At 44.9% G+C, this 71,135-nt stretch overlaps 2 protein-coding genes across 5 annotated transcripts in view; both read left to right on the plus strand.

The window, feature by feature from the left end:
- The first annotated feature begins 3,775 nt into the window (after positions 1-3,775).
- On the plus strand, positions 3,776-38,513 carry CDS1 (CDP-diacylglycerol synthase 1). Its single transcript, XM_037396238.1, has 13 exons — positions 3,776-4,142; positions 11,731-11,858; positions 15,523-15,619; positions 19,934-20,031; positions 22,363-22,502; positions 24,046-24,104; positions 26,198-26,280; positions 27,748-27,835; positions 28,883-28,951; positions 29,702-29,854; positions 32,373-32,492; positions 34,469-34,572; positions 35,730-38,513. Exons 1-13 carry the CDS (start codon positions 4,056-4,058, stop codon positions 35,857-35,859), a joined length of 1,356 nt encoding a protein of 451 aa, XP_037252135.1. The 5' UTR covers positions 3,776-4,055; the 3' UTR covers positions 35,860-38,513.
- A 25,086-nt stretch (positions 38,514-63,599) lies between these two features.
- WDFY3 (WD repeat and FYVE domain containing 3) overlaps positions 63,600-71,135 on the plus strand; it is a 185,192-nt gene continuing 177,656 nt past the window's right edge. For all 4 annotated transcript variants that reach the window (XM_037396249.1, XM_037396260.1, XM_037396258.1 and 1 more), the window contains exon 1: positions 63,600-63,985. The gene's annotated coding sequence lies outside the window, so the exon portion shown is untranslated. The remainder of the gene's footprint in view (positions 63,986-71,135) is intronic.

The raw sequence follows: 71,135 nt of genomic DNA on the forward strand, positions 1-71,135 counted from the left end.
GCAGTGGCAAGGAAAGAGCCCAGCTCTGCTTCCCTCCTGCACAAGGGGCTTTCTGTTGGGCAGCAGAGACAACAGCAGCCTCCAGCCGGTTGCATTTCTGTCGAGAGGCTTATGTAAGTGCTTTAACACAAGGCTTATATAACTGTTTTAATGTCAAGGCTTTAGTTTTGCATCTGCCTGCAGAGAACTCCCCCTTCTGTGCATGGGTCGAGGCACACAGCGGAGAGGCAGCTTAAGGCAGCTAGATCTGCCTGCTGTGGATAACTGGAGTGCAGGGCAGGGGGGAGCGTGGCCATGGCAGGTGATGGGTCTTAGCTTTGGGGACCTGGGGGAAGTGCAGGAATGTGCTTGTCAGGGGCTTTCCCATGCTGCAGAAAATGTTGGGCCAGGTCGCCAAGGTTTAAGTTGTTTGCTGGCAGCTTTGAGACACTAAATTCATGTGGGGATACGAGGAGAAGGCAAAGGCAAGGCAGAGCAACAAAAACCTCTGAGGCCTCACACATCAGGATACTGAACTTCTATACGAGAGAGGTGATAATATTTGCATATCAGAAAATCGGTGGCTGACACGCTAATACCTTTGTGCGCAGAGAATGGGGAGGTTTCTGCCACACATTTTGAAACCACGCAGGGTCACGATGCTTGAAGAAGTGATGTTGCATTGCAGCCAGCCTAGTTACTTGCCCCAAAGGAACCTGAGTAACAGGGTGTCGACTTGGAAAATTCCTATCCGACCAGTCTAACCAGATGCGACTCCAGAGACACACTGAGCTCCCCTGACTGCAAGGGGCTGCGACCCAGGAGCAGGACAATCCTGCCCCCATGCTCTGCTTGCTCCCTAAGCCCCCTGCCCTGCAGCTCTTTTGGGAGCCCCTTGCCACTTTCCTCTAAGCTGGAGAGGCTTTAAATGCTTTGCTGCCATACAGATGCTTTGCTGGCCCTCCTTGTGTTTCTGAGCACTCCGTGGGTGATAAGATGTGTGGCAGCAGCAGGAGCATCTGGCTGGGAGGGAGAAGGAGCAGAGTTGGGGCTGGGTTCTCGCCTGATCCTGCCAGAGCCTGGTCCTTGTTTTTAATTCTCTCTCCTGGTGGCCCTGCCCAGCATTCCCTCACCCCACTGTCACCAGTTGTTCATTGGTTGCTCTCTTTCTTATTCCCAAAATGCAGTGACTCATCTTGCACTCGCCTTGCCTCTGCTCATTAATGTTTCAAGTACCTCACCTTTTCTTCCTTCGCAATTATTGTTACTTTCTTCCATCACACCATTTGCTAAACAAGTTTTGTGTTTTTTTTCCTCCAAGCTTTTCTAGGTGCATTCTTTTCCCCTTTCCTGCTTAGGTTAAGGTTGGAGCAAAGATGTAGGAGAAATGGAGGCTCTTACTCCACTCCTGAATGGGAGGTAAAGATGTGCTTAATGATTTTTATGCAGGTATTGAAGCTTTGTCTGTCATGTCAACCACAGAAGGGCATTTTCTGTGGCCAAAACACAGCATCTAGCCATTCTCAGCCCTGCACATGTTAGCTCAGGTTTACCAGGAAGGTCTATAACAAGGCATGTACTTCTTCAGCTAGACCCAGCTGCTCCGTGGTGGCTGTAGGGCAGTCTGCGTCCACCCCACCCCAGGCTACTGACCCATGTGTGGGATCTGCTGGAGGAACAGCCTGGATGTCTGCTCCATGTGCTGCAGCCACCACAGGTGGCAAAGCTCTGAAGACCAGACAAACCACTTCTTATTTTCTTTGGACAGAGGAAATAATTTTTTGTGCTTTTCCCTAGATGACTAGTCCTATTCCAGGGCCAACAGAGTAAATGCATGTCCTGTGCTTGAAGTAAGGGAAACCATGTTTTCTTCTGAAAACTTTGCTGGAGAAACACTGACAAGGGAAAACTCAATGGTAGAAACATACTGGGAGAGGAGAAAGTGGAAAGGATGCCTTGTTAGGCATTGGGATCCACTCTGTGCCCAGCTTACCCTGTATGGTTTGGGTTTCTTCCCTGCTGGGGAAGTTTCCCACCTTTGCATATTCTGAGGCAGGACAGCTGAATTTTGACTCTGTTTCCCCCCATAATATTTCACTTACGGAGAAATAAATTTTAAATTTTACTTTGTAAGAGTGAAATGTTGGAGGATCCAGGAGGTATGGCCATATCACTGATCTGCAGTGGGCTGCCGCGGTCACCTTTGCCTGTGAAGGACCTGATGGCAGAAGCTGTGCCTCCGTGGCCTGCCTGGCCTGCCTTCTGCTGGAGCAGCCCTTCTCTGCTAAAGGTTTTTGCACGTGTTTGGGGATGCTGCATGCAGGTGTGCAACCTCCCGGCAGCAGTGCGTGGGTAAAACATGTCACAGGAACGACTGCTCTTCCTGAACACTGCAGGGTCCACTGCTTCATGGCAGTGAGGTCAGAGCTGGTTTATCTCTGCCATAATCTGCTCACAGCAGCTTGCTCTAACTTCCTGAACCGTGGTGTTGTAATTAAAAACGTGGGGACCGTACCTTTGGACATACTACTACTACTAATAATGTTGTTTACATAATAAAACTAGAGCATGAAATAAAACCAATCGAGCTTGGTGAAACCAGTCACCAGAGGGATAACGCAAACGACAGCAGCCGTGGCTGGACACTACCTTGCAAGAGGTGCTGGCCCGGTTTTTGCAGGCACCGTAAGCCAGCATGTGGGCACGAGGGGTACATCTGGGATGGGTGCCATCATGGGAATGCTCTGGGGCATCCGGCTGTTCCCACAGCCAGACTGTCAGTAGCCATACAAGGATGATGGAGCGGAACAGGCTCAGTAACAGGGCAGTTGGAGGAATTCAGCAGGCTTTTCGAGGAGAAGCTGGTCTTTGCTCTCCTGACCACCCGACAGCGGTGTGCTGGAGTGGAGAGGTGCTCCAACACGGGCATCTGAACGGGGCCAGAGGGCTGGGATGGCACCATGCTGTAGCAAGTCTCAGCAGACCGGGATGATTTTCAGACAGCTCATCGGGTCACCTGTCCAACAGGGTCTGGCTTCTCCCCCGACTTTGCTGCCCCCCCAGGCCTGCCCCCCACGCCTCCCACACTACAGCCCTGGTGGAGAGCGTCCATGCACCCCACGCCTTTCAGCCCCCCCCTGCACCCTGTCCTGGGGCAGCCTCTGTAGCAAAGCAGCGGCTCCTTTGGTGAGGATGATGGAGCTGGCAGGCAGATGTAACTGCCTGTGCAGAGCCTTTTTCCGGGCTGCGAACACCCAGGCAGGTGCTTTGCATTCCTGCACAGGCTGGAGGCACTTTTTAAATGGACAGAGGGCAAGTGGACGTAAGTACCCCAGAGGGAAGCAAAGCGCTCCACAGCCAGCCATGCCCCTGCGGCTGCAGCACCCGTGTCCGCGGGTGCCCACGCAGAGCTGGTGCCGGGGCGGTGTGGGGATGCCTGCCCTGGCTCCCCGGGGATGTCACCACGCCAACACCCAGGAGAAAGCGCCCTGGGGGCACGGCGGTGCGGGGGTTGGGGGGAGGGGGCACGGTGTGTGTGCGGGGGGGTGGCCCTGGCGTGCGCCGCGGTAGCGGCGGCCCAGCGTACCGGCCCCCCGGCCCCTGGCTGCAGCGGGCGGGGACAGGGCCGGGCCGGATCGGGCCGGGCCGGGCCGAGCCGAGCCGGTCACCCCCCTCGCCGCGCCACCAGCCTCCTGGCGCGGCCCCGCCCCGCCCCCTGCGCCGGCCGGCGGCGGGGCCCAGTGCGGGGGAGGAGCGTCGGGCTCACCTGGGCCCGCGGCCCCGCCCCCTGCCCTGCCGCCGCCGCCGCCGCGGGGACGCGGGCGTTTCTCCGCTGCCGGGGCGGTGGGGTCCGGCTGCGGCCCCGAGCCGTGGCGGCGGCGTCCGCCGTGAGAGTGCCCCCTCCCCGGGGAGGGGGTACAGCGCCAGCCGCTTCAGGCGGGAAGGAGGAGGAGGAGGCGGCGGCGGCGGCGGCGGCCGGGCTCGGCGGTGCGGCCTCCGCGCCCTGCCCGTCCGGATCAGCCCGGCCCCGCCTGCTCCCGGTCGCCGCCGGGTGGGCGCTGAGCTCCCGCGGCGCGATGTCGGCGCGGCGGCGGCGGCGGGCGGCCGCCGAGGAGGAGGAGGAGGAGGAGGAGGAGGAGGCGGCGGAGGCGGGGAGCGACAAGGTGAGGGCGGGCGGGCGGGCGGGGGCCGCTGGCGGCCGCTGGGGCAGGTGCGCGGGCGGGGGGCGGCGCTGCCCCCGCTGGCGGCTCGGCGGGCCCAGCCTCGGCGCCGTGACTCCGCCGGTGGCGCCCGCGGGGGCAGCGCCGCCCCCCGCCCGGTGCGCGGGGGCGAGGGGCCCACGCGTGTCCTGCCCCGCCGCGGGCCGGGCCGGGGCACCCCGCTGGGCTGCGGGCGGCGCGCTGCGGCGGGCCCGGCCGGGGCGGGCGGGGGGCGCGGTCCCGCCTGTGGAGGGGGCGCCGGGTACAGGCCGTGCCAGCGCCGCCCGCCGTGCGCCTGCTTCACGGCCGGTAGGCGACAGGCACCCGGCCCGGCCCCGCAGGCCGTACCGTGCGGCGTTTCTGCTCAGGCAGGAGGTTTTCCATTGCCAAGTCTGTGCATCGGGTTCATTATAGCGGCAAAACAGCCACCGCGCTGTTCTTTTGTTTGCCGCGGCGTTAAGGCTTATCCCCACAAAAGCAAAGCGCGTCCCGCTTGCTAATTGTCTGAATAAAATGAAAGCGACGTTCTCATGTTGGTAACTGGAATAATAATAATTTAAAAAAAGGAGCATTCTGATTGCTAAATTAAGTGTGCAGTACGCGGTGGAGGGTGCTGGGGTTGGTGCCTGTTTAATCCTAGGTGGATGTGGAAGTTGGGGAGCGTGGCGTCTGCCCCGGGCGCCGTGGCAAGGGAAACGCGCCCTGAAACTGAAACTCAACAGTTGCTTTTGATTCTGCACTTTGGTTGCGTGAACCCGAAGCCAGTGAACTTGAAAATGTGTAGTGCTGAGCTGCGCTGAGAGCTGTCATCAAACAAGGTACATTTAGACCACAGCTGCGCAGAGTGTGTTTCTCTGTAGATGAGAATTAACCTTTAAACCCGACTGGTTGTGCGCTTAAAAAGTAGTTTTTCTGTGGAGTTGTTCAGGTTTGCTTTATTTTGTAGGCTAAGCTCATCTCTGAGGTGTGCAGGGAGTTGCCTTCAGAGAGTTCTTCCCGTTCAAAGCCTCTGCTCTCCAGACCTCAGAAGGGTGCAGCTAAAACTCACTAATATTATTCTTGGTTTACTTGCATGATTTCCAGAGAGGAAAATGCTGTTCTTGCCTGTAGGTCTACTTTAGGTTTTTACTTTATCTGCTTGACAGCCTAGTGTTTCGTCCAGTTGCAGGTGATGTTGAGCAGAAAGGACTCTGCTGTTATGTATACAGCTAGGGTGTTGGTTACAGGAGATAAATTTCAAGATGCACACATTTGCAATGATGGCTTGAACTGTTAGGTATGGAAAGCCTTTTCCACCACACAGAAGACTTTTTGATGGATTATTTAGGGGACCCTCCTTGTTCCCAATAGAGTTGTTCATCCTGTCTGCCACGCGCATGCTCTGCCCCGATGTCGTGGCTCACAAGCAACGTTAAGGATTGGTTTTACATGTAAAGCTGTCTTTAGTGCTTTATATAACTGTAAGGTAACTGTAAGGATATACCAGCATTTTGTACTGGCTTTTCTATCAGTAGGTCATAGCCTGGGTCTCTGTTCTAGAGCAGACATCGTCTGCTGTTAGGTGATTTGATGGGAAGCATCTGGTCATCTGCATTCACAGATACCATGTTATATGCCTTCTTAGATGGTTATCTTTCTGCTCTACCTCTTGCCTGACCTTTACAACAAGTGGATAGCTTGTTGTTCTTTGGTTATTTTGAGATGACATATTATGGGTGTATTAATTGCCTACTTGGACCCAAAGCTTGTTCTTTTGTTCACAACCACTCAGGATGGCTGTGATGTGGTGGGTTTCCACTGCTTCCTAGTATGCAGCTCAGAGACATCACCCTCTTCCTCACTTGTAATGAAGGAGAGAACTTGGTTGTCTCCTTTTATATGGTAACTGCTTTGTGCTGCTTCTGCTCTTGTTGATGTGTTGACCCAATTAATTCAGACCTCCAGATTCGTGCCAAAGTGGAGAAGCGCTCTGTGTTTTCTGAAGAGCTCCTGAGACACTAAATACACCTGGACAGTTTTATCTTTTGTACTTTGAGTCTTGTTTTCAGTATGTAATCTGATACTTTTCACGTTATGCTTACGATGTCTATAGATGCTAATTTCCCACTGAATTTAAGTGAAGCTCTTCCCCCCTGCCCCCCATTTGCATATTTTTTTTTACCACTAACTGGAAACAACTGGTAGCTATTTCTATGCCCATATAATTTCAAATAAAAGTTCACTTCTTTGAGTTTGTATGAAGGAATATGGTATGCCCTTTGTGAAGCTTCTTCCTGAAGTTCTCAAGCACTGCAGGTTTCAGTGTCTTATGTTGCTCACTAGCTTGTTGAGCTGATGACTTTTTGAAAAATTTCTATGAACATGCCTTTGCCCTGTAGGGCTCTGCGATTTCACAAGTTTATTGTTTCTTTGCATTGCCCTGTGACATGCAGGAGTGACTTTTTTGTTGTTGTTGTTGTCCCTTTTGTATTTGCTGCTGCTTGCCCTGGATGCTCTTTTCCTAAGAATGTCTTGTCAGAGCGCCTTCATAAATACTCTGCGGCCTTTGGGAGCAAGAGAAACTATTGGCATTCAAATACTTTGTATAGGTCAGTTAAAGTTTTACAGTTGGACCTGCGTGTGTTCATGCTTCTTTTAAAATTCTTATTGTCTGCATTCTTTACTAAAAAACAAGCCACACTGCTTTAAAATGCTTCCAAAAAATTCAGCGTACCCTGGAAGTAATCACACAGTTATTCCTCTTTGTACTGTGCAGAGTTCTTGGAGTAAGGCAGGGAAAGGGTGGTGGAATCGTGTTGCATTGCTGGCCCTGGGAACAAGTGCCTGTTCACCTAGGGTTGTTATTTATTATTTGTTACTAAAACAAGATAAATAACTGATGGCAGTAGGAGTTATGGTGGAAGTCTGTCAGGGATCGCTTAGTTCATTTGACTTAGGTCTTTTGGAATACCCAGAAAATGGATCTGTTAAATTTTTGCAGTGAAGTCTGACCTCTATGCTGTCTGCTGTAGGCATGATAATAATAATAAGGGCTGACTATTTCCAAACCTCTATTTTCTTGGAAGTGATGGTGAAGTAGTACTAATGCAGATAGTAAAGGTTCTGTAGGTTTCAGTGTTCAATTCAGTGTGTGTGCTTTTCTCACTTGTGTTTCTGCATATGTCAGGCTTTAACAGTTTGGAAAAAAAGGTTTCATTATTCAGGATCTTCTGACACTTTGCTATCTGGACTGCAGAGGAAGGTATCAAGGTACATTAATTAAATATGCTACAATGTGATCCAACTGAACTATTGACTTCATTGTAAAACTTGTGAGAGAGACTGCAGAAAGGTCAAAGCTGGAGGAGGAAACTTCCTTTAAGTAATGCTTATACAAGTACAATGACAATAATTAAATTTTTTTGCTTGCTAACTTTTTTTCACGTAAGCTGTTGGAAAATGTCTTTGTCTTCCCAGTTGCTCTTCATATAGATGCTGCATCTTCCAAGAAAAACGTGGCTGCTGTCTACTTGGGAGTTCCTTATTGTGTCTTGAAAAAAATGCTGTACAAGCAAAACATTGCAAGTGCCTTTGTAACTAGAATAATTCTTGTGCGTGGTTCACTCAGCACGTGTTAATTGTAGTGGAGGACATGTGGTACAAAACAGCAATTCCGATGCATATGTCCTTTTAGATGCTGCAAGGTTGACTTGTCTGTTTTTTTCAGCATGACACACAGCTGTATCCTGGTAGGTGTTGTCAAGCAGAAATCCATGTGGATTGACTGTTGATGAACAGTCCATCCATGTGAATCTTGACTGTTGGAGTTCCTCCTTTGTATAGCCAAGTGTTTGTGGTCCTGTACAGAAGATTTAGCTTAAGGATGAAGGTCTTGTCTTTAAGAACACCAAAATCAAACCCAAACCCTACAAATAAATAAACAAAGCTTTGTCTTGGGGTACTGTGGAAATGACGAAAACCAGTGAGTGTTGTAGTGGTCGGATAGGCGTGTTTATTATGTGCTGAGGTATTTGTAGCACGTGAGTAACTGCCAGGTTTGCCTTCTTCCCCATACTTGTTAGGCCTGCATCATCTCAGCATTGTTGGACTTCTATTCTATGATCTGATCAGATAGGTTCTGTTCAAAGAACATGTGCTTTCAAATGAAGAGTAACACAGCAGTGACCTCATAGCAACATCTATCTGTTACAGACACTTGGGATGTGCATCAGGGAGATGGGAGTGGCACACAGTCTGCATGTAAAAGGCTTTGTCACCTGCAGTTTGAAAACTCCAGAAAGAAATTAAAACACCTCAGATCAAACATTTAATTTGGCGTTGGGGTTGAAAGGTGTCTTAGTTGCTTAGGACAGTACAGCTTCTGCTGTTTTCAATTAACTTTCGAAAACCTAGTGAATACCTGCTCATGGTATAAAACCCACGGTATTTCAATTAATGCCCCTCGCAGGTCCTTGTTACTGTGTGTTCAGCTTGGCCAAATCCCAGACCTGAAGAGCAGCAGAAGGAAGGGCTGCGTAGTTTTATACTGAACTCCAAAACTGCTTCTAGAAGGTCAAGCTGAAGTAGCAAGACTCTTGATTTGTTTTGTTTTTTTTCTTTTGAGCACTTTGATAGTGATTAACTTAGTGCTGCCTTCCATAGTGATTGCTGTTTTTCATGGCTATAAACTGGAATGTTTATAATCAATCATGTAAAATAATTGAGAAAACAATTAGCAAGAAAGACTTGTCCCCCAGTGATGGGGTTCTTTGAGCATTTCATGATGCAGAAGACAATTATGAACGACTTCCTCTTTGGCTTCTGACTTAGCCCATTAAATGCCTTACCCAGGAAATGGTTGTGGCCATTTTAGCAATTAACTGGAAAATAAGGTATTTAAGGTAATTTTTGAGGTATGTTACAAAGAGAAGTTGAAAATGGTTGGGGGTTTGTCTCCCACTGGTTATTGTAGCAGTCTAAAGTTAAAAAATGCACCAGGTTCTATGCAACTTGCAGGTTGCACCAGCCAAGCTTCCAGTAGGGGCAGCGTGAACCATGAGCTACTGAAAACCACATCAGAGAAGCACAGACTCCTCCAAGGTGTTCAGATACTCTGAAAAATGCCATGCACCTGTGAATTCAGGTGTTTCAAGTAGCAACTCTAAAACATTGCTTCTAATGAGGTGCATGAGTGACAGTTATATGTTAAATATCAGAGGGGTAAAACTAAGTATGATTTTATATTTTGTTTTAACCTTTAAACACTGTTTGAATATGGAAACATTTTCTGTGATACCAAAAGCCAAAAAAAAAAAAAAGTTTGGGCGTTTTCTGAGTTCTGAGTGCTAAAAAGAGAGAATATCTCAGCCATGTGCAAGCAGGGATTAATATTAAAGACACTAAGTCATGGCCTTAGGGCCAGGGTTACTGCCCCTACCCATCATATACACAGTGAGCAGCATCTTCTGGAGCCGTACAGAGAGCTTGCTGCGCCTCAGTTGGAACATGGCTTTGGGAGAGACCTGTGATCCCCGGCAATCACATCTGTGGTTGATTTCCTAAGCTGTGGTACAGCACTATGAGAAACAGAGGTTGCAAGCACAGTATTTATTTATTTATGTGCTTTTCCAGTTGTTCTACAGACTTTATGAAGTTTGGACTGCAGTTAGTGTATTTGCTCTTTTCCTATTAATTGTAGACAATATCTGTCTAATAGTTATTCAGCTGTGGGTTTTCAAGGAACAGGGAAAGCATTCACCATGTTTTTCCAAGATGTGAATGATGTAAAATCCATTCAAGAAATGGATCTCGGGCGCGTGCGTGGTACACAAAGCGAATGAGAGAAACGCAGGGCTGACGTGTGAAAGAAGAGAATGACTTTCCCTGTGGTTACCCGTTTCCCATGCGCGTGTGTATAGTGCCAGCTGCCGGTCTCTGCTTCTAAAAAGCATTTTAAAGGGAAAAGGCTGGTGCTTGGCCTGGGCCCGCTGCCCCTGGAGCGGGGTGGGGGCGGCGGGGGGCGCCCTGCAGCACCATGGCCAGCTCCCGGCCGCCCGCGGCGCGACCCCCGGCGGGACCCCGGCGGCGCTGGGCAGGGCTCAGCCCTCGGTTACCGTGTGGGAAGGGCTCACCCTTCCCACTGTGCTGCTCACAGAGGTGTCGCTGAGGCAGGGGTTTGCACTGAAGGGTGGCTTCCTGGAAAAGGCCCACGGATGGCGAGGGAAAGGCGGTATGAAGGGGCTAACGTGGGATGGGGGGGTTGTGAGCTGCCCGGGTTCTGTGGTGGCTCACGGAGGGGTGAGAGGGAGGAGGCGCACCTCCTGGCTGCCAAAATGCCACAAATACTCAGAACAAGGGAAGAAAGCAGTATTATTAAGGAAAGGTAGGAAAGAAAACAGTCATGTTCATGCAGATGAAGGAGAAAGAGCTATGGCCAGTGATGAAGGAGTTGGGAATAGAGGGAGGCAGAAAGAGCAGTATAGCGGTGGTGAACAAGGTTTTCAAGCACAGTTGCTACACAGTCCCCAGAACTGTTAAGAACCGATGAACCTGAGGTGGCAGGGCAGGCTGGAAGCTGTTCGGAATTGTAAGGAGGTGAGGCAAGCCGGGGGGTCAGGAAGAAGTTTAGGTCTCAGGAGAGCCAGACACTGCACCAGAGACAGCACCCAGCCTTACTGCTGCACCGTGGCCGAGCGAAGCCACCTGGCTCCGCAGGGTTGTGGTGTCTGTAACACTGGAACGAGTGAAGCCAGTCATCAGCACCCTTAGTGCCAGCTTTAACTGAGGGAAAAATAGTCTTAACAGTCTACTCTGACCGTTGGTGACAATTTGTATGTTGTCACCAAAATATACACTGCTTATTTTGCATTTGGGTTAGACACAGTGTCTAGGTGATGTCTTCCTGAGTGGTCGTTAGTGAATACTGAAGAAACAACTGCAGTGTTGGAGTCATACAAAAAATTATTCTGAGTAATACTGTGTCCATAGGACACTTGGTCACGTCACAGTTTGGTTTTGGATTGTTCTTTTCAAGCTGAAGGGTTCAAGTCCTAGTGGATCTATGTATGAGACTGTGCCAGCAACCTCTTTTCATTGTGCAAAGGCACTGGGTTTTTTCATGCATTCAGTTTCCTCTTTTATTCTTAATGTGACATTACAACTCTAGAAGACCCTTCTCCTTATTCCATAAAGGGTTAGTTTGAGATGCAGGTGAAGGAATGTGTTAGAAGGTTAGAGCTTTCTGTTAAACTCCTGTGTTCTGTGTCAGCTGCAGTATTTCTAGAAGCATATAAATTCACGCTTACGCATGTGGGTTGAAAAAGTGCCTAGAATATGAGGTTTCTTGAGTACAGCAGGTAACATCACAACATCTGAGTACTGGCCTGCGTATAAACATTTATTGGCATACATTTGTCTCCTACAGCATCTACGGTGTCACTAGTACACCGTTGTCTTTTTAGAAGGTAATGTAGGTATTATTGGGTCCTAAATACAGGTTTATGGCTCTGAATGCTGTTTTCTGACATAACTAATAATTAATCTTGCATGTTGTGTTGGGTTTTTTTGGTCATAGGAAGTGGATTTGGAAGAAAGACTTGGCGAGTTGGATCTTAGAATTGATTCAGATGTTCCCGATGTTCCTCCACCGACAGACAGCACTCCAGAAATCCTCAAAAGGGCTTTGTCGGGCTTATCTGCCAGGTATAGTAAAAAAACAGCTCTCAAATTTAATAGCTGCTGGCTAAAATTCTTACAAATTACGTTGCAGTTTTAATTTTTACAGATTATACTGCAGTTTCAATTTTTATATGATACACATGAAAACTGAAGGATAAATTTTTAGTGGATGTCATTAATTTATTTGTGCTTTGATAGTCCCTTCAGTGTGATATTTTTTGCATATACCTGAAGGTTGCCCATGGCATGCATTTCTAAGTAAACCACTGCGATGTTTCGCTACAATTTGCTTAAATATTTGCTTAAATATTTGCTCAGTCTGAGCATTGCAATAGAAGGGGCTAAAGAATAGTCAGAATAGCTGTTACTGAGGGTTATAAGAAACTAATTTCCTATGTCCAAGGTTAGGAGGTATTTGTGTATAAATGAAAAGGGAAGAAGTGTCAATTCTCTGGGTGAACTTTGCTAGCTTTTTGTGACAGCATTTCCACTTCTAAATATTTTTTACTGACAGTTAAATACAATATAGCTTGTATTTCCATACCTTTTAAAGCAACATTTAATTTTTTCCTGCTGCCTCTTTTCAAACCTAGGTTTCTGTTTCCAACCCCTGTTCACAGGAGCTTAATGGTTAGCAAATGTGTGAGGGTGTTTGTGTATGTGTATCAATAGACAGATAATGGTGGGGACCTGCATATTCATGGAGGCTAATGAATAAAGTCCCTACTATAATTTTTTATACAGTCCCTTTACAACACTTGGTCAGTCACACCCTTTTGGAGGTGGCAATTCACATTACCTTTTTTTCACTAGTGCAATGAAAGAGCATTTAGGAGGGTGATAGATCACATACCAAAAAACTACCTGGTAAAATGAATGTGTGTATCGTGCCTACCTTATGCTCAATGTAACAAACCAAGCAACATACAACATATATTTTAGATGCAACTTAGGTCTTGCAGGAGTCCAAAGAAGGACCTCCAATCTGGGCTACAATTAAAAATTTTGAAGTCTTTGTAAAAAAATTGATCTCCAGCAGACATCTTCCAATAGCAGCGTGAAAGTACATTTTTTTGACTTGATGCTCTTCTAAGGTGTTGTTTGTTTCTGTTGTGACGTCTGGGAGCTATATACAAACGTATTTTTCCCAGGTGTCAAAAAGCATGTTTCTAAACGGCACCAGCTGCGAGCAGCATGTGATGTTTACTACTGCCACACCACTACTGAAAGGAGCATCTAGTTCCTATCGCTTTCAAAGTTCTCCTACCATGTTGAATGTTGTGGAAGTCTTCAGGCTTGTTTCAAAGGGCACTTGCACAGTGATACCTCATAAGGGGCACAGGCAAAACCTTTCCTGTTTCACATGATTGAAATTCTTTATTGGAGTATTTGCACAAAGGTGCACAAGGGTGCTTTGAGTGCAAAATTAAATTCATGGTGTTTTATGAATAATAGTCTTAAATCACCTGTTAGTTTAGTAACTGGCAGGCCCACCAAAGCTGGTGTCACAATACCCTATGTGAGTGCGTTGCACTGGAAGTCTGAGAAATATTGTTTCTCTTTGTGTTTAGACTTCAGAGGCAATAGTATCCATAACTTTCCAGTGGAGAGTTAAGATAAAATAAACTTGTCAGGTGGCTTCCTAGATTATGGAGCTTGTTGCCTGTCTTACTGAAGCTGCCTTTCCAGTGCTGTGCTTGTCAACACCCTCAAGATACTCTGTGGTATTTTAACATTATTCTTAAGGGACGCTGAGTTCTTGTAAAGGAGTCTTGCTCATCGTAGATACGCCTCTAGGAGTGAGCTGCTACTCTATAACCCACATCACAGAGGAATGTAAAGCATCTGTTGTGATAAAGCCTGTTGTGCCTTTGTTCTGATACTTAAGGCAAATCCAATTAGTGGGTTTAGCTTTATTAACTTGCTGATGAATAACATCCTTGAAAATCAAATTAATAATAGTTGAAGTTTACATTAAAAGTGGAGTATGACACAAAACTAAGTGTCTTCTCAATCAGATGTATATCCTGATGCAGCAGTGAAACACAAGACCAATACAAAGCAAAACATCAGAAAGAATTTCTTTAAGCTATGGTAGGGATTCTTGTGTTTAGCAGTAACTTGTGATTAGTTGACTTGGTGTACTTTTAGAGGCAAAATTATTGAAAGGAAAAATATAGGCAAAAAAGGAGAAAACTTACTGAGAAGTAATATGAACAATAAAATACAGACTATTGATAACTAGAAACACTTCCATGGCAGAGCGAAGCATATGATGAGAGTTTTTAACATTCTTTTTTAAAATGAGCTAGGCTCTTGATTTTTCCCGATACTGGCCATTGGGGGCAGGGGGTTGGGGGTGTAGGGAGTGTGAGAAACAACATTTTGATTACTCTAGAAACTACTAAAATTTCCCAAAAAAACCCCAACCATCCAGCAAAGACTTCCGAGTTGGAGAAGACTTCCCCAAGCATGCACCTCAAATATTGTGCTCAGTTTTGGGCCCCTCATTACAAGAAAGACATGAAGTGCTGGAGTGTGTCCAGAGACAGGCAACAAAGCTGATAGAGTCTAAAGAACAAGCGTTACGAGGAGCAGCTGAGGGAACTGGGGCTGTTTATCCTGGAGAGGAGGCTCAGGGGAGACCTTTTTTTTCTCTGCAACTACCTGAAAGGAGGTTGTAGGCAGGTGGGGGTTGGTCTCTTTTCCCAAGTAATAAGCAATAGGACAAGTGGAAGTGTCCTCAAGTTGCACCAAGGGAGGTTTAGGTTGGGTATTAGAAAAAGTTTCTTCACCAAAAGTGTTGTCAAGCATTGGACCAGGCTTCCCAAGGAAGTGGTTGAGTCACCGCCCCTGGAGGTATTTGAAAGATGTGTAGATGTGGTGCTTAGGGACATGGTTTAGTGGTGGACTTGGCAGTGCTGGGTTAACAGTTGGACCTGATGATCTTAAAGGTCTTTTCCAACCAAAATGATTTTATGGTATCAGGAATTTCTATTCTGCTTTCCTTAGTCTGTTCTGCTTTCCTTAGGTAGCCACAAACAGCTGCAAAGGTCTACAAGGGGAAAATAGTAGAACTAATTTGACCCATCACCCCTCATTGTCACATGTTTTCCTGTCCTCATTCCAGTGCTCACGAGAACACAGGACTGCTGTCAGCAGATAACCATCTATCTGGCAAAAATAGCTACTTTGCTGTTACAGAAAGCTGGTGATCACCTGTTTTTTTTTGTGGGTTTTTTTTTTTTTTTATTATTTTGGTCTCTTACTCCTCAAAGATTTGTATGCTTTTTACTTGGCAGCCTTTCTTTCATATGTAAGCCTTGACATGGCTGGGCCCTTGTCAGTCTTGCTGATTATGTGATGCTTTTTGAGCGTCCTGATGTATTTTCACAGCATCTTCAATATGGGGTTGATCGGTTGAATTGCAAGTGATGTTTGGGGGGGGTGTGGAGCATGGGGGAATAAGACAAGTGACTAACTTTTATTTCTTTTACTGTGTATCCTGTTTAGTTAGATAGTTGGTTGAATCTGTGGTTCTTGCTGTGTGTTTTATTAAATGTGAAAATTTACGGAACTCCCACTGTTTCTGATACACTTTAATCTCTAGTTAGTAAAGGAAGTGGCTTTTATTTTCTTTTATAACTGCTTGGGGTTTTTTCTCTTTTTTTTTTTTTTTTTTTAATAGATGGAAAAATTGGTGGATTCGTGGAATTCTCACTCTAGCTATGATTTCTGTGTTTTTTCTGATCATATACCTGGGATCGTTTATGCTGATGCTTCTGGTAAGTTTGTTTAAATGCATTCTACCGTGCAAGAATTACTTGATTTCTTTGTTCATTGTGCCTAAGACAGCTGGAAGCAAACCGAACAGACAGCTAAGAGCAATTTGTCTCTTATTTGTCTAAATGTAAATGCCTTTGAAAAACACTGGACAGATTCACAACTGGGCCTTGTGGATTAAGGACTTCTTCTATGCTATAATTAATTTTTTTTAAAAGTAGGAATGAAGGTAACTAAGAAGTTGAACAATTGTTGCCTTGAAGTTAACTAAACTACTGTCATCCGTTTCCTTGTCTGGTTCCCATCACCTACTGTTATGTTTTTTGAGGTTTGTTCAAAAAACCCCAAGAAATGAACAACACCAACCTTCCCCCCCCCCCCCCCCCCCCCCCCCCCCCCCGAAAAAACAACCCCAAAACAAAAAACCATGAAGACACAAGAGAGTCATGTTTGAGGCTGAGGAAAGCAGGCAGCTCTGGTTTGCTCTCTGTGACCGGCACTTAAAGGCTTTCCTCAAGCATGCTCCATTAATTCTCTGCTTCTCTATGGGGCTGCCTTGCAGCCTTGGGCTTATTTGTAGAATGGGGCTAGGTCCCATCCCATACAGAGATAAAGTGCGTTTTTATGTCATGAAGTGAAATAATAATAATATGCCCTACATACCCGGCCAGCCTTTATTGCTTCTTTCCATCATTTTTATTGCTGGTATTTTTACTGAACAATGTTTCAAGTGTCATAACCACTTGTGGCAAGTAACAGGCAGGGATGTGGCTTCTGAAACACTGAAATTGGTACTTCTGGGTAACTGCTTTGATATTTCACTCTTAAGTTCATTTAACTGTCAAAATGTGCTTTTTCTACTGTTTTGTGAAACACCTTTTCAGTTGTATTTATAGAATCATTTTGGTTGGAAAAGACCTTTAAGATCATCAGGTCCAATCGTTAATCCAGCACTGCTAAGTCCATTACTCAACCGTGTCCCCAAACACCACATCTACACATCTGTTAAATACCTCCAGAGATGGAGACTCGACCACTTCCCTGAGCAGCCTTTTCGCATGCTTGACAGCCCTTTTGATGAAGAAATTTTTCTTAGCACCCAGTCTAAACCTCCCCTGGCACAACTTGAGGCTGTTTCCCCTTGTCTTGTCACTTGTTACTTGGGATGAGAGACCGACCCCCACCCGCCTACAGCCTCCTGTCAGGCAGTCGCAGAGAGCGATAAGCCCCCCCAGGCTCCTTTTCTCCAGGCTAAACACCCCGGCTCCCTCAGCCGCCCCTCACAACACTTGTGCCCCAGCCCCTTCCCCAGCCCCGCTGCCCGTCTCTGGACACGCTCCAGCCCCTCAGTGTCCCTCCTGCAGCGAGGGGCCCAAACCTGAACACAGGATTCCAGGGGCGGCCTCACCCGTGCCCAGTGCAGGGGGACGGTCACTGCCCTGGTCCCGCTGGCCACGCTGTTGCTGACACAAGCCGGGATGCTGCTGGCCCTCCTGGCCACCTGGGCACGGTGCTGGCTCATGCCCAGCCGGCTGCCCACCAGCACCCCCAGGCCCTTTCCCCCCAGGCACTTCCCAGCCGCTCTGCCCCGGCCTGGAGCGCTGCGTGGGGCCGGTGTGACCCCAGGGCAGGACCCGGCACTCGGCCTTGTGGAACCTCATCCAAGTGGCCTGGGCCCGTGGATCCAGCCTGCCCAGACCCCTCTGCAGAGCCTCCTGCCCTCCAGCAGATCAGCACCCCTGCCCAGCCGGGTGTTGGCTGCAGACTCGCTGGGGGTGCACTCGATCCCCTCGCCCAGATCACAGACCCAGATCACACGAACCAGGACCGGCCCCAGCGCTGAGCCCTGGGGAACACCCCGTGTGCCCGGCCGCCAGCTGGATGTGGCTCCATTCCCCACCCCCCTTTGGGCTCGGCCAGCCAGCCAGCCTTTTACCCAGCCCGGAGCGCACACGTACAGGCCGCGAGCAGCCGGTTTCCCCAGGAGATGCTGTGGGACACGGTGTCAAAGGCTTTACTGAAGTCCAGGTAGACAGCACCCACAGCCTTTCCCTGATCCACGAAGTGGGTCACTTGCTGGAGAAGATCAGGTTCATCAAGCAGGACCTGCCTTTCATAAAACCCTGCTCTTTGGGCCTGATCACCTGGTTGCCCTGTACATGCTGTGTGATGGCGCTGAGGGTGATTTTCTCTATAATCATCCCTGGCACTGAGGTCAGGCTGACAGGCCTGTAGCTTCCCAGACCCTCCTTCTGGCCCTTCCTGTAGATGGACATCACATTTGGTAACCTCTGCTCTACTGGAACCTCCCTGTTTCGCCAGGTCTGCTGGTAAATGATGGCAAGTGGCTGAGTGAGCGTTTCCCCAGCTCCCTCAGTACCCTCGGTGGTCCCATCCTGCCCCATAGACTTGTGTGTGTGTTGAAGTGGTGTAGCAGGTCACTGACCATTTCCCCTTGGATTATGGTGGCTTCATTCTGCTCCCCCTCCCTGTCTTCCAGCTCAGGGGGCTGCGTACCTGGAGAACAACTGGTCTTACTATTAAAGGCTGAGGCAAAGAAGGCAGTAATTACCCCAGCCTTTTCTTCATCCTTTGTCGATATGTCTCTCCCCACATCCAGTAAAGGATGGGGATTTTCCTTAGTCCTCTTTTTATTGCTGATGCATGTATAGAAACATTTTAATTATGTTGTCTGGCAGTAGCCAGTCTAAGTTCTAGCTGGGCTTTGGCCCTTCTGATTGTCTCCCTGCTTAACCTCATGACATCCTTGTCGTCCTCCAGAGTTGCCTGCCCCTTCTTCCGCAGGTCATAATCTCCCCTTTTTCCCCTGTATTTTCTTCAGAACTGGAATGCTGTTTCACCAGTATTATGGTCTGCACTGCAGCCTTTACATCTGAATTAGTCTGAGTTTTATTTCCTATTTTCAGGTGAATGACATAATAAAGTAGTAATTTATTGTTTCATTGGAAAACAGATATATAAATGAAACATAGAAATGGAATAATGTTCTTCCTCTGTTGTACTGCAAAGCAATAATGCTGTCTTCTAATATGATAAACAGGTCGTACAGTTGACATTTGAGACTTTGTAAAAAAGAATGGAGGGAAAGACCAGTTTTGTTCATGAATTATTACTTTTTACTGGAATCAAATACTTTACATTTAAACAAGAGTTGTCATGTTAAAACCAAATCTTAATACTGAGCCTGAAAATGCCCAGAGTATTTTCTTGTAAGAAGGGTAATCTAGTGAAGTTTGGAAGACAAAACCTGAGACTGCTCTAAAAAGTGTGGAGGCATGTTTGATGTTTGCCTGCTACTAAGGTAACAGGTACTTCCATGCCTTTGGATCCCAGCGTCCTTTTCCACTGTGAGGTGCAATCCTTTAACGTTGCTCTTGCACGTAGCATTTCAGTTTTATAATGTAGGCCAAGCATAAGGGCACGAGAAAGGGAAGCTTCAAAATTAACTCGCCGAGGTGGTGTAAGACTGTTTTAAACTGCATTCACCTGTTGAGCAAGACAAAATTTATTCATGGATGCAGGTGGTGAGAGAATACTGCAAAGCCTGGCACCTGGCGTGTGCAGCTGGTGTGGGCAGGTTCTCACCCCTGCCTCTGCACAGGGTTACTTGTGACCTGTGTTTGGCAATACTTGATAGCTGGGCAGGGCCACCTGCTTGGTGACGGTGGGTTAGCCAAAACTGGTGGAGAGTCCTTTGGAGCCCAAAGATTGACAGGACGTACTACCAGACTTGCACGGGCAAGCATGGGAGTAGTGAGATCAGCAAAACAAAATTAAACGGTGGAGGGTGTTGTGTTCAGACCTGGGTTAGGTAAGCTTTGCTTCTAATCATCAATGCTAATTGCCCTTAATGAGATGCTTGCAAGTGGAAGACCTGGGTGTCCAAGTTGTGTTGCACAGCTAGTTTTTTCCATTGGGTCTTAGAAAATATTTCTTAAGCTAAATTTAAGGATGAAGCTTAGCCAAAAGGAGTAGAAGTGCCTTCCGTAGAGGAAAGGCTTTCGACCTGTTGCTGCCGAACTGTAAAAGTCAGCAGCTTTCCTTTGTTTCACGAGTGTATTCTTGTAGGTAGCCCCATGTATTTTTTTCTCAGCATGCCTAGTGATTCTGAGGGTTTTGGGGGAGGTTTAAAGCAGAGCTTTAGTTTTCTTTGGACTTTGCTTTGAACCTGTCTGTTTGCTGTGCGGAATTTGAATTTGTAATAATTTCTCCCCTTAGTGCAGGTTGCAGTACTGCTTACTGCCTTTAAGAAACAACTGCAGCATCTTCACATAGTTTTTTATTTCTTATTTTAGGTCTTAAGCATCCAAGTGAAGTGTTACCATGAAATCATTACTATAGGTTACAGAGTCTACCACTCATATGATTTACCATGGTTTAGATCCCTCAGCTGGTGAGTAGCAAGCAAGAACATCAATAAGCAGGGATGGGAAACTTAAATGTTCATGTTCCTCATGTCCTCTCATGGCAGAATGATGGCTTTGTATGTCATGTGCACACACAAAACTTGACATCTGTCTCTAATACAGGATTCTGTAGCTGTCTTCCACCTCTGAACTTGGACAAGTTAGTTGGCCTTTTACTATCACAATTTTTCCCTTGATAGAAATACATATATATGTAAATATATATATGTATGCATGTGTATATGCTTTAAGTCAGAACTGAGCATGTGTAAGCTATCTAAAAATGTGCATAGCCAAATAATCACCTGATATGTATTACCTGAACTGCTTTGCTTTTTTTTTTTTTTTACATTGGCTGTTAACCTTGCACAAGTAATAAATAGAACAGGTACCTTAAAAGCTCCTCTACACGCACGCAGAGAATTGAAATAATAGCATACAAGCTTTAAATCCTTTCCAATCATGCATTTAATCACAGGACAGCATACATGTAGTGTTGGGGGATCTTCTGAAAGGCAAAACATAAGATTAATTTTTCTGGCAAACCCCAGATACTTGTGACAATGTCCAGTTTACATAGGGCTGGATAGAACTGGGGAAATCAACTCTTCTGAGTTCTGGGAGGAAAAAGAAAAGCTTTTGATTAGCATTAGTGTTATGGGAAGGTGTTGGGCGCATGTAGTCTCTAAGGTGCTTAAGGACACAATTCTTCGACATGGCCTGTGTTGTGTTGTTTCAGATTTGTGTTGGGTTTGTCTTTTTTAAGGAATTGAAATATCTGTGTTATTCCCTGTCTCTTATCACATCGCTTCTTCACTTCTAGAAGCAACTTTACTGTGTAATGTTGTCGATTCCTGCTGTTGGCTTTTCTGTAAGTGCTAATCGGTTCCCCTCTGGTCACACCTGGATTATCCAGGGGAATGATCTACCGTCTGCTTTATTCCATAGCTTCTGGATCTACAGCTACGGCGCTCAGGCATGAATGATTCTACAGCCTTACCAAAATGTTTAGAGGACAATATAGGCACTCTACCACTTAGTCTACTTTGGCAGTTGGCCACTGTCACCTTCATATGTGGAGCTCAATCAACTCCCCTGTATTGCTATACTAGTTAACATCAGAGTTCCTTTCAGTCCAACATCTGGCCACTGAGACATTTCAATGAGATGAGAGAGTCCTGTTAGTAGTCTGAAGATCAACTGTTTGGCTCAGAGATGTGAAGTCTTGCAAAATGAGTGTCAACATCTATTAGGGGGAAAAGGATGAGTACCAATTGCTTGAAGACTAGCTGGAGATCCAGTTTATCACAAGTTTTTATCTTCTGTGGCTGACTTTGGTAGTAAGCTGAGGAGTATGTTGCCCAGAGAGGTGCATCTCTTAGTGATTTCGGATTTGCTATTTATTGGTTTTTACTGAGTGCTGCCTTGGTATTTGAGGATCCCATTGTGACTTTAGAAAGCCAAGTAATTGAACTTGCATGAAAACCTGTGACAGCGTTACTGCATACTGACTGCTTTGGCTGAAGGGAATTTCTTTGAAGATCTTGCAAAAAGAGATGGCTGAAGGTGACGTTTCACCTCAGTTGAACTTTGGGTATGAACATAGTCCCACAAAATTGTTTTGGAAGAGTTGTAGTAATACCTGCATTTACTAGTTAGTTGATGGATTTAACCCGGTCAGAGTAACGCTCGGTCAAGAAAGCTAAAAGGCAAAGTGCATGGTGGAGTAGAGCAGGAGATGCAGCAGTAACTCTTTCAGATGTGAATCTTCAGGCCAGATGGCAAAAGTATAGTTACATTCAGATCCTTCAGCTCTGTCACATGCACTGTGTTACAACCTCAGCGGTTTCGTTATGCAAGTACCTTTTTTCTTGTTTGTAAGGCAGAAATTACAAACCATCCTTATTAGGATACAGGAGAAGCATATGCAGAATTTCTTGTGTTGGTATCGATGATAGCAGGTACTTGTTCTTTGCTTTTAGGATATCTGAAAAGGACTTGCATAGGTGTGGAGTATTCAATACTGTAGTTAAGGGTGAAATTAATTTTCCAACTGTATCCTGCTGTGTTTGTTTTTCTAGTGCAGTTGCTTTAGAAAAAATTAATTACAAAGATTGGCTTGTCGGAGGAGACACCAACCCAGAAGTATAAGACTGGGTTTATACTTGAATTTTATTTATATCACATCTTTTCTCCCCTTCTGGTTTTCCTTTTGTGTGGTGTGTTTTATTGTGGTTTTTTGTTTGTTTTCTTTTTAAGAATGACACTTAAATACATACTATCTTGTTAAAATAACTTCTAGTTATTGTGTGTTGTAGGTACTTTTTGCTCTGCGTGAACTACTTCTTTTACGGAGAGACTGTAGCTGATTACTTTGCTACGTTTGTTCAGAGAAGAGAACAGCTTCAATTCCTAATTCGTTACCACAGGTTTATATCTTTTGCACTCTATTTAACGGGTAAGTGTAGGAAATTTCAAAAATGAAAGAACTTTGTGCTGCATTTGTTTCTTTGCTTATTTCTTTTAAAAAAAAATCATTTCTCCCCAGCTTTATGCACTTTCAATTTCTTTTTCCTCTTGATGTTTGAGGAAATGAGGTGTTTGTGGTTCCATTTTTCCTGTGAAAAGATGAATATTAATTTTGTGTTCACCGAGAGTAAGAAAGCAGCCTAAACAAGTAGATTATTTGGAGGAAGTTGAGCTAATAGTGCTCAAGAGAAGTTGGCATGAAGTAATTTTGATCGCTGAGGAAGTGGGGCTCTAGTACTGGAATACATGAACACTATTTTGGCAGTCTGTGGGGATGACTTATATGTGTAATTGCTGTGCTGGGCCGATGCTTTATTTTGCAAGTGTTCTAGTAGGTCTACAGCAATAAGATTTACCAATGTATTTTAAACTGATTATTCAAAATGCCTGAAGGTTTATTTTGAATGCAAGATACTCAGATGCTTTCCTCATGGATAGATTTTCCTCACTATCCAAAGAATATTTAAAAGCCTCTTCTCTAGGAAGACAAGATGTAAGCTGGCAGTCTTGTGGGTATTGCTTTGTGATACACATGTCCATGGTATTTTCAGCGATGCAGTTGATATTACTTTAGCATAAAATTAAATCAATTGAAGACTCAGATTGTCCTAAGGGACAGGAGACTGCTATGCTACAAATACTTGTAAAATATATTAAGAAACCTGATCTTCACGATGAACTGTCAGTCTGTCTACTCTTAATTTATTTTTTTTTAAACCAGATAAAAATTCTACTCTGTGCTTAGATTGCAAACTTGAAACTGACTTTGCAAGACTTGACCTTTTTCAGTTGCCTTTGGCTTGAGGAAACTAACTGAGCTAATGCCTCGTGCCAGCTGAAGGATGGTGAGGGGAGAGATGAGACAAGCCAGTCATAAGCAAAAGCAGGTGACAGAAGGTAGCAGAACCCCGTGGTGGCTGTCACATTGGGATTGTGGGGTCACTGAGGGGCTGTCCCCAAGGTTAAGGGTCTTCTAAGGACCTCTGACCCCTGCTGGTGCAGGACGTTGCCCTAGTGGAGAAGAGATGCTGTCTTAGCCACCCAGAATGTTTCTTTTAGTCAGTTGAATTCTCCCATACCTGCACTTCATGCTTGTGTTGTGTGCAGCTGTAAGGCTGTCTGGGGCAAAGGGGCAAGATGGTCTTTTCCTTTTGGTTATTTCTGCTAATTTTTCAAAACCCACTTGTTGACTTGGTTTTTGTGTGTTTTTTAAAGATGATGGTCTTCTCCCCTAAAAATTGATGTCTACAATGGGACCTTGTAAATAATGAAATGGGTGCTCTTTACTGATGTTAACTAAATCTTGTGCTCCGATGAGAATAATTCCATATGCACACTTAACTGAATACAAGCAAACACTCCTAGCAGCAGAGGGATTAAAAACTGCTTCAAGGGAAGAGAATTACTGGTATATCATAGTTCAGTGTAATGAAATATAAGATGGTACAAACTACACTTGCTTTGTTTTACAGGCTTCTGCATGTTTGTTTTGAGTTTAGTGAAGAAACATTATCGTCTGCAGTTTTACATGGTGTGTATTACCCACTTTGCTGTGGTCACTCATGTTATGAATGTCACTAGAAGCAGTCGTGTCCCTATGCTTGTAAAATAGCTTGGAAGAGGGGTGTGGAAAATGCACTTAAACAGACAGTAATGTGAAATCACATCATGTTGGCCTGTTCAGCATCTGTTCACTTTGCAGCTTGTTGTTATATTATGGGATGTGGCCCTTCAGTCAGTGCAGGCTGTCACTGGAGAGGCCTTGTGCATGTACAGCCTGATACGTTTCCCTTGGTGAGAGGCTGGTGTGAAAGAGATTCCTGGAGAAAGGGGTGTGCGTCTCCCCGGTCTGAAGCCAAACAGTTCAGCATAGGTGGGAAGTGGTTCTTGTGACTCAAGTGTTACTTAGTACGTACTTACTTAGAGGGCCCACTGAAGTACTGTGATGGGAACTTGATCTTAACCCCTATGTGGAAGGTTTATTCTGTGACATTTAAAAGCAGTTCTGGTCTTCTGCTCTGCTGTGCCTCCATAGATCATTAATCCATTAAAAGAGACCAGTGTTCTCATCTCCTGTTATTTGTCCACCTAATAAACATCATAGTAGCTAATCAAAGAGTGTGAACCTTTTTCTTATAGGCCAAACCCTAATTTTGTAACATCATCGGTAAAAAAAACAAAACCAAAAAAACACCTAAAAAGAAACCCCCAAAACCCCACAGACACCCCCTCCCCCCCCTTTAATATAGGAATGATAAGAAGCAACACAAAACAGTAATGCAGCTTCTGTCTTTAAAGAACTCGAGCAGTCAGGGCACTGCACAACCTTAAAGATTTCCTAAAGCTCTGGGGATGCAGTTAACCCCTCTGTGTATACAGTGCTTTAGGTAGCACTTCACCATTGAGGAACGCTAATTCTAGACTCGTACTTAGCTGAGCCCTGTATGAGCATGTAAAAAACCACTTTTACTCAAAAAAATTACTGTGTGTGGGAGAACTTGTCTGACAGGGAGATGCAGCTTTTCTAGGAGAGGTGGTCTTTATCTTCTAATCTGCAGTAAAAATCCTTATCATCAGATTGGCACAAGGTAAATATATTAATTTTCCATGATTTTTTCCCCCTGCTGGAAAGAAGGCAGAAAAACTTGGTGCCTGCCCAGAAAACATTAACGTGTGACCACTTAAGAATTGCAGTAAAAAGATGGAAGCCACGCAACACAGTGTTTGGGCAGACAAGATTAGCCATTTGGTTTTAGGTGGTGTTCCAGTATCACTGTACACATACTAAAAATTTTGCTCCAAAGACGCTTTAATTAACCAGCAGGTAATATTTTCAGAAACCTTAGGCAGTTCTTGCACACCCCCTTTCAGCCTTCTTGAGTTGTCTTAACTGGAAGGAGATGCTGGCTGCCATAGGAAAACACGTGTGATAACAGATCGAAAGAAGTAGGACATTTAGAGTGCTTAAAGTTGGTGTTTCATGGAAAAACTACCAGTTCTTGATTTAAAACTTTTTGGAAAATAAAACTTATTGTAGAATCTTTACTGGTAAACTGTTTGGAAACCACTTTATTGTGCACTGGTGCTACAGAATAAACACCAAGTACATACAGTAATACTGAGGAGAACAACTGTTGGAATGACCATGTGTGTAAAAATTAACACTGTGTTTTCACTAATCCTGAGAATATTCATGTTTCATAAGAGGACTGGTATTCTGTTATGAGAGATATCTACATCTGTGTAACATAACTCTTTCATAAGTAGTTCATTGCCATTTTATCGTTACAGTTCTAACATGTCTGTTACATGTATATACAGAATATCACGTTGCTTACATTTCTTTGCTGCTTTCACGCTGAAGGTGTATGTTTTATTAAATCAGATGTTAAACTGCATGTTAAAACTTTCTGGGTGGAGGTAAGTGATGGGGAAACCTGTTAAAGTTTCAGTACTTGCTTCAGAAAGGCAGCTAACTTGTGATATACTGTATGCACACATCTCTTGCATTATCACTAGAACTGGTCTTCCCTGTGAACTCCTAACTATCTCCTTTAGCCAGTATTTGCCGAGGTGTACGGGTCAGTGTTTTCACTAACTGTTGTGTTGTTGCATTGTTAACAGTTCGCATGGACTCATGTCACTTTGCTGATCACTGTAACTCAATCTCATCTTGTCATCCAAAATCTCTTTGAAGGCATGATCTGGTAAGGGGACAGTAATAAACTGGTTTGTAACTGTTGCATTGAAAGGTTGGTTCTTTTACATAGAACTGGTTAAGCAATAATTGTGGAAACAGTTCAAAGAGCACAAATTGAAGGAGCATTAATGTCTAGTTGGAAGGGGAATCAGAGGAATTGGGAGCAATGAGGTAAAGGATACAGGAGAGGAAGCAGAAACCTCTAACTAGGTTGGCAGCCACAAGTGTGATAGTTTTGAACAACCGCTTAATTTACTTGAAAGGAGGATTGTTTGCATGCTTGGTGAAATAGTTTCCATAGCATTTTGCTGAATGGATGACTATCCAGCAATTATTTTTCAATTACTTGGGAGCTTAAGGTTGCTCAGAGCTATAGAAGTTGGACTATTTAATTTGAAATCCCCAGTCTGGTCACCTTCCCTGTTCAGATAAATTCAGATTACTTAAAGTATTTTAAGAGTTTAAATATTGGATATTGTTGGATCATCTTAATGCCCCATTTCCAGCGATATATTAAATTATGATGATGCAGTTAAACTCAATTACTTAGAACTGCTCCTCAAAGAGAGGGTGTGTTTTCCCACCCTGCACCTCTTTAGGGACAAGGTAAATTACAAGTTGAGAAAGAAGGAAGAAGCACATGGAAGATAATCTGTGTCCTTCTAAGGACATAAAACTGCATGTTGTCCTGTTACTTTTCCTAATATATTTACAGTGGGGGAGATTACTGCAGAAAAGATGCGCTCATAGAAAAAAAACCCCAAAGCCTTTGACAAAGTTTGTGCAAACAAATTTTTTTCATAGTGATGGTGATCATGTGCCAAAATCTGAACCTAATTGCCTTGCTAGCCTGTTTTATATTTCCACTGGTGCTAGGCAATTTTTCAGATGGTTGCAAAATCTGACTTTTAGCTTATTAATACATCTCTGCTTTGAAAAGGGTAAAAAATAGAGGTTAACAGGCTTGAGTAACAAATACAGATGCTGTCTGCATGCAGAGAGCACTTAGAAAGCTAAACCAGACTGCTCCAAGCTGACAAGAGGGGGGAAAAAAAAAGGAAACTTTTTTTTTTAATTTAGGTATCATTACACTTTACAAGGAATTTGCTTGCTTTGATGTTACCAGAAACATTAACATGTTTATATTTGTTGATTTCTTCTTAACTGTGGTACCAGTCTTCAAGCCTGATAGGAAAAAACCAGCCCGCTCACATTTTAATCTCATGCACCAAAATCATATTTTAACTTGAACTAACATGGATCTGTAATGGTCTGGATTGGCTGAAGACTAAAACCAGTATAGCTAAATATGCTGTTCATGCAGGAACTAGCTGAACACATTATGAAACATAATTCCTTCTAAATACTACAGAAAAAATTCCCAGAAACAAATGCTGCTGTTTCAGTTTCTGTCCTATGTTTAGGTTGGGCAGCTTTTCTTTTTCTCCGTGAAACTTTTAATGTCTTTCTGTAGGTTTCTGGTTCCCATTTCAAGTGTCATCTGCAACGATATTACTGCTTACATTTTTGGATTTTTCTTTGGCAGAACACCATTAATTAAGGTAGGTACTTAGGCACTTCCTCACTAACAAGCTTTTACAATTTATAGCATTTTTGATACTTGTTCAGAAACACGTTCATGGAAAAAATACTTTCCGCTGTGCTGCGTGATGCACATCTTTGCTAGAAAAAACAATTGACTATCCTATGTCTGAAGATTTGTACGTGGAAACTGGGATTAATGTATATGTGATATTGACATTACAGTATAATACAGTTCAAGCCTATTACATCATAATTGCTTCCTTTTTGGATGGTATATGCTGGTTTAACTGCATGCTTACTGTACAAAAACTGTAATTTGAAATAAGCTGCTAGGTCATATATACCTATGCCTCGTTTGGTCTCGTGGAGGTAGCACCAGGGTCTCAAGCAGTAATCTTCCTATTCTGCTAAAATATACCAGACTCCACAAAAAGCCACAAATTATTATTTTCATGATGTTGCAATATTAACTTTTGGGTATTTGGTTGGTTCTGATATTAAACTGCTCCTAAATTGAAAACGTGATAGAATTTGATGAAGAAAATAGCTTGCTACACTGGCCTTTCCAGGCCTGCAGTTATTTACTGTATTGTTTTGCCAGTCTGTATGTAGGAAGCTAGTGTCTCCCGAGGAGCATCCCCAGCAGCAGTGATCTAACACCCAGGCTTCCGTTGCTATCTAAGTGTGCAGTTGCTAGCAGAGGTCCCCTGCAGAGCCATCACGCACTTGTGCAGGTTTCCGAGCCTTCTGCTTGGAGGAGCTCAGCGCGTTACCCAGGGGCAGGCAGCAGCCTCAGGACAGCAGCAGCAGAGGAGGGAAAGGGAGCCCTCCATTCCCTCAAGCTGCCCAGTGGCACTAACCAAGCTGTGGCACTTTCCCTCCTTGCCTGGGACAGGCCCTAGCCATACTCCTCTGTGTATCTTGCTCACTGGCTGCAGCTGCTGACACTCGGTATTTCACACATCTGAAAAACCCAAGTAGAAAGTTCATTTTCACAAATGAGTTCCAGTAAAAAGGGTTCAATGATGCAATGATGAGGCTAATGCTATCTGTTTTGTGCCTAGCTGTCTCCCAAGAAGACCTGGGAAGGGTTCATTGGAGGCTTCTTTTCCACAGTTGTATTTGGATTTATTGTAAGTAACCACAGGACTTTCCTTGTATAGGTTCAGTCTTCAACTTCTTGTTTTCACTTGAAGTGAAATTACTGACAAATTTGCTCATCTCAAACTGCTGAAAGTCTAAGAGTTAGGGTTTTGGTTAGAGAATTCTGCTGGACAGGTCAGGCACGGCTCGCACCTCTCCTGAGTAGGTCATATTGACTATTTTTGTCATTACTGTTACTATCTCTGGAATAGCATTATTTATGCTTTTTATAGTAATACTTTTGTATTACATACTGTATAATGACATTTCTCCTGAGAAGTAGTTTATACTGATGATATGCGTGGATGGTAATACCAGCATACAGTAACTGGTCTGATAAGTAATAGATCACCAAGGTCAGCAGAACTTGTAACTGCCAAACTTGGTAGAAGCAATAGTTCAAGTTTCAGTGGAGAAGTGAACTGCAAAGAAACGATGAGTGGCTAACATTTTGAGGATTTTTTAATGCAAAAACGTCCAGTAGATGTGAACCTGAGAGAGATGAAAAGGAAAACAAGTTAGGAAATCATCACTAAGTCCATTGAATGTCCCCATTTGTCTGCCTTGTTGAGGCGTTCTCCAGCTTGGCCAACAGGCCAATTTTACTCCATTCTGGGTCTCTTTGTTACTAAAAACATCTTCATTATCCTCAGTGTGCAATGACAAAGCCATCCATTACAGTATGATTTTTGACTTTAACAACAAGTGCCTATTTCAGGAGTCTTTGTTTTGCTTTTCAGTTTTCCTATTTTTTGGCTCAACATCAATACTTTGTCTGCCCCGTGGAATATAACAGTGAAACCAACAGATTTGTGACAGAGTGTGAACCTTCAGAGCTCTTTCAGATGACGAAGTACTCTGTGCCACCGTTGCTTCAGGCTGTGTTGGGATGGGTAAGGAAAAAAACCAAGGCTTTGCATAAAGTAGAAAGTGTGCTTCTCAGACTGAATGGTTTTCTAAACCTTTTAGAAAGGTGTATGAATGCTGGTAAGGCTTGAAGGGTAAGAACCAAATGGATGCTGTGAGCTCCTCCGTTGCTCAGACAGGGGAGGTGGTCGCCCAAGCAGAACTGAAATGCTTTGCTGGAGTCACCCAAGGACAGCCACCTGTGTTCTTGTGGCCTCTGCTCTCTTTGTGCTGGAAGTGGATGTCACATCAGCATTTTGCAGACAAATTGTTGTTGAAGAGCAACCTTTACATTTTTGTGGAAAGTGAACAAAGGCTTGTTATGGCCCCAATTAGTAGCAAACTTAAGTACTCTTCTAGAACTTCATTCCATTTTCAGCTGGCGTGTAACTGTTGCTAGGATTGGATGTCTACTTTCTTCACCACATAGCATCTTGCACATTAGTGCCATTACTTCCATGCTGAGTGAAAAAGGAGTACCAGTAATAGTTCCACGCAATGTAGTCACTGACCCTTTTCCTCACGCCCAGCCTGGAAATTTGTGTAAGTGAGCTGTTGTATCTTCACCTGTCAGGAAATAGGTCATCAGTTATTCTACTGTATAAAACAGTGCTCCGAAGTCACCAGGCTCCAGGCGCACTCCAACAGGGAGAGAATACTGGATAGAAACAAAGCAGTCATTGTCTTTCCTTTAGGGCAAAGAGGAGGTGATGGGGATAAATGCAGAAGCAGCGAGTTCCGCAGTGCTGCTCTCACCTGTGCTGTGGCTCAGCACAGAGGGTGACTGCACAGCGTGAGGGAAGGCAGCAGGCTTTGCCTATGTTTACATGGGTGTAAGGGGAAGGAGAAGAGTTGATGTGGTTACCAGAAGGAAGCACAAACTGAAAACTGTAGCAACCAAACCTAAGACTAAAAGTAATTAATGGCTACGGTTGGTACTCAGAAAAGCGAGATCGCATCTAGAAGGAGCTCTGATATTTTTCGTACCAAATGAATGTACTGTTGCTTCAGGGACTGTGGGGTTGATTGCAAATTTAATAAGGATTTTTCTGCACAAAACCACCATGTGGAATGAGCAGGGACAAATCTTACTGTGTCCAGCTATATTGTGTATTTTAGTAAAGGGCAAGGAGATGGGAATGCCCAGCTCTGTGCCAGTCTGATAGAGAGCTATCAGTTAACCCTGAAAAGAGGTAGTAGTTCCATGGGCTCTTCCGGAGTATTTTTGCCAGGCTCTAACAAGCCTTTTGAAGAGAGAATTAGCTTTAGGGCTCGTTGTAGAAAGTCAAATTGAATCTACTTGTTCAGGCAACAGCCTCTTTTGGATTTTCCTTCTGTTAGTCAATTCCTGATGTTCTCTCTCAGAAATATGACCAGGTGTTATGTTTGGAAGACATTTGCTGGATGTCAAAAGATATGGAGCCTTGTGTTCTCCCAGCAAAAACTGACTTAATTCCAACTCATAAACTTTACTGTTTGACAAATTGAATAGTTTATCCTAAAAGAAAGGTGTCTTCAGAAACTGCACAAAGTAGTCAAGATTGGTGTTGGCCAGCTGTGATGCCATTCAGAAACACAAGGTACAGGATTTTTCAGCTACAGATGGTGTTGATCAAGACTTGCCAGGGGAGGTATGCTCTTCTCGCAGGGATGAGGCCAGCATAGCATTCCCTCAGAGGCTGCAGCTTATACCATTGACTTGAAAGTGCTCAAAGCTAAGTTACAGAAAACCCCTACCAACAAACCACAACCCCAAAAACCATTTTCCCCAAAAAAATCCCAATCAAAAAGACGCAACAAACCCCAAACACCCCAACCAACCAACCCCCCCCCCCCCTTTTTTCTAGTCTGTGTCAAGAAGGAAAACAGGTACCTGTTGCCAGCAAAGTCTCTCTTATCTGTAAGAACTTGAACGGCTCAAAAAAATGTCTGTGGACAGGCTGAAGGGACCCATATCTGTTTAAATGCAAACCGAAAAGTTTAATCTCTAATCTCCTATTATTGCCATATGTACACAAAGGTGACAGTATGACAGATCAGTGCAAATTTCATAGCTGTCTTGTGAGAGCACTTGAAAGAAGTGACAGTGAATTGCATGAAGGTGGAGAGCATTGGGCCACTTACTGGGGCGATACTAGGAATTTGTGGAAAGCTCCTTTTTTTCTGGAAATGGAGCTGGAAAAGCAGAGCCAGGAAAGATGAAAGAGTACCATGGTACATTATGGAATTAGTAGTTACATTCCTTACGATCAACTAAGCGATTGGCTGAAAACCACATAGTTTGTTAATGTTAACTGCTTTAGCAACCCCTGGTACTTCATCCTGTTCACGTGGTCAGACCTTTCAGCAGCTTTCTACAGTGTGTCTACTTTTCCTTTCTTTACAGTATTTGTGTAAGGAAAACTAGAGCTTTGTTGATATTTGCTAACACCCCCATTTTAAAATAGTAAAGCTTAAAATGCCTACCATCAAACATATTGAAATTGCTAATTATTTTTCTTGTAGGAAACTGTGAATATGTACCCATTTCAGATGCACAGCATTGCATTGTCAACGTTTGCCTCGTTAATTGGGCCATTTGGAGGATTCTTCGCCAGTGGATTTAAAAGAGCTTTCAAAATCAAGGTGTGTGATGGCTACTAGAAGCCAGTTTTGTTTTGGTTTTCTCTTTGCGTTAGATAAATTGGTGGATTTTGTTTGGTTTGGTTATTTTTTTAATCGTTTGTTGTAGTACCTAGTGTTTCTACTAACGTGCTGTGATGTTTGAGCATCGGCAGCGTACTTAGTTTTATCAGATATATGTATGTGTTATTCTTAAAACTTTGTGTAATCAATGTGACTTTAGTGTTGGAAGTCAAAGAATAATTTGGTTTTATATTTTGGTTGGTAATTACTTTTTCAAGTCACATTGCAGAAATGGGTTAGACGAGCAAGATAGGAGATATTATACTTGATATTGAAGGCAATCTGTAGATGCCTGGGAAGCACTGATGGTGGCATACGCTTCAGAGTGCGGCTGGCTCCATTTTACCTGTAGTATTTGTGTCGTACACAGATGCTGACATGTCAGGTTCACCAAAGCATGAGATGTTTGGCTGCCTTTGCCCATACGGTGCCACCTGACAATACAGATGCTGTGATGTGCTAACCTCTGTTTATTGCAAGGTGTGCGCTGTCGCTTGTGGCAGTGTTGACCCTGGCTGGTATTAAGCGGCAGCAGGAGTACGGGCAGAGGGCAGCCCCAGATTTTCACCTGACCTTCTTTATGTCTTGCTAGGACTGCTGTAATTCTTACCCTGTTGCTTGTTGTTGTTCCCTGTTTTGGCGTGGGCATTGCACAGAAGCATACGGACCTGTTTGTGCTGATCTCCTGTACGCGTGCTTGGACTTACCCCTCCTCATGCCAGCCCGAGCAGCTTGTTCAGCACTTAGCTAGTGACAGCCTCGTGCGCTGTCGTACCTGTACATCCACGTAGCAAAAGACTCTGTGAAGAAAAGCTTTTGGGAGAAAAATGCTTCTAAAAAGCAGCACTTCCTCTTAAAGTAGAGCGTGAAAAAGTAGCTGGTTTGGGTTTTTTTTGTGTTGTTTTTTTTTAAATACTTCTGGGCCCCAAGGTGGTGGCCAAAGGGTTGTCGGGAAGACAGCACGGGTTAGGTGATACACTCCATGCCTACCCAGGGCTGGAGTGGCACTGGCACGGGGCTGGTTTAACTTGCTGGCAGTTGCCCCACATGTCTAAGGTCAGGGTTTTCACCCAGCGAGTACACAAGTGAGTGTGGCTGACAGAAAGGATATATGAAGATAGTTTGACTGATAAAGCTGTTCTGTTGGGTAGACAAGGTCAGGTAATACAAAGGTAGTGTATAGAGTTTTGTTTGCATCAGAAATTTTTTTTTTGAAGTAATGATAATTTTTTCACTACAGGTTTTTTTTGATTAAAGAAATAAAAATAAATTTATTTTTATTAATAATATATAACTTCTTAAATAAATTTGTATGGTATGCAGACATTATGGTTTTTAACTGTGGTTACCAAGAACCCAATGAGAAAAAACAGCAGGTAAATGGGCAGTCTGACTTGCAAAGCCGGTGTTAGGCAATGGAAAGAGTCCTCAGGTTACTGCTTCTCTTGCAGCAAATATATATCCCCTGGTTACAAATGTTTCAGCAGCAGCTGTAGAGCAATGAAAGAATTAAAGAGGAGAATTATATTCTGCAGAGGCAAGAAATGACAGCCATTAGCTGAAGAGGCTGGCTACAAAATGAAGTATGTATAGGCATGCAAGTGTACTCGGTACTGGCAAACCAGCACCTGACTTACTGCTGTCCTCTTGTGTGATACTGTGGACGAGTTGCTTCATGTCTTATTTTTCTTCTCATCCCTTGGCTCACCTTTGCAGTTAAAAACTCCTTTAGCAAAGGAGGCTCTGGCTAACTTTTGGCTCAGTGCAGTGAAACCGTAGCTTAATTGCAGCCTTAATGTGCTGCTCTCAAGTGATAGACGCGTCATTAGTGTGTGTGGTTGGAATCACTGACCATGACTTTTTGTTGGTTGTTTGTTTTGGTTTTTTTCTCCCCTTTCCATCCTTCACACCAAAAGGATTTCGCAGACACAATCCCTGGGCATGGTGGGATAATGGATCGCTTTGATTGTCAGTACCTGATGGCCACTTTTGTTCATGTCTATATCACCAGTTTCATAAGGTATGGGCTTTTTACAATATTAACTACTTAATGAGCTGTACCGTAGTGACTTTGTACGAGTTATGTTCTGCACTGTTAGCACAGCGGAGATTGCAGGTTTCTGTTTCTGATCTATGCAATGATTTCAAATACAGAACTACTAAGAAAATATATGCCTGCCTAGGATTTGTGTCAGATTCAAGCTACGCCTTAATGTTTCTGTGACTGCTGTTAAAATAACCTGTGTGCCCTAAATACCAGCAAGTTTTGTGTAGCAAACTCTTAGAAGTTTTACTAGAATTTACTGGTGACACAGAGGTGTGAGGACGGGGTTTGGGGCAGGAGGGTTGCAGCAGCATCTGCTTTCCCTGTGTGGTTCCTGGAGAGCCTGTAGGCTGCAGGACTGCAGTTCTTCCTGTATGTTTCAATATTTCTTGGGATTTTCTGTTTGAGATGAAAACACTGTAGTTAGAGAGGAGATAACTTCTTAAAAATAACAATTTTCCCTCAACCACACTAGCTTTCAAGAAGAAATCCTGGAAATGACAATTGTCTTGCGTTCATTTCAGTTCCTGAGGCAGGGAGGGATCAAGAGGCTGTAGGTGTCCAAACTGATACATGCCTTTAGTTTTGTAAATGCTTATGGATCAATAGTTATTAGATACCTAATCAGCAACAGATTCTTTGCCTTTTATTCAGTCCATCTCAGAAGCAGACTATAAATAAGTGACAAGCTAAAAATGAGGCTGTTGTTTAAACAAGCGTGGTTTAATTTACGGTTTTCTTTACCAACATGGCCAACTTTCCATTTAGTTCAGTAGTACACAACTTATCTGGCAACAGAGACTAAATTATAAAAAAATATCTGCTGATGAAAAATGCTGATTACAGTGATTAAGTATGAATCAGTGAATTTTATTTGTCATAAGCCTTCTTAATATCCATATTTGACAGCAAATACAAGAAATGCATTTTAGTTTCTGTTCAGATTGAGCTGAGGAGTATGCTTTGCCAGTAATGCTTGGCCATGCATCCTGAGGAGATAGACTGGGAGAAATCCATAACCTGGTGTCCCCCCAAAATGGATGGATTTGTTAGTGCAGCAAGAGGAAAATGGAAAGCTGTCAAAGTTTCTTTAGAGCTGCTGCTCACAAAAAAATTTCTTTTTTCATTGACAGGGGTCCAAATCCCAGCAAATTACTGAAACAGCTGTTGATACTTCAGCCTGAGCAACAATTAAGTGTGTATAAAACCCTGAAATCTCACCTTATTGAAAAAGGGATCCTGCAGCCATCTCTGAGAGTGTAGTTTGTCAAAATGGAGGACTAGAAGAGACCTCCATTTACAGGAAGCCTGTGGAAAAGCATTGCTGATGTGCATATAGGTAACGGCTAAAGGAAGAGTTATTTGTGGTTTAGCAGAGGTGAATGTTTCCTGAAATGAATGTGAATGCTCTGACTTCCTATTAGGACACAGAAGATCTCTTACTCATAAAATAATTGAAGTGCTTGCAAAGTAACAGCACATGTGCTGTATATTTTAGTTCCTGAAGTGGATGGCAGCAGTCTGCAGCACCCAGCCTGACAGGTTTGGTATTTAAAAAACCCTTCCAAAATAAAGTTTACCATTAGTTTTTAATGATTATTTAATGTTGTATATCTTTAGCAAAAATTTTTTGGCCTGCAGTGGTTACTGAAGTGTAAACAGATGAGGCAGGTGGTCACTTTTATGTAGCCCCATGCAGAAATTATGATTGGCCAGAAAATACTTGTTAGCCCAGTCAAAGAGGTACTCACAGCCTGCTGTATCAGACGACCTGTATTTACTAACTCACTGTGAAGGTTAAACTTAGCTCTGTTTTTAATTAAACAGCTTTCTTATGAAACTATTTCACGCTTTCAAGAGAAAAGTACCTTTACTGAAGTATAGCTGGGCCTGTTTGGGCTGTGGAGCTGCTGGTTTTTTAGTTCATGTTACAGATTATAAACAAGCGTCTACATCCAAGAGTAGAGATTACCTGAAAAAATGGGATTCTGCAATCCAGTAAACAGATTGGGGAGAATCTGGAGTTTAAACCCTTGGTTTCCACGGCCTGGTCAGTGTCTGAAGACAGTAATTCAAGCCTTATTCCTTGTGCCTCTTAACCACCGTGTAGAATGGGGGTACTTCCTTCTTTTTAAAAGCACTTTGAAGTCCGGAGTAAAAAGTGAAGATTAAGTGCTGTTTTAATAACCTGTTACTCAGTGAAAGCAGAAACTTATCTTGTGAATGTGCATAGTGCAAGACAGGATGCATGGTTCTGCTGTGTGTTATTTATTAAGAAGATACTCAGGCAAGCTTGGGTAACCACATAGGTGTTTGAATGGAGAATTTTTATAGAAAGTTTTCTGTAGACTTACTGGGGCATATGAGGAAAATCGATGCTCTGTAATTCTCAATCCTAGCTTTTTCTAACATTTTTCATCATATGACATATCTTGATGCAAATAAAAAATATACACTTTTTTTGAAATTACAAAAATGACTCCTGTACTAACAGAAAGCACAAATGCCAATTTTGTTTTGGTATACTGTAACTCGATAAAATTTAATTTTTCCAACTAGTTGTATATAAGTTTCTCTTGTGGTGAACGTACTGATGCCACATATATGTGTGTATATATAGAAAAATATTAAAAGGTGCGTGTGTATATATATATGAAAGATGAAAATTTTAAATGGTTGGTGCTACTTGAGGATAAAACCATGGAGAAAATCACAAGGGTGGGTGATAGGCTATATCTGTAAAATTCAGGTTATTTTTGTTGAACACTATGTAGCTGAGAGCACTGGGCACTCTGTTTTGGACTTAGGCCATGGTAGCATGTGTACAGCTTGTGTATGGAAAACCACACCTGTACGTAGCTATGAAACAAAATCCAGGTCTAAAGTAATTCCTGTTTATGTCAGGTATTTGACAGAATTAAATTGTCTAACCTGGAGATTGCAGTACTGTATTGAAGGAACACTCCAAGGGGTGACAAATGTCACCAGCTGTTTGTCTGTCAGTGGCTGTGCAACTTGGCTTATTAATTGAAGGGGACTGAATTTCAGCCCTTCCATGGGAAGGGCAGCATAGCCCGAGGTTAAAAGGCTAGCACAGACAGCCAGGGAATGGATGTGTGGAAAGGTGCTTTAAAAAGAGGGGAAGGGAAAATGAGAGGGTGACCAAAGTAGCATACCTGGAAAACTAACTTTTCAATGAGGCTTTGGTTATGTACAGGACTTTGGTAGATGCTTATGAAAAAACCACAGCCGTACTGGAGCATCCTGGGTATTAAAAAAAAAAGAATAATTAAAAATTTTAAAATTATATATAGAATATATAGAGAGAAAAGTAATTGTTACTTTGGAAACTTGGACTTTTTAGTGTAATTTTCTAGCATGTATAATAATGAATTTAAAATATATTTTGGCATTTATTACAGCAGAGCATTTCAAATTAATTGCTATCTATTTGCACAACAGAAAGTTTAACACTGCAGTTCTGCTGTTCAATGTTAAGATGAAGAAGGGATCACTTGTGAGCTCACTCATCAATTTTCTGGCTAGAGTAATAGCTTCCTAATGGCTTAGGCTTGGTGTAAAAGCTCAGCAGGACCTGTCACTGTTAAGTGACAACGATGCTTGCTTACTGTGAAGTGCATTTACCCCACTTGTTACTTCTGTTAGCTCAAGCAGTGCAACATAATCGACAAGAAAGTTTAACTTTTTACACCATTGATTCTTTTCACTTGCACTTTTTTCCCAAGTTGCTATAACTACCTGTTGAGCAAAAAAAAAAATGTATATTATGTAAATATTGTAAATGGTATGAGCATATAATTTCTGGTTTGGTTCAACTGTTTCGATCTTTCATTGAAGCAGGCATTGTAAAAAGAATAAAAATAAAACTAGGACAGAAATCCTCCTCCTGTCTTGTGTTTCCTATAGCATGCACAGTGGGTGGAGATTTCTTTACAAGAATTTATATTCCTTTATGGCAACGCCTACTGTTAATTTCCTACCTTTTGCCTCTCAAGATTTCAGGCCATCCTTGACTATTGCTGCAAGTAACTTGTGTGATGTGCCTCATCTCCAAAGACATACAGACTTGTAATCTTTTCCAAAAGGTGCTCTCTTCAACATCACATGCTGTTGCCCCCGAGTGGATGGCACACAGCGTGCGACGCAGCGTGGCTACTGCAGTTACCTGGAGCTGACAGCATGGAAAAGCAATGCTTTCATTGCCTTCTGCGATTACTTCCTTCCATGTAGGAAATACTGCTGCCTGCAGCCTCTGCAGCACACCGGTGAGAGGCTGGAAGAGGCTGCCACAGGCATCAAGGTCTGATCCTGGCCCTCCTGGTTCTCCTGGTGGCTTGCAACTGGTAAGAGTGGTCACTCACCTGGGCTAGGCTGAGAAACCAGAAGTGCTGCAGTGAGTGGCACCGAGCTCCATTCATAGGGACGCTTCCTGAGACCGCCGGGTGGGACTTTCTCCGGTGTCTGAGCCCCTGCTGTGTTACAAGGGTGGCACTGCTGCTCCTGGCCACCACCGGTCCCTCTTGCTTCCACTCCAGGTATCTGTGAAGTAACGGCAGGGAGGGGAGGGTGCAGCAACACCAAGACTAAAGCTCCTGATCAGGGAACACTCGGTAACTCCTCTTCCCACCCTGCCACGTTCTGCCTCTGGAACACCAGTAATCTTTCAGTTTTCTTGGTGTCAGGGGTTGTGACATTTCCTTATTTGGAACCCCAGCTCCTGTTCATTATTCCTGGCACTGCTGGCACCGGCCCGTCCGGATTCACAGTGCATGGGGATGAATGGGCAGCAGCTGGCAGCTGCCTCTCCCGGCTTTCCTGTTCCTTCCCTTTTAAGTCTTGGATCGGAGGCCCTTCACCTCCTGCAGCCTCCAACAAGCTGGGTAACAAACTCATTTCTAAATTAGAGACAACTGTAACATCTGCTAAACACTCACCAGCAGCAAATTATGTCTGCGCTGTGCACCTCCTTGGATGTTAGACGACACTGCAGAAGTGCAGGGGGAGCTTCCCCATGGCCTGCATCTGCCTCCTGATGCTCTTCTGAGGAAAGGAAGGAGAAGGCTAGTGGCGAGTTTTCTCCCGCTGGACAGGTAATATTTTGGACTGTTACTTGCACAAAACCAGAAAATTTTTATCTTCAACAGACAAAAACCCCTTTCGAGTCATGCTTGCTGAGGCAGTTGGAAGGAGCGCTTTCAGGGATGCTAGTGTAGCAGCGGCCTGGCCTGACAGCCAAAGTAATCCTTGTTTGTGCACTTGCAGCAGAAGGAATTAGTGATTTTAAAAAAATAAAAATTGACTTAAGTTATTCTACATAACATTTAAGCCACACTGTGCAGCAGGGGTCCTCAAACTACGGTCTGTGGGCCAGATACTGCCCCCCAGGATCCTCAATCCGGCCCCCGGTATTTACAGACCCCCCCGCCCCCGCCGGGGGTTGGGGGGGAACCAAGCAGTCGCAGATGACTGCCTGCCGCTTCATCCGCATGCCGGCCCTCTGTTTAAAAAGTTTGAGGACCCCTGCTGTGCAGAGTGCCTTTGTCCAGCTTGTACTAGAACCTGCACCTAGCTAAGGTGCAATTGCTCTTTCTCTTGCAAGTAGTTTCTCAAGTATAAAATAGTTATCCAGTTCCATGGTTTAGAATTTCAAATTGCATAAGCTCAGCTGCAAGTCCTGTATCTGACAGGATTCTAGAAACAGGCAGTAATATGTGCCACTTGTAAACATAGAATCTTTTAGGTTGGAGAAGACCCTTGAGATCATTGAATCCGACCGTTACCCTAACACTGCCAACTCCACTATTAAAGTACCGCTGAATACTGCAGACACTGTGATTTGTTTGTTGCACACATATCATACCCTGCCTTCCCAGTACTGATGCTTGTTCTGCAAATTACAGGGCCATGTTTTGATCTTTAAAGGAACAGGTGAGAACAACTGGTATTATTATGATTTCGTTAGCACAGAGGTACCCTTTGCAACTGAGTCTGAAAAGGCAACCTATTCTCATAGGGAAGTAAAGGGCTAAAGCTTCAGCCCCATGTAATTGCCACCAGTTCGCTTGCCCTTGTCTAAGATGAGGTGCAATAGCAGCAGTTTGCTTCTTGAAGCGGTCGCTGCTCCCATGCAATGCGCCCAGGCCAGCTGCCCCCAGCTCAGTAGCGACTCAAACCCACGGAGTCGCTGTTTGGAGTTAACCATAGTTTTGAGCTAACCATCTTACACGTAGCTTTCAGATGAAGAGGACAGGTTAAGAGGACAGGTTTTTTGCTTCTGCTGTTAGGATCCTGCTCTTTGATCACAGGAAATTAAATACCTGTGCTATCTGGCAGGAATCGTGCACGCCTCTAAAGAAAACAGCAAGAGCTCCAATTGCCCAATAGTGGCTTGTATTAGCTACTAAACTGTGGCTAATCGTTGGGGTTTGTATGTACTTGAAGGGTGGGTGTAGCTCTGTGTACTTTGAGCTTGTTTCTGTGTGGCAAACTCTCATACCCACAAAGTGCAGGCTGTCCTGCAACAGTGAGAAGCAGGCTTGGTGCTGGGCCATGTCCAGCTGCACCAAACAAGCCTCTGACTTCACACAAAAGCTCTGTAAAACTACAGGCCAGGTCCTTTCTTCCTGCAGCAACTAAGATGCGTGCAAGCCTCTGGACAGCTGACTCATACTTGTTTTGAATCATAGAATCATGGAATGGTTTGAGTTGGAAGGGACCTTAAAGATCATCTAGCTCCAACCCCCCTGCCACGTGCAGGGACACCTCCCACCTGCCCAGGCTGCTCCCAGCCCCATCCAGCCTGGCCCTGAGCACTGCCAGGGATGGGGCACCCACAGCTGCTCTGGGCAGCCTGGGCCAGTGTCTCACCACCTGCACAGTAAAGAATTTCTTCCCAATATCTCATCTAAATCTACCCTCTTTCAGTTTAAAGCCATTCCCCCTTGTCCTGTCCCTGCATGCCCTTGTAAAAAGTCTCTCTCCAGCTTTCTTGCCCTTTAGGTACTGGAAGGCTGCTGTAAGGTCTCCCCCAGAGCCTGTCTTCACAGGAGAGGTGCTTCATCCCTCTGATCATCTTCACGGCCCTCCTCTGGACTCATTCCAACAGGTCCATGTCCTTGTGTTGGGGGCCACAGAGCTGAACGTGGGACTCCAGGTAGGGTCTCACGAGAACAGAGCAGAGGGGTAGAATCCCCTCCCTCAACCTGCTGGCCACGCTTCTGTTGATACGGCCCAGGATACAGTTGCTTTCTGGGCTGCAAGCGCACACTGCCAGGTCACGTTGAGCTTCTTGTTAACCAGCACCCCAAGTCCTCAGAGCTGCTCTCAATCCATTCTCAGCCCAGCCTGTATTTGTGCTTGGGATTGCCCCAACCCACACGCAGGCCCTTGCACTTGGCCTTGTTGAACTCCATGGGATTTGCATGGCCCCACCTCTCCAGCCATTCAAGGTCCCTCTGGATGGTGTCCCTGCCCTCCAGCATGTCACGCAGCTTGGTGTTGTCAGCAAACTCGCTGAGGGTGCACTCGATCCCACTGTCCATGTTGCTGAGAAAGATGTTTGTCCTGGTTTCAGCTGGAATAGAGTTAATTCTTTTTTTTAGTAGCTGGTACAGTACTGTATTTCAGATTTAGTGTGAGGGTAACGTTGACAATACATTGATGTATTTAGTGGTTGCTAAGTGATGTTTGTACTAAGTCAAGGACCTTTTAGTTTCTTAGGCCTTGCCAGCAAAACCAAATTAACTGCATGCTACTTAATATTTAGAGGATATGGAAATTTTAGAGCTTACAGCCATATTCACTGGGTCTGGTAATTACCTGGGAGGACTGATGAAAAAAACTGTGTGCTCCAGAGTCCCTTACCACCACCCCCAGGGCTCTGTAATCCTTCTTGGTGCCCCTCAGACTGCTCCTGGCTGTATCACTGGTGCCGCATGAAACAGCAGCAGCAGAAAACAGTCAGTGGACTATATAAGGCTCAGTAGACTCTCAGTGACACCCCTGATGTGAGACCCTGGTAAGCAGCACACCTCTCTAGAAAGCACATCAGGTCAGCACAGGTGCCTCCACACCTCTCAGAAGAGAGTCACCTACTGCTATCGCCCATCGCTTTTCCTCAGTTATGCCGGCTGTCGCACGAGGAGCAGACCAGGCTGCCTTACTTGGCTCCAGCGTCTCTCCTGATGTGACTGTTGTCTCCTCTTCGGTTGGCAGAGCAACGAAGCGGTTCTGCAAGGGTGCCTCAGGCTCCAAGGGAAGTCCCTTCCTCCTGCAGGTCCTTCTGTTAGTCTTCCATTCTTCTGCACTATTGGCTGCCCTCCCTCCTGTGTGTGCCGGTGGGGGAGGTTTTGGCTGTTTGGCCGTGGGCTCTGGGTCCACTGTAGGCTGTCCTTGGAACCAGCTATCTAGCTCCTTCTCAGCCTCACTGATGCTACGCAGCCTTCTCACTGCCTCCTGCAGCTCAGACTCCTGCTGCAGTAGGTCCTTCACCTGGGCACAGCTTTTGCAGGCAGGTCCGCTGCCTGTCCCTGCCCCAGGAGAAAGATCTGAGCACGTCCTGTGGTCTGAGATCTGCACTGTGGCCTCTCCCCTCAGCAGCTCCATCTGGATGGAGACGTCGGCCACAGCTAGGGTAGATGGCACAGACTCCCCAGCCAGAGCTGCAGCCTTGCCTCTCAGAAGAGTGCCTGCTGTTCTGCCATGAGGTAGGATGAGCACCCTTGACCTGTGCAGATGGTCATGGAGAGGCACCTGGTTGCTGGGTTATGTGGGCTTCCAGTCTCTCTGCTCAGCCAGGGGAATGTCCCTCAGCCCAGCATCTTCACTGTGCGTTCTCCCAGGCGGGCCCTGGGGCTGCCCTCTGTGCATGTGTGGAAGGGTGGGGTGCCCGTACCTCACCAGCTGCTCTCATGCAACTGTTGTGTGAGTTGCCAGCTCCCAGTGGGTTTCTCAGCTCCCCCGGGGTTCCCCCGGCTCAGGACCCCCGTCCGCTGCCATCCCTGCCCTGCTGCAGAATGCACCTGCACTGCAGCTGAGTGACATTCCCAAGTTCCTGAGTTTTGGGGAAGAAAATCAATGTGAAAACCAACGTGTCTGTGTTTCCTCTAATTGTGCCTATTGCACGCAACCTTTTCTTTGTACAGCATCCTTCAGGCTAACATTTGACCCCTGCACAACCTGCACTAGTGATGCTTCAGGGCAGCTCATCTACCACACTGCAATCCACCTCAAGCAGCGTCCCACCTGCGCCTGGTTTTCCCAGGCACCTGCCCCAGCTCATTTAAGGCCTGGAAGGGGGGGGGTGACCCCTCTCACTGCCTGTCTTGCAGAAGCCTCTTGTTGGTGTGGGTCTGGTTGTGAGCTGCCCGCCTGTGCTGGATCACCGGAGAAGTTGGGGCTTTCCATCAGTTCGTGTCTTCCTAAGCCCCTACCTCGGTAAGTGACTGGGCTCTAAACCTGGCTGGATCTCAGGCTTCTAGTCAAGGAGCATAAAACAACTGTTTGTTTGTTTGTTTTCTGAAATGTTGCACCTGGGGAGTTTGTAGCATACACCAGAGCAATTTAATTGGTTTTCATGTGCTGGAGGAGAAATACATGTTGATCTTGAATGCAGCCAGAGAAATCACTCTAAGAGATATATAAGATAGAGGGGGGAGCGCTGCCATTCCAGAGCAAGTCCTTGCCAGGACTGGGGCGCAAGCCTGAACACCGAGTTCATTCAGTGCATGGGTGGCAAGACAAGGTGACCAGCAGGCAGACCCCGTCCCCTTGTGCCTTCTGCCCCTTTGTGCAAGACAGTGTGCTGTGGTGGGGAGGAGAGGCTGAGCCCCATGATGTAGGGAGGCTCCTGGGTGGCATAGAGGACAAATGAGAGGGGATGGCTTGGGCTGGGTGGGCACGAACCAGGCTCCTCATGCTGCATGGCCGGGCAGCGAGCCTCTGCAGGCACAACGGCTCTCGAGGCAGTAGCTTCTCAGCCAGCTGACAGCAAACCTCCGGGACCTCTTGGCAGAGGATCTTCTGGATGCATAATATTTACATGGGTTTGAGGCAGGACTGAGGTTTGTTTAATAGATAAAACTGGTATGTGGGCTAGAATGAACTGGAAAATATGGGAGGCCAGAGGAGTACTTGGAGTGTCCTGAATACCTGCTCTGGCCTTAATGCTTTTGCTGCCATGTGCTTATGGTCAGCATCGGACAAGGGACAGGCAGGGGGACTTTTGGTCGGACCAAGCACAGTGCTTTATTTCCATGACTTTTCTTTCCCTGTCTAACCCTTGGTCTCCCCTTCTAGGCTCAATCTGTAAGACTCAAACACCCTTAATCAGCTTGGGCTAAATAACAAGCATGTGCCACCCGCAAGCAGCCTGGCTTTGTGGGCTCTGCCGCACAGGTTTGTGTCTCCCCGCCGCAGTACATCGCTCCCACCAAACCTGGGTTTCCCCATCCTCTTTTAACCAAAACACACCAACTGGCCCGAAGAAATGTGACTTTTCCCACAAAACGCTTCCCCACGCAGCTCCGCGGAGCAGCGGGCCCACAAGGGGCAGCAGGGCCAGCTGTGCCGCCGGGGTCCCCGCACCCTGCCACCCCCTGGCACGCTGGCGCATGGTGGGGGCACAGCACGGCCGCAGCTGCGGGTACCACAAGCACGGCAGGGTGGCCCACACACGGGCACCGTGCGGGAGTTACTGGGGGCAGCTCAGTCAGGAGAAGGAGCTGGACTGGAATGGGGCTCAGGTGGCATGTGGCTGCTCCGCCTGCCCTTTCTCAAAGGGCTGCTGGGGTCGGGGGGCTCTGTGCTGTGCTGTGTGTGTTTTGTCCTGGCCACCCAGCCGGAGCAGGCTGCCTGGATTCTGGGAGCAGAGAGGAATGCACAAAATAACCATTCTGCTCTGCTCAGTTCCTTTGGGGTGGCCCAAGCAGGCTGAAGCATGGTACTACAAGAAACACACTGACCTGATTGAGTGGGGTTTTTGAGGGAACAAAATGATCAGAGGAAGATTTAGACGTGCAGACTCTGGAAGGGATGCCTGGATCACCCCAACAGAGTCAGTCTGCGGAGGGGATGACTTGAGGGGTGGGGGTGGGGGGGGGAGAGAAAAGAAATTAGTGAAAGGCCGTTACAAACAGGAAGGTGCTAGAGGAAATTAGGGGATGAGGGAAAGGCTGTGGATGTTGTTTACCTGGACTTCAGTAAAGCCTTTGACACCGTGTCCCACAGCATCTCCTGGGGAAACCGGCGGCTCGCGGCCTGTACGTGTGCGCTCCGGGCTGGGTAAAAGGCTGGCTGGCTGGCCGAGCCCAAAGGGGGGTGGGGAATGGAGCCACATCCAGCTGGCGGCCGGGCACACGGGGTGTTCCCCAGGGCTCAGCGCTGGGGCCGGTCCTGGTTCGTGTGATCTGGGTCTGTGATCTGGGCGAGGGGATCGAGTGCACCCCCAGCGAGTCTGCAGCCAACACCCGGCTGGGCAGGGGTGCTGATCTGCTGGAGGGCAGGAGGCTCTGCAGAGGGGTCTGGGCAGGCTGGATCCACGGGCCCAGGCCACTTGGATGAGGTTCCACAAGGCCGAGTGCCGGGTCCTGCCCTGGGGTCACACCGGCCCCACGCAGCGCTCCAGGCCGGGGCAGAGCGGCTGGGAAGTGCCTGGGGGGAAAGGGCCTGGGGGTGCTGGTGGGCAGCCGGCTGGGCATGAGCCAGCACCGTGCCCAGGTGGCCAGGAGGGCCAGCAGCATCCCGGCTTGTGTCAGCAACAGCGTGGCCAGCGGGACCAGGGCAGTGACCGTCCCCCTGCACTGGGCACGGGTGAGGCCACCCCTGGAATCCTGTGTTCAGGTTTGGGCCCCTCGCTGCAGGAGGGACACTGAGGGGCTGGAGCGTGTTCAGAGACGGGCAGCGGGGCTGGGGAAGGGGCTGGGGCACAAGTGTTGTGAGGGGCGGCTGAGGGAGCCGGGGTGTTTAGCCTGGAGAAAAGGGGGCTCAGGGGGGGCTTATCGCTCTCTGCGACTGCCTGACAGGAGGCTGTAGGCAGGTAGGAGTAAGTCATCCCAAGTAACAAGAAGTAGGACAAGAAGAAACGGCCTCAAGTTGCGCCAGGGGAGGTTTAGATTGGAGATTAGGAAAAGTTTTTTCACTGAAAGGGCTGTCAAGCATTGGAACAGCTTGCCCAGGGAGATGGTTGAGTCTCCATCCCTGGAGGTATTTAAAAGATATGTAGATGCAGTGCTCAGGGACATGGTTTAGTGGCGGACTTGGCAGTGCTGGGTTAATAGTTGGACTTGATGATCTTAAAAGTCTTTTCCACCCTAAACAATTCAATAATTCTATGAAAATGGGCCATGCTGAAGTTCACCAGCTCTACCCACGTCGCTTCTCTGGTGCTCACTTCCCCAGACAACCAGCCTCCCCTAAGAGTGAAGGCTGCGCTGTGGTGGGCTGTCCTTGGCAAGTACTGCAAGGGGTGGCCATCCACGGTACGGGTCACAGGCAGAAAGGACAGCTTGTACTGGGTAAAGCTGTCTCAGCAGACTTCCAGTTTCACCAGGGGTACACAAGTTTGAAGCTAGAAGGAAGGCTGGATGTTGAGATGTGTTCAGGGACTTCAGAATAACCTTGAGGCTTTTTTAAGAATAGCTGTTTCAGAACAGGGGGCTGGCAAAGCTAGCTGCAGAAAACTTTCTTTACATCCTAGACACCCTTAAATTTCTGGTCAGAATACAGTGTGTTTTGCTACTGTGATTCATAGTGAGGTACCTGCTGCTGAAGAGAAGGAACAAATTCCTCCCTCCCTAAGCGCCAAGCAAGGACTATCATTCCCCACACCTAGGAGAGGGGCAGGAGTGCAGCCATCACCCCTCCATGTCTACTCCAGTACTCCAGCAGTGGAAAAGTAGGTTCCCAGCTCAGGGTTCAGTCTCCTTGCTGTCTTTGAGAGCACTTTTGTGCTACATCAAGAATGAGACCCTCCTTGTCTCCCACAGTGGCTGTTTTAACAGAAATATTTGATGTGGAGATTGTCTGAGAAGGAAAATGCATGCTTAGTTATCCTAAAGGATAAGGTGTTCACCTCCAAAGCTGGAGGTTGCAGTCCCATCTCCCAGTGCCTTCCTGTGCTGGGAAGCAAACACTTTTTCCCACTCCTTTCTGGGAAAAGTTAGCATCGGCAGATGCTGCATGCCAAGAACCTCCAGAGGAGAGGACATGCAAGGCTGTGTCTGCAGGCCTGGTGTGTTTGGGATGAGTGTGGATCTGCAGGATGATCCTCAGGCTGAAGGAGACGCATGGGTTGAGTAGTCTCAGAAACAGAAGCTAGTGAACCTGCGGAGCTTTAATTTGAAATTGCATAGGCATTTCCATTTTCAAAAACCCTCAGGGTTAGTTAGCATCTGAGCAGGAATCCTGCAGAGCACAAATCCAGATTTGGGTATTTAAATTCCCCATAACCTTTCTGTTTGTTTGAGCAAAAGTAACTTCAAATGTATTTTGAGAATGCAGCTTCCCAAACATGCCGAAAGGCTGCCAACTCTAGCTTTCACATTAACTGGAATAGGCTTAACCAAAATGCATCATGTTGAGCTAAAAGCCTTTGGTTTACCTCGATGGATCTTCTCCTAAGGGCTTTTATGCCCAGACACCTGAGCAAAGTGACCAAATTGCTCCCATGCAATCAGTAGTACTTCAAGGCTAAATACACTTTGTAAATAGAAGGGAAAGATCTAGGTTTTCAACTTGGGCTCAAAGTGATCTGACACCTTGTTATTAAACAGCTTTTCCCACGCTTGCATGACCCTCCTCTCTCCAAACCAGTCCCAAGCTGGCTAATTTCAGCCTAAAACAAAAACTAGGAGGCCACTCAGAGAAATGACTGGAGACAAGGGGAAGCTTTTCCTTCAGCTTGCAGCATTCTCCCCTCTTCTAATGCCAGGTGTACTTTCAAAGGCAGAATGTAAATTTGACCTTAGCCTGCTCTGTTGTAAACTGACAAATTATAGTCATTACACAACCAAAGTAACTTTACATTGCAAACTACATGTTTACAAACACTTCCTATCCAAAGAGAAGCAGAAGGCATAGCTATAAAAGAAGCCCAGAGACTGACGTTCATAGCAGTTCTTAAGGTCAAGAATGTCAGCGAGTTGGGGACATAAGCCTCCACTGCACTAACCATTAAACAAAAAGATTTTTGTGAATCCAATAGATCACTGTAAGACATGGTAGATAACCCTGCTTCTGCTAGGGTGACATCAAAAAGAGTGTTAGTCTGTAGGCTTGGTGTATTTGACTTCACTTCAAGTAGAGGACAACGTCCTCTGAAGCTTTGTCTAGAAAACAACATAGTATTGGTCTTCTACGTTCTTCTAAATAATTTGTCAGTACTGAGGTTATCATATTTATCTCATCTGGTATACAGCAAATGTAATACCATGCCTTTTGAACAGAGACTGTAAATGAGAAAAAAGAAACAGCTTGTAAGACTTCTGCTTACAAGCTTTTATCCACAAAGACCTGCATACAGCAGGACAACAGAATGGCCTGTCTGCTGCAGGTGGCATTGTCGGTAGCTACCAGATCACAAACTGTAAATCTCTAGGAGAATGCTTTGAATGCTTTTTTAAAAAAAATATTTATTTACAGTCTGTAGAAACTCTCATACCACAAAAGTTCAAAGAGAGCATTTGTCAGAATGAGACAAAGTCCCTTTGTGTACTTCATGGTTGCTTTTTTATTTGCGCAGAGACTTGGCATATCTTTAACACAAAGATGATTTATCCACAGTAGCTCAACAATAGTAACTTCAGACAAATTTTTCTGGTTCATGGTTATTTGGTTTTGTGGTTGGAGTATCTGTATACTCCCAGTATGTCAAAAAGATCCAAATTGCCTGATAATTTGAATGCTCCTAGGCTAAAAACTTTGAAAACTTCCTTGCAAAACAGATTTAATTGGGAGCAATTTTGTCCAGTCTCTTCCACTCCTGCTCCTTCCCTTTTTGAAGGGCTCATTTGAAAGCAAACAAACAAAAAAAAGAATGCTGCCAAAGAAATGCAGGGGTTTATCTTAATTGTCTCACTTGGAAGCTACCTGTCTTTAACTGTGTTATAGCCAGAAATTGCTTCCAATTTACACAGTTACTCCTGTGCTTGAAAACATCCACAGGCAAACTTCCATGCTTAGTTGTAGTTGTGATGCCCAAGTATGACTGCTCACAGAAGAACCAGTCTGCACTTACATCCATCAAGGCAGTCAGGAAAATCAGCTGACCCTCTTTTCTACTGCCTTTAAGCTTGCTGCTGTCACACTAGCAAGCAGCGACTGCAAATCACCAACATGGTGGAGAAAACTAGCTAATGTTTTTCTACATGTAAAACTTAAAGACTTGCAGTGGCTTGTGTTCAGCACGATGAGCCATGAGCGAAAGTATAAAGGAAGGTGGCAGTGATGTTTGTTTTCATGCCATTGCCAGACAACGGCGTTTGGAAGATGAGGACTTTGAAAACCTCCCTAGAAGAATTCTAAGAGGTAGGAAGCCAAGTAGCATAACTAAGCAATGATTTTTTTTTCCTAATGATGTAGTCCTTCAGTGTTAAAATTTGAGGCAGGCAAACCCCACCACGAGGGTGCAATGGTAAGGCATGCCTCGCTGTAAGTGGCAGAAAGCTTTAATTCATGCTCTTGTTCTATAGCTTGAGATGTTGATCTTTGCATCAGTTCAACGAAGGAAATAATTTAAACATAATTAACTTGAGCTAACACTGAAACTCTTGGGAACATGATAGTGTTCAATGCAAGGGTTTTTTTAACTTGCTGTTTATCAGGGATGCAATATTACTGTTTGAATTAAGACAAATCTTAACTAAACTTGATCTAAGCAAGAATACAGTTGGGTTTATAATATTATGTTTGCTCAGACTGTAGCTCTAGAATACTTTTAGAGTGGAGAAGGACTAAACTATTGTTTTACTGAAGATTAATATAGCAACTTATTTTTATAAATGCTGTGCAACTTCTCCATTGCTTATGCCTGGTTCTCATGTTCTTGTTTCACTAATTTGTTTTTTGGGAAAAATGCATTATAAAATCAATCTTATTGGTATTAGGCTTTGTTCTCTATCTTACAATTAGTAAATGGGTTATTTTATACTTGTATGCCTTTTCAGATAGGCTGTAAAGATAGCTGTTGGGTGCAGGGTGGGGTGGGTGGTGTTGTTTTTTTGAACACACAAAGCACTAAAGCAAAAATCCCTACAGCAAGACTTTTGAGAGACAAGTTAAGGAGAAACTTAGAAATGAAGTGTATTCACATGGATCCTGGGAGAGTGACAGCTGAATGCAGTATTTTGAAAAACAGTACTTTTGTCTTGGACTAACGAATTAGAATATATTTTGGTAGTTCACATGAAACCTATTTCCTTTTGACTGACTAAAAAGACCAAGCTAGATGCCATACCTCTTCCCAATGTCTTCAGAGTACAGCCTTTCATTCCACAAAACCCAGGCTAGTTTTTTTGAACACCACCTGAAGTTTCAAGTACAAGAGGAGAGGAGGGAGTTTGGTTGTGTACCTGCCTCCAGCAGAAGATACTTGCAGCTTCAGATCAGGTACCGATTCCCTCCTCCTATGTGCAGTCAGCTTCCCCCTTGCAAACTGTCTGCAACCTGCAGCCCTGCTGCAGGATCCACCTGTTTGGTTGTGAAACACAGGCCATGCAAGGCATCTCCCCTGAAAGGCTTTGTGAAAACAACCCCAAACTTCAAGGTGGAGCCAGTAGCTCGAAAATGGCTTTATCTTTTTTTTTAGGGTGTTAGGTGCTGGAGGTGCCACTCTCAGGTTCCAGCCACCCTGAAGACAAGCCTGCAGCCCATGGCACAGAGGATGGCCTTGCAGAGTGCACTCACCTAGTGGTCCCTCAGAGCCCTGAACACCTGATCCAACACCAACCCAGTCAAGAGACTGAAGTGTAATACCTAAATTAGTTGTATGCATGTACCAAAACCCCAAACATGAGGAAAATTTGATACTTTCCCAGAATTAGGTATTAAAAACACTAAGTAAAAGTCTAACTTTTGACTCACCTAGGTTCAACAACTTGAAAATCAAGTAATCTATCGAAGTGCCACATATTTTGGGAAGGGGGTGAGGGAAGAAGCAGGTGAAGGGTTTTCTATATGGATTGAGGTGACCCAAAATGAAAGGAGTTGTGCAAAATAGCCAGCTCAGAGACCTGTTTCCCTGGTCTATGCTGTTCATGTGCATCAGCACACACTCTCTGGCCCTGGGAAGGAGCACACAGCATTTCTCCATTGAGGCTGGCTAGCCTAGTTGGACCTATTCAAGCATGCAGATTATATTCCGCAGGCTACCTCCATTTTTTTCGCAACTTCTAAAAAAAAAAAAAAAAAAAAAAAAAAAGCTCTGTGCCCTTCCCTGCACCTAGCTCTTTCAATCAGTTCTCTCCCCTTGCAACCTACCTCCAAAAAAATCCCCTTGGCAGCCTGTTAGACACAATTCCTCTTGCTCTGAATCACCACTCCTGTGCAGAAACCCCCATAAGTGGGACTGTATGTGCAGCAGCCAGCAATTCCACCCCTATAGCCCCTGCAGGAGGGCAATCTCCAGGTGTCTGTGTGTGATTGCCTGCTGCTACGGGGGGGTGGGGGCAGGGGGGTGGGAGGCAGGGTGCACCCAGCTCTGAAAATCCTGGTAGGGTACCAGGAAAGGCTGAATTTGCCAAATGGACTAGCAAAAGGCAGAAAAGCAGGATGTGACTGTAAATCAGAAACCAAGCAGCTTTGTGCAATTAGAGCAAGATGGGTCTGGCCTGAGTTTAGCCTTTTGGCTGGTGATGAGAAGGTGCTGAGATGCTGCCTAGGCTGGGCATGGTGTTTTGGTATGCTGAGGCTATGATGTGGCCACATTGGCATTGCCCTGGAAACAGTGAGAAAGCCCTGCTCTGGAGGCTGCTTTACAAATGGCTGCTGGTGGCAATTGGACATCTGGAAACCACGTGAAAGCTGCAGATGGTGGAAATGTGGTACGTGGGAAGCATGTGAATTGCTCAGTAAGCCTCTAGGAACAGTGATGGAAACTCCTACGTGGTAGAGATCTTCCTTGGGTATCTCAGGAAGGATTTCTCACTCATCACAGTGCAAGCTAGAGCTTACACTCATGCAAAAAATATCAATGTTATTTCTGGATAGGGAGATTGAGTCACCTTTCAATTTTAGGTAAATCTGATGGGCAGTCTGTGCAACAGAGAAATAGGAGTAGAATGGCATTTATAGGTCACATAATACAATCCCCAACAGCAGGTACAACCATACCATCAAGTCCTGTTGACAAAGCAATCTCACCTTGACTTTAGAAGCTATTTTACTACTGAAAAATTGTCACAGGAGCATGATTCCTTTCTCAGAGTATTAGGAGGTATGTGAGAACGTAATTTGAGTTGTCTTGTCTTCCCACAGTCTTTAGACAGTTATGGGGGAAAAGACAAATCCCGTAACTTAAAATTATATTGATTTTTTCCCCAATTAATATTTCCTGTTTAAGATTGCATCATTTATAAAGGTTAAATTAATCCCATAAATTAATCCAATACTGCCAGTTTACCACAAATTTTGTTCTTGGTATTAATTGTGCTGTGAACTCAGGATGTTCTATGCTTTAGTCCTGGTATTTGTTTAAATTTCCTTCATTTTTCCTTTGTAATAGTTGTTCTAGCAGAGTCTGACCAGAAGACTACTTCCCTGGGAGTCTTGTCCTCAAATTTGTAACAAGTATGTTTAAGAACCAGCTGTGATTCCCAGGTGAGGGGAATAAGAAGCACCTGTAACTGGCAAGTCTGTGTCACAGAGCCTGAAGCCCAGCATATTTTGCCCTGCAGTCCTTACCTCTGATCAAAGGTGGGTCATTTTGGTAATAATTCAATATTGTGTCACAAATCATAGAAAAGGCTAGATTGAAGACCTCCTTATGAGGGATAATTGAGGCTTTGGGTGGCCAAAAGATTGGCATCTTTTGAGGATGCTGGAGAATGGAATTACTGCAGCAACCGTTTCTGCAAGCATTCCCTCTTACCTCTTTGGCTTTGACGAGAAGAGCTAGGCAGGGCAGTCCTCCTAAAAAGGTGGTTTGTGGCTTTCCTTCAGACAGGGAGGAAAAATCTCCTTGCATGATCTCTCATTAGGTGACGTGGAGAAAGGACAGCTGAAGTGCTGTCTGCACAGGTCCATCTCTGTAAATTTAAAGCAATTGAATATGGTGTTCATTATTTTCCTTACAGATATCACTCCTTTACATTGATTTACTTTCTGTAGCATCTGCTAGAAAATGTAATGGTTTAGACACCCGTAGTGAATGTTCCTATTAACCAGCTAAGAGAGGTTTTGCAAGCTCTGTTGGCCAATTCCCAGTTCCCACAACACAGATTTTGCAGGCACTGGCCTCTTTGCTCAGTTGCGATAGTCAGCATGTTGAATTGATTTTTATGTTAGTTGATATTATTGCTGATGATTTGACCAGAGTATATCCCCACACCTTTCTGATGCCCGCCTGAAAGCAGAAATAAAATCGGCTGCAGGGTTTGTGGTTTATCTTTTCAGAGCGGACAAGAGGAAATGATGGGGAGAGAAAGCTGATCTGTGGAGAGGGAAGATTTGCACTCCAAATGAGGGAACAGCAGCAGGAGGAGTTTGTGGGAAGGGACTGTTTTCCAGAAGCCTTCATGGGGTGTTTTGAGAGGAGAGGGTGGCTCATGCAGTGACCATGAGTGCCTAATAACAGGCAGGAGGACTGTCTTCTGTCAGAGGCCTATCACATTCCAGAGTCCTGTGCTTGGTTTCTTAGTGCTGATGATGTACAAAACTATCTGGTGTTTTGAGGAAGAAAGGATCACATGATGGAGGAGGAGGAAGCAGGGGGAATAGATGAAAGGATTAAATTGAATATGCAAGCTAGTTTGTGTGCTTTTTGATCAGGTGATTTAAGGAAAAAACAAAAAGAAGTATTTTTAAAATCATGCAGGGAAACTGCTGCCTTTCATACCCAAGTCTTATTTTCAGACATGTTATCCATTACCAATAAAATAAATCTGCATGTTAGCTACAGACATCACTGGGGTGAACACACATCTGGCAAGGTAGTGTTCAAATTCTGTCCTGCCTGACGTTCAAATCCCATGCCATGTGGCTGGCTTGAACTTCAGAAGTGGATTACGTCAAGCCACAACCACTTCTGCCTCAGGAGGTACAGTTGTAGACTCAGTGGCTGGGGCTCCTGAAGCCTACATTTCAGATCTCATAGAGGCAATTGAGTGTTGGGAGAAGAAGCCATTCTTTTAGGCGGTATTATGTATGAAAAACTTAAATAAAGAGCACAAGGAAGCTGACACTCAGGTACTGAGCTGGTGGTAATTTTGCCATGACTTCTTCCAGAACTTTTGGTTAAGCATTCATTTTTGCCTATGAAAAAAAACTTTTTGCAGAAGCTGGTTGTCCAAAATGATGAAACCATGCAAAGCCAGAAGTCACTTCTTTCCTTTTGAGACTCAAGGTAAAGTGTCATTTTTACGTGTTTAAAATAGCATATGCTAATTACAGATGGACAGTGTTGCTGACAGATACTTATCAGTACCAGTCTGCATAAATCAGTGAAAAGCTGAGACACATTAAATCTGTGTCTTAACCCTGCAGTAGAGGTTTTACAATGCATGAGTGTGCTGAGTGATGATTGTAGGCTAATAGCTAGAATATTCTGGGAAACTGATTGGGGTTGTAAGGAAATCACACGGTACTGTGGTAACATGGGCCCAGAGGCTAACACATCTAGCCATTTGAAAAGCACCAGGTAACTTCTGATTATAGATAACAAAACACAGTTCATGCTATCCTTGAGACCACATAAATACATCAAGGCTGTAGCTTATGTCTGCTACAGTTTCATCTGTGTGGACACTGGATGTCATGTTTATTTTAACCGGGTGTTTTCCCACTTTTCTTAGTAAGTAGTCTCCTAAAGAATGATCCAGTGGAGATGTTGAGCCTGTGTACTAGGTTTAAGCCTACTGAGAAGGCATGGGCTCTTCCCAGCCATGTTTCACATGGCTTGCTCAGAAGTAGCCCTTAGCCACCTAGCAATCTACTACAAAAAATTCTCATGATCTACTTTTGAAATAGTCAGAAGTTTGGCTAATAAGAAATCTCTTTGGACTACCTAGCCAATGTGATACAATTACTTTACTTGGAGATGAAGGACACACAAAAAATGCTTTTATGTTTGAAATGAAATGCCCTTCCTAGACTGTAACTTGAAGGGAGACTGACGATGTAAGTTGCTGTTAACAAGGCTGCCGCAGGCACTGACAAGATTTTTTTGTTGTTTCTTAAAACTAGTTTTATATGACATGGCTAATAAGATTAGAAGGGCTTCAAGTTGCCTGATCTGTTCATGGGCAAAGGACTGTCATAGAAATTACTCCTTCTTTACAGTAAGCTACGTACATATCTAAAAGCTCCAGACTCCCTCCAGGTACCCACGAGTAATTCTAATGATGCTGAAGAGGAAGGGACTTCAAGTTCTTCCAGTGTAACGTTAGTCATAGGAGGATATAGCTCTGTTTTGAGTGAAAATGTGGGGGTTTTAAGGAACAAATGTGTATAAAGTGGCTGTAAATACATTAAGGCTAGGAATTAAATGGAAAAAGTATCTTGCCATGGAAACAGTAAGTTTTTGGAACAGCCTTTCTAAGAAGTGACATCAAGCTTCATACAGATCATCTAGTAACTCTTCTTTTTTTTCCACAGAACTTTAGTAATTTAGCCAAAGGGTTAACCTAGCTTGTCATTTTCAAAGGGCATGGTAAATAATAATAGTAAGTAATAATAAATATTTTTAACTAACGTGTTTCTTGTTAATTACCTGTCCACTCTTTGAAAGCTGGAATAAAAGCAGTTCCCTAGTGATTTAGGAAATTAAGAGTGTTCTAAATTTATTTAGTCTCACAGTTTTCTGTACTTGCTGAAGTCTGTGCCATGACAGACGCAGGTTATCTGCAGGTATACGTAACAGAAACCCATGATGGCAAAAGTTTTGTTTGGTTGCTTTGGTTGCTCACTGGAAGAGAGAACATTAGCACTGAATTTGCATCTTGATGAATCAGATGCTTTAGCTGATGTGGAAACTACTTGTTAAGAAAGCTACAAGAAAGCCCTTTTAGTTGTAGCTTTATAAATCCCTTTTCTTTGCTTGTAAACATGTTCTTTCTCTTTGCTCTGCAGAATTGTAAGAGAAACCCTTTGGAAGACTCTCTGGCCCTTAGACTATTCCATGAGCTTGAAGCTGTTCTTGGATTAGATTATCTTCCTGGGAAATCGATGGCGGTGTGGGAGTTCGTTTATCTGCAAGAGTGGATTGCATGCCTGAGGTTTCATGGCTGCTTTGTTCCAAAAATGATGTGTTTAAAAATAAATAAGGTACGTAACCCACTTCACTCAGTTTTCTTCCAGTGGGAAGCTGACCTCCAGGCCTCGGATTTTTCCTATGCCTTGGTCAAGCGACAAACAAATTTAAGGTCACAGGAAGAACTAATTATATTACTGCTACATCTAAAATAGAGCAATGTATGGGGTTTTATTTGATCAGTCATTTCAATCTTTCCAAGCTACCATTATGGCTTTCTGTGAAAGCCTGTAAAAATAAAAATATCTTAGACAAAAATAACACTCCCTCATTCTAACACTGTGGAGTGTCTCAGTACATATTTGGCACATCCTCTGAGGCTGTATCAACAACAATCCAAAATAGGCTGCTGTAAAAGGCGAATCATAAAAATAAGCAGTGTTTAGTGTCTTGTCCTGTATCCTCTGAGGCTTCTGACACGTACTAAGTATAATCTACAATGCTCACAGGATAAAAGAGTGGACATTAGAGGTTGTGCGGTGACTGTCAAGGTCAAAGTCAGTTCTGCAAAAGAAACTCACTGAATCCTTGTATGTTATTTTCAGAGCTAAGGGACCTTGTTTAAAACAGTCTTTCCTAAAATCACCTGCCTTAAAGACTGCATTAATACTTAAAGATATTTATCTTCTGGGCAAAACACCATAAAATTCACTTTTTCAGCCTGCTTGTTTTGAAATTTGATGTACACCTTTAAAGGCTTGTCTTTTTATATGCCATGCAAAATGGTAAGACACCTTGGAACAACAAAAACACAACTGGAGGTCTGTAGAACTGAACTGGCATCACTGACGCCATTGCAGGTGAAGCATACCGCATAACCTTTTTTTTTTTTTAATTTCTCCAGAGGCACCAGATGGCAGCATTTTCCCCTCACTCTAAGTGTGATCTCATCCTCTCGGATTCACTCCTGGGATCATCAGGCTTTGAGGCTGCATAAGCCACAACGACCTCAACTGAACTGCACCTCCTCTGTGGCCACCTGCTCGTTTTCCCACTTTCATCGGACATGTGGAGCCACATTCAGGTGGCCTGAATGCAATCCAGCCCTTGAAACTGTGGTTTGCCTTTTGCCAGTGCAAGTTTGAGAGGCCATGAGAATCATTAACGTACAGGCACGTAAAAATTTAGACCTAGTGAATATGGCTCCAAGCTCTAAAATTTCCATATCCTCTAAATATTAAGTAGCATGCAGTTAATTTGATTTTTTTTAACTACCTGCTCTTTCCCATGTATGTGCATGCACAATGTAATTTTTGTTTACAAGCAAGTTTTGTGTGTGCTCCTTTCTATCAGTGCTTTACCTTTGAATCTTGTAATACTATTTAATTGTACATCAATTATTTATGAATACTTATGCAGGACTACGCTTGTAACCTCTTGTCCTGGTTTCAGCTGGGATAGAGTTAATTTTTTTCTTAGTAGCTGGTGCAATGCTGTGTTTTGGATTTGGTGTGAGAACAATGTTGATAACAGCACTGATGATTTTGGTTGTTGCTGGGTGATGTTCATACTAAGTCAAGGACTTTTCAGTTTCTTAGACCCTGCCAGCAGAAAGCCTGGTGGGGCACAAGAAATTGGGAGGGGGCACAGCCAGGACAGCTGGCCCAAACTATCTAAAGGGGTATTCCATACCATGGGACATCATGCTGAGTATATGGGGGGGAGAGCTGGCTGTGGCCTGTTCATCTCTGTTTGGGAACTGGCTGGGCATTGGTCAGTGGGTGGTAAACAATTGTATTGTGCATCACTTGGTTTTTTTCTTTCCCTTTGGATTTTATTCCTCTCCCTTTCTCCCTCCTTTTCATTATAACTGTTATTATTATTATTATTGGTTTGGGTTTTTTTCCCTCCTATTTTATTTCAATTATTAAATTGTTCTCATCTCAGCCCTCAAGTTTTACATCCCTTTCCAATTCTTCTCCCCATCCCTGTGAGGGGAGGGGAAGTGAATGAGCAGCTGCTTGGTACTTAGTTTTTGACTGGGGTTCAACCATGACACCTCTGCAGCAAGAGTTCTGTTCTGCACAAATAATCTGAGGCAGGGCAGGGATTTTGAGAACTTAACTTTGCAAGCTATGGTTTCTTTACAGTTAGAGATGTGGCCTAAAACTTTGTGGCCTGGGAATTCTGTTGTTGCACCATCCCCTGTCCTGCTGCTTCCCTCATCCTCATGTTCCTGCTTATAAATCCAGTGCTCTGTTATCAATGGTTTTGTCACAGAAGAAAAAAACCCCACATTATGTTCAGCTGTAACAAACTATTAATGAATCACCCACTTTTGAACTCTGAACCTGCAGCACTGGGATGCAAATGTTTATTTACTTGAACTATGTGACTAACATTAACAGACAGCAGAAAAGGGCTATTTATCCAAAATGGGGCTGGGTTGCTGGGCCCCAGAGGGTGAAGGAAGAATAACCTTGGCTGCTGCTTTCTTTCACTGTTACTCCACTGGGTTGCTGGTGTTTCTGCTGTGATGACTCTGTTGAAGCTTTACAAATGCTATGAGCTCAGCAGCAGACTATTTGTGGATTGTTTATTAACTTCTGACAAGCGGCCCGTTATTTTTCTGAAGCACATATGTGACAAAGGATTTTTTTTTTTTCCCCAAATTTCAGCCAAATTCAACATGAGTGTCACAGGACAGGAACACTAGACCCTCCACAACTCCACCCTTCCTCTTAGTTAATACCAAAAGTTATCTATAAACAAGAAGGAAGGAGGGAGGGAAGCATACGTCTCAAAGGAAGTCATAAGAATCTTGTATCGTGAAAATGTTAGGCTGCGTAAATTTGGAAAACAGTGCTATTTTCTTCTGTTGAAAATATTCTAATGAAAAAAAAAGTTAAAATGCTCTCAATTTTCTTTCACTTTCTTGTAGCAATTTCTTTCCAGTTTTGGATTTGCCTGTACTTTGGTGTTAGCTAATATATGCAAACAGGACAGATGTAGCTTTACTGCCCAAAATGTATGAAATAAATGCAATGGAAGTATGCAAGTCCCTCGCCTAAAAGCTGAGTGGCATTGCACCATTGAAAGACAACTGTGTTAGCTTTGCCTTACCTTCTAATAAGAGAGGCAAATAATTCTAAATGTATCTCCATGGTTTTAATGATTGATGCAATCCTTGATCGACACACAGTTGCTTTGTAAAGTGGAAGAGAAATTAATTGTAAATACTTTCTTTTGTCTAACTATAGCACTGCAGCTACCAACTAGCACCTTCTCTGACAAAGATAAGCAGGTAACCATGATGAGCTTTGCAAGAGGAAAGATGTTGAGAAGGTAAAAAGTGTCTGGTGTCACTCAGTACGGATCGTTACAGCTTGCCATTATTTATTATGGAACTGTGACTACTGACCGAAACACGGGGACTATAAATAGGAATGTGATGAGCGTTAACTGCGCAAGAAGAAAAAAGCGATGTAACTTGGCACACAGCAAAACTTGTATCTGGCGTACAGCTGTCTGTGCAACTCCCACTGCCATCCTGGAGTATTTTTGTGATTTCCCACTAAGTTTACCTCTACTGATAATGAATTAGGAACAGAACCATCTCTGTAAGCTTTGATTCTTACTTAGTAGAGCTGGCTAAGATAATCTTGTTAATCCTTTACATATGAAAGATGCAAGTATCCTCCCACACATAAATTACAGAGAGATTTGTTTGTTTTGTGAAGTGTAACTGCTATGTACCATTCACAGACTGCACAGAATCATAGATTATCTCAAGCTGGAAGGGACCTATAAGGATCACTGAGTCCAACTCCCTGCTCCTTGCAAGGCTACCTAAAACTAAATCACATGACTAAAAGCGTCATCCAGAATACTTTCTGGAAAACTGCAGAGATGCCTTTTTGTAACTCCTCTCTTTTCACAACTAAATCCTTGCTCTATAGGACTGTTGGGGTGTCTGTGAGATCAGAGAAGGCTGTCTCCTGGCCCCTCAGGCCCATAGTGGTGGTGTTAGCCCTTCCAAGATTACAGATGTAGGAACAAAGATGCATTTGAGAGGCATCTTGCACAGTAAGTGACATAACTGTAGGAACAAGCTGATGAAATCACAGCTTCCCCTTGCTGCAGACCAGAATGAAAATATACCAAACAGGGCCAAATTCTGCATGCATTGCATGGTTGCTTCTACACCGACATGGGTTACTAAGCAAGAATGCACCTGTAAAAATTTAGGCATGCAAAAAGCCATGTGTGTTTGCTTTAAATGGGCTGAGCTACAGATCTTGGTTGTTTTGTAGCATAAACATACCTCCACCAACTTCAAGCTTAGCCTTCACTCCAGGGGCAAATTATTACAGTCTGTTATGTGATAGAATGTAACTCAACACACATGCTTTTACCTCTGTGTATACATTACTCCATGATGAATACAAAACATGGGGAGTGACCTCAAAAGGCACCCTGTGAAAGCAAATCTATAGTTTCATGTTTTGGTCCTCCTCATTTTCCCTTCTTGATCTTGTAACATTTCTCATACAGCCTTAGCTGTAGACAACTGTGATTTTTTTTTCCATAGCAGACAGTGACAATTACTTCTGCTAGAGTATGATGTGGGAAGAGGAGGCTGCGAAGAACAATTGGGTAGAGAGAAAGTGGTTGGGGATGAGGTTGTTAAAATGCTCTGTGTCTAAAAAGTCAGGAAAAGTAGGCATTTAGTTAGGAGGGACAAAACAAGATCCACATGGCAAAAAATGTAAGTTTTTTCCAGGGACGTGAGAATACAGATTGTCTAAGAGCTTCTGCCACTAGGTGATATTACAGTTGCTGTGATAGGAGTATGGTTGGCATACCGTGCATGATTTCTGTCTCAGTGCCTATACTTCCTTGACTATTCTGCACAGAAAAAGTACAGTTATTGCAAAGTTGGTCCCATTCCAACCCAAACTATAGCCTGTGCTGTTGTTCTGAGTTGGGCTAAATCTTGCTCCTGTTAATACAGTGAATTAGGGATGTCTGAAGATGCCTCTAACAAATAAAGGCAGCATTGTATTGTGTAGGCAAGGAAGTTATAAGCTTCACCTTGCTTATTTTGTTTTTCAGTTGGGAGGAGTAGGGTTTGTTTGGAGTTATACTTTTGCCTTCAATCAGTGCTCCTTAGCAGCTGAATTAGAGTTAGCTTCACTCCAGACATCCATGAGTCTTAAGCAGAGGTCTCCTCCACCTAAAAGGCAACTGCCAGCTGAAGAGCAGTATGTTAACCAGTAAAAACATTAAGTGGATTTACATGTTCGATGCTAACAGCCAGAGAAGGAAGACTGGATAAATGGCATTTACTACATTTGCCCTCAAGTACAACAGTACACAGCTTCGTTTAGTAAGACCCCTTAGCAAAGGGAAGTGGCAATGGTCCTGGTTCCTGGTGCTTGTGATAATTTGCCAGCGAAACGCAAGGTCTCGGATGGTTTGTGTATTGTTTATTGCAGCTTTTACCCCTGTAGCCAGATTCTCTGAACTGCTGCTTAGTCTTTTCAGTGAAGACTTCAGAAGGGATTTTCATTGATGAAAAAATTTTAGTTTTCCAAACAAAACTTCTAGGGGGTGAAGAGCTGTTAGCAGCCGATTGCTCAAAGGAGGCAAGTTTATAAGTGACTGGAAAAAGGCAGAAGGGTATCTGGTCACGTATGTGTGGACAGACACACCTTTGCACCGTTCCTCAGGAGCATCCAAGCAGATGAAGCTTGTCCCAAGGTTGCAGTGACCGCTTGCACCACGTGCCCAGGTGTGGCTAAACCTGCGCTTTGCCCTGCTGAAAAAAAGTCCTTTTGCTGTTGGGAATTTAATGAACTTCTGGCTTAATTAGGAAAAGAGTAACAGATGAGATGTGTGGGTAAGCACAAATGTACAATCCTCTTTGTGGTTGATAGCAGGGATATCCAAAGGACTTTCCCTGGATGTACGCTTGAGGAAAACTTAAGGGAAACCACACACACTAACCCCAACCTGCAGGTGGCTGCTTTGGCCCTGCGTTGACCTCCTGGCATTTCCATCCTTGTCCCACAGCAGGCTCCCGGCTGGGATGGATGGCTTGCCTGCTCGGCGGGCTGGGCAGCGTGTCAGCTGCTCCGGCCTGCGGTGTCAGGGCTGGGGGCGGGCACAGAGGGGAGAGGGCAGGGCCCTTCAGTGCCAGAGAAGCGGGATTTCTCTCAGAGAACAGGGAGAAAACAAACCAACCAAGCGTCTGCCCGGGAAACCCACCGCTCTGAAAAGTAATATAATTCTAAAAAGCCCCAGAACCAAGAAGGGGGCCTGTATGTCTGTCGAGCTGACCCGGTCTGGGTGAGGAGAGGAGCCCCTCGGCGCGCTGCCTTCCCGCTGAGGAGAGGGGGCGGCGGGCCGCTACCTGAGGGGCTGCTCCCGCGGCCCGCCATTACGGACCAGCTCTCCTCAGGCGGCCTCGCCGAGCCGCGGGAGCGGCGGTGACCGCAGCCAGCCGGGAGGAGGAGGAGGAGCGGAGGGAGGAGGCAGCGCCGGCAGCCGGGCGGGGAGGGGGCACTCGGCGCCGCGGAGGAGGAGGAGGACTAAGATGGCCACCAGCCGCCGCGGGGAGCGGCCCCGCTCCCTCCGCCCCGCCTCGCGCGGCCCCCTCGGCCCGGCCCGGCCTTGATGGGGCCGGAACGACTCCAGCGCCCGGACGCTGCAGCGGCGGTGGCGCCTCCCGCCGGAGCCCGCCCGGGCCGCAGCGGGGGAGCCGCCCTCCCGGCCTGGCCCGCACCGCCCGGCCGCGGACACTCCGTCGCGTAACTCCCCCCCCCCCCCCCGCCTCCCGCCGAGCCGTGCCCGTGGAAAGGAGCGGAGAGAATTTTGACGAGAGGAGAGACCGCCCGCTGCCCCCTCCTCGGCCCGGCGGGCCGGGCCGGGCACGGCGGCACCGACAGAGACCCCCGCCGCCTCCCGGTGAGTGCCTGGCGGCCCTGCCCGCTCCCCGCGCCCCGCCGCTTTGTTGCACCGCCGCCGGCCCTGGCCCCGCTGCGGGGAGACCCGCCGCCGCCCCGCGGGCCCGGCGCGGCGGGCTGCGGCCCCCATCCCTGCCGGGGTACCGGCCTCGCTTGGCTCGGCCCGGCCGCAGGCCGCGGCGGCCGCCCCGCTCCCCGGGGATGCCGTGCGGGCGGCCGCCTCCCTCCGCCGCCGGCTTGGAGGAGGGGGCGGCGGTGCAGGTGCCTCGGGTGATGGATCACTGTCACTGCGCGGGCAACCCCCCACCCCCCGTTGGTTTTTTAATGCTTTATTTCAGCGGCCGTTCTCTGGCCCTGGCCCCCGGGGCAGGGCAGCCTGCGGGGCGGGGGGCTCGCCCCCGCCGGGCTGAGGGGGGCGGGCAGGGGGGGCTGTGCCGGGGCCCCGGCCTGGTGGGGGGGACCGAGGGAAGCCCCGGCGGGGGCCGGCGGAGCACCGCGGACGCTGCGGCGGCGCTGGGCCGCTCGGGCGGCCTTTGTTGTGGCCGGGGAGGGCGGATTTCCCGCGGGGGTCCCGGCCCCGGCCCCGGCGGAGGTGCGGGAGGGGGCCCGCCCGCCCCAGCCCTTGGGTGCGTGGGGGCGGCGGGCAGCCGGGCCGCGGGGTTGCCCGCCCGCCCGCCGCCGCGGGAGTAAGCCCGGCTCGCAGGCGGAGAGGTGGGTAGCTTGTCCCCCTTAATTTCATTTTTTAAAAATGTAATTAGTTATTTTGGCGGCAGTTCTCGACCCTGTGGTGCGTTAGGGGCGCTCGGGTTAACGCACCCGGCGAGTTTCTCCCCGGGGACGGGGAGGTTGTGGCTCCCCGGGTGCCCGGAGCACGGTGCGGGGGAGGGGGGGTGGGTTTGCGGAGGTGCTGAGGTACCTGCTGCTTGTCTTCAGCATAGTGTTTGCCCTGCAGTTCTGGCAGGTGATTCGCATAGGCAAAGAGGTTTGCATAGGGGCCGGTCAGTGGTGCTGGGCACTGAGACCTTGTGTGATGTTCTTTTTGAAAGATTGAGACGGTAGTTTCTAGCTGTGCTTATGTATGCCTGCACAGAGAGGGTCTTATAGATGGAACAACACAGAGGACTAAATGTATGTATTTTGACTTGTAGTTTCATGAATAATCTAACTGAAATTTCTTGGCTGACTAGAGTAACTCCCAAGGTTTCAGTATAGACCTGTGAGTTCTGGCCTTATTTTAATGATTGAATTTTGATTTCTTGGCAGTGTAGGTTTGTGACGAGATCTGTGCATGTCCATGTATTGGACCGTGAGATTTTGCGATGGAAAACAAATCGTACATTTCCTGTTAAGAAAATTAAACATTGAATGTTGTAGCAAACAAATAATTAGCTAAATCGTAAACTGCACCAGAGCTGTGTTGCTGCCTGGTGCCTGTGCCCCTTTGACCAGTATATGGCTGTATGATGTTCCTGAGCTCACAGGCTCCCATGGATCCAGGCTGGTTTTGCAGAGAGCCAGCTTGATTGCATCCTTGGCCCATTTTGGTGACAAGTTAGTGGTGTATTGAAGTAGGCTGTGTGAACAAACTGGACAGTTTGCGTGAACTGGCATTTCTGCAGTGTTTCTCTCATCCATAATGCTGGTAGACTTGCAGCATTTGCAGATAGAAAACTTACTGATGTGCTAATCAACCAAATCCTTTTCTGTGCTTTTAGGTTATGGGCAGGCATGTTTACGAAGCAGAATGCATTGGGTGCTGGAAACATGCATCCATGTTAATCCATGGCATCGTGCCTTTGCTCCATGATCCTGGTCAAGAAGTGCTGGTAATCTTAACTTGGGGTGCATATTTGGACTATGAGTCGGTGTCTATGCACTAAGCGGTGTGGGTCTGTCGAGGTCAATTTGAGCCAGCTCTGGAATACTCAGCACCGTTGATAGCAATGTGTTTTGGGTAGAAGAGTGCCTCAAATATCAGTGGCAGTAGACTACAGATCAGATAGTGGTATTCTTCAGTTTGGTATTCTAGAAAGAAGCTAGGAACTGGACGTGTTTGTTCACTTTTCCAATTTGCTGGGCAGTTTTAGGCTGCTAGACTTGGATAAAAATGTAGTATGTTTTGGGTTATATAGTAACAACTATGTTGCAGCTCTTAGCCAGCTGATTATCTGTTTGGTTCAAGTTAAAGCAAGTTAAGGACAGTGCTGCTGTCTTTTTTTTTAGTATCTTCAGCACGTGTTTAAAAATGTATTACAACATTTTTATGCCAAAGTTTTAAGTAAGGATTAGTAAGTTCAGTCGATTGATTGTTTGTCATTTGGTGCATCAAGATCAGCTACTTGGTAGTATTGTGTGGTATCAGTACTATGGGAGAGGAGATCTCATTTCTTTCTTTCAAAACAGTAACAGAAGCATGCTAAATAACAAAACTATAATAATATTCTTAATATACTCAACCTGAAATAACAAGGTTAGTTCAGAAGGCTGCATTATGGTGTTGCATCTTGCTATGTGAGTTGGCTGAGAAGGTATGCTGCCATCTGGGTGGGTATGAAAACCTTGGTATTTAGCTCTGGTTTGCTGGAGCTAGACTGCCAGAAGTAGTATACAAGGTGAGCAGGTCTTCAGTATGTACCAATGTGGGCTACTTTTGGAGGAATTCAGCAATGCGTTTCACTTCTGCCCATCTAAATATTTTGTAGTTTTCTCTAAGTGTTCAGCTGGATTTTTGTAGCGTAGGGAAAACTTCGTGGATGCTCTATGTGCAGAGTATGGGATGAGTGTGGGCAGATGTTCTGCTTGCCCTTTGAAATGCTCAGGACTGTCATGAGATTGTTTGGAAATTTTGGTGTTGGAACATGATGTTTCACTTCCCAAATGTTGATGTTAACTGTTTTGTAGTGTTGAGTTGTGGTGTTTTACTTGGGTTTCTGAGGATGTGCTAAGCTGAGGAACGTAAAGAAAAGCCAGTAGTTCCCTCTCTGACAGTTAAATTGCTGAAGGACAAATCTGCTGATGTTGATAAGCAGTTTCATTTGTGTTTGTAAGTGATTTTAAGTTCCTATTGCAAAATAGTGGAAATACTGTTTCAGCAGTGGCCTTTGACTTGCAGGACTTCCTGCTATAAGGAAGTCTTGTATCATTTGCCAAAAATAAACAGATTTTGGAGAGGGCGGATATGGTATGCTGTGAAAAACCTTAGAGTCTTAGTCACAATTTACCCCCTAGTGCTTGCCTTTCTGATAATTAGAATTGTGGAAGTCTGTTACTGGATATGTTACTGGAATGAAACTTGTATTTTGAAATGGGAAATAGAATCTTTCGTTGGTCCATAGTACAATTTTTGGGTACGCATGAAGGGGGAAAACTTCATGCCTTTCATACTGAAGCTTTTAACTTCACTGGTTTCCTCCTTGATTCTTCTTTGTTGTTGTTACTGCAAATTGCAATAGTACAGCATTTAAAATGCCCAAGTTGTGACAAATACCTACGTTATTAGTTTCTTTGAGTTATTGGCAATGCTGATTGCTTTTTAAAATACTTTTTTTGTTACGTATGTGTCTTGAGGGAGCTATAACTTGAGTTATAACTGTAAGCCTTCTCGCACCCTTCAGTGTCAAAGGGACTGAGGCGTGCTGATGTAAGATTGTCACGTCTCCTGGAACAGCTTGCAGTTTTAACTTTGTAATTTGGTTAACAGTTTTAATCTTGTAATAAACAGTTTCATTCTTGTATAGCTCCTGTTATCTTCTACTGGAGATTTTATATCCTTTTGCTGGGCTGTTTGCACCTTGTCCAGGCTGGGTAGGAGAAGACAGGACATAATTATAAGGCCCCTATGCACATTTGTTTCAACCAGCTGTCCCACAGCCAGTATAGAAAGTGTTGCCATATCCTATATTCCTGTTTGTACTCTCATGTGCCCGAGCTTCTCATGTTATGTACAAAATTCTGCTAGCGGCTTGTAACGTTTTAACTGAAGTCATTGGAGTCGTTGGTGTGGATGTGAGAGCAGCATCTTGGCTCAGGTGATAGCACTGCAAACTTTGTAAGACTGAATATGCATTATTGGTGATCCAGCCTTGAGAGCATCTGTTTGGCAAGCGAGCCACGTTTCGTGGTGCAGCAGTGCAAGCTTTTGCTTGTTGGTTGCGTCCCCTGTTCTTCTGTGATATTACAGGCAAGTGTGTACAGCGCCTTTTTTTTTGACAGTGAAAAATAACACAGTACCTACAGACTTTTTTGTGTTTGGCTCACTTATCGGATGGTGGGGGTGATTATTTCAGTTAGATGATCTATAGCAGAGTTGCTGCATATCTTGCTTGATTTTTATCCTAACACTATATCAGACCTTAATGGGCAAAGGAGGAAGAAGAAATACTGTATAAAATTGTTGGGTTAGTGTTGCGTAGCATCTTCTTTCTCAAAGTGGCTTGTTTAAACTTTCTATGTTGATTTGATACTCACGTGTAATTAAAGGAATTTTTGTATGAATGGTGAAGAGGGAACAATCTTTAGCTAACTGGATTGTAGCATACATGCCTGTAAAGCATTTAAATATGAGTGGGAACTCAGCTTTTCTACTTGGTCTTTAAGGTAGCTGAAGGGTATTGGGGTGTTGTTGGTTACTGCCCATGCCCCTTGTCATGCTCAACATACTTCTTTTAATGAGTATTAGTCAGAAGGTACACCAAACATGACTGGTTAGTCAACTGAAATAGGGTTTTACACATTGGAGACCTTAGTCTTCCTTTCTTTCTGTCTAGAAGCTGCTAGAAAAAGCGATGTGATAACTGCCGGGAGGACTATAGGTAGCAACCGCCTGGTGAGGAGGCTGTGGCTTTGGTCTCAGGTGCTGCTGTCACTGCTGGGGGAACGGGCTCACCCTTGCTAGGAGCTGTTTGCTGGTGCTTTGGCTTTCAAAACAGGTGCAAAGTGCAGCTTTGGTAGCTGCAGAGAAGGAAGAATGGATCTTGTTCCTTTCCTGATTTGGTTTGCTCTAAATGTGCAGGAGTTATTTATTTTTTTCTTTCCTTTGAGTCTTTTGTGAATGAAGATGATGTATATCTTTAGTTTTATTCCCGTGAACAGCTGTGGGGCAAAGTTTTCTGATTTCTGTTCTGTGTGTAAATGTGCAATTGACATAATTTTTGACAATTGTGCTAATGTTTTTGGAATTTTGAATAACAGCAGGGAATCTTTTTGGTTTTGTTTTTTTTTATTTTTTATTATGTGGGGTTTTTCCTTTTTATTTTTTCTTTCCTCACCTGTTGAACAAAGCTATGAGTGTAGAACTGTCTGTATTGAGATTTTTGGAAAGAATTGTTAGATGTTTCTTTGGAATTGGATTATTTCATTGAGAGCTACATGTCATCTTTTTGGATCTTTTCCTTTTTTTTTTTTTTTTTTTTTTTTTTTTTTTTTTCATTTTGATTGCTTTGCTGGTTGTGGTGTTTTGTCCGTGTCCTGTGATAGATTTCTGCATGTAACTTAAGCATGTAACTTCTAATGGTTGTGTCATATCGCAGAATAGGAACAGATTTGCAAAACTTACTGTAGCACATGTAAAAAGTATCTTCTAAAATGCTAGGAGGGAGTGAATTGTTTGGAATAAATGAACAATAAGGGATACTGGATGGTATGAGAGCACATAGCTTGTAGTTTTGTGTAAAGATTAAGAAATATAGGAGAAAGATAAGATGGATGCATTTGAATTATAACACACAGATATGCATTAAAAGAATGTTTAGTTCTTACACCTTCACAAATATTGTTATTTCCATGTAGTGCATTGTATTACAATACAAGGAGGAAAAATCTTTGAGCACGTTGGCTAATTTAGGGTACAGAAAATAATAAATTTGAAAACACATGGAAGAAGTGGGTTTTCCAGATGGCTTATTTCATCCCTTTCTCTCTTGCTCTAGAGAAATTGCATGTTACACTGGAAGTATGTAAGAGTTAAACTTGTACTTTTTCGGGTTGGGTGGGTATTCATCAGTTACATCCCTAACTTAAGCTTCTTATTCCAACTCTAAGGCGCCTATCTTGGAGAAGTCAGACCCTTTATAGTTGGCTTTTGCGTACTTTTCCCCAGCAACTTATTCTATGAACTTCTTAGTTGGTGAAAGAAGTTACTCATTCTCTTGAATCATCCATTTTCTTTCTAACAGTCATGCCGGTTTTGGTTTTGGGTGTGCATTTGAGGCTTTCTAGTGAAGGGTTTCAGAGTAGAGAGAAATTACTAAAACTGATGCTTAAAGCAGCAGTGTCAAATAAGCAAATGGAGAAAAGCAAAACCTTCAGAGCTGACAATTTGGTAGTAGTGAGATAGATCCATGGCTAGAAATGGAAGATACTCCTGCATGTTATTTAGATGTTTTTTAGGGTCCTTCATTTTTAGAATGGTGTGACTTCAGTGAGAATGTGGATCCAGGAACTCTTGAGAGAAATTTTCGTCTGGCTTTCTATTTCGCTGGCTTTGTCAGAGGTATCACCATGCATTGGGTATCTGAGGGTAGCTCTACCTGGATTGTTTGGCTGGTACTTTTCTCAGTATCATTCTGCCAGGTGGAGCGTGGGTGCAAGTGAACGATATTTTATGTTCTCACATTACCAGATGATTTATTGTTTTCAAATGAAGATATGGTAAAAATCTCAGTATAATTCGAAGCAGGGTGGTTTGGTTTGTGTAGGCTAATAACTGATGGGATATTGCTTCAGAAAGTGGACTGTATTTGAATGCAATGGTGATAAGTAGTGCTGCTTGCTGCCCTTAGTTTTTGCTGAGAACCAAGATCTTAAATCACAGATTAGCTGTAATAGGAAGAGGGGGGTTGTACACTACATGTTTCCTGAAGTTTGTATTTGGTTACTTGGCCCTCTAAATATGTCCTTTTTTATATAACTGGAGATTAGGGGAATAGAAGGAGTAACCGTAGGGGTAGGAGGATGCTTAGGGTGTTCAGAAGGTATGCTGTTTAAAAAAAAAATCGTTACAAAAATGACAAAATATCATTTATTTATTAAAAGAGTTTGCAAGTACTTGGATGATGGACAATCCCAAAAGGGAGAAAGTCTGTTCAGAATGCCTTAGGGAGAGTAAAGATCGTTAAGAAGGTTAATCAGATAGAAGTGCGCTTGGCATAATC

The sequence above is a fragment of the Falco rusticolus genome, chromosome 1 (genome assembly GCF_015220075.1).
Source record: "Falco rusticolus isolate bFalRus1 chromosome 1, bFalRus1.pri, whole genome shotgun sequence".
Classification (NCBI taxonomy): domain Eukaryota; kingdom Metazoa; phylum Chordata; class Aves; order Falconiformes; family Falconidae; genus Falco; species Falco rusticolus.

Bases quoted from the DNA above. Each gene is read 5' to 3' on its own strand.
- CDS1 (XM_037396238.1), top strand. From the start codon at position 4,056: ATGTCGGCGCGGCGGCGGCGGCGGGCGGCCGCCGAGGAGGAGGAGGAG. The intron at 11,859-15,522 runs GTATAGTAAAAA...TTTTTTTAATAG, and splicing joins TTGTCGGGCTTATCTGCCAG to ATGGAAAAATTGGTGGATTC. The intron at 24,105-26,197 runs GTGTGTATTACC...CATTGTTAACAG, and splicing joins ATCGTCTGCAGTTTTACATG to TTCGCATGGACTCATGTCAC.